This window comes from Tamandua tetradactyla, chromosome 6, assembly GCF_023851605.1.
Source record: "Tamandua tetradactyla isolate mTamTet1 chromosome 6, mTamTet1.pri, whole genome shotgun sequence".
Lineage (NCBI taxonomy): Eukaryota > Metazoa > Chordata > Mammalia > Pilosa > Myrmecophagidae > Tamandua > Tamandua tetradactyla.
In genome coordinates this window covers 178214047-178286135 of record NC_135332.1, presented here as the reverse complement: position 1 = coordinate 178286135, position 72089 = coordinate 178214047, and positions in this window count along the sequence as shown.

Below are 72089 nucleotides of genomic sequence, written 5' to 3'. Positions count from 1 at the left end.
TCCTCTCAACATGTTGAAGGTACCACTCACCTGAATTCTTGCTTCTGTTGCTGCTGTTGGGAAATCGGCTATCAACCTTGTTATCACGCCTTTGAAGGTAATATACTTTATTTGGTAGCTTTAAGATACTGTTTTTGTCCTGGGCTTTTGTATATTTTACTCTGGCATGCCTAGATATTTTAAGTGTACTTTTCTTTGTATTTACCCTGCTTAATTCTGAAGCTTGATATATTGTATAATTTTTGGAAAATTATCAGCTGTCATCTCTTCAAATAGTGTTCGGTTCCAGTTCTCTTTTTGCCTCTTCAGTCTGTCCAGTTATGTGTTTTAGACCTTTTACACAGTGCCTTATGTGTCTCATATATTTTCTTTATCTTTTCTTCCTTTTGTTTCCCAGCCTTCAATTTCAACTTCCTATTTTGGCTTGTCTTCCTGTTTTAGCTCTGTTTTATCTGCTGTCGGTCTCATTTATTGATTTCTTAATTTCTCATACATTTTTTAGCCCTAAAGTTACCTTTTGATTGTTTTTTAGAGTTTGTATTTCTATGCAGATATTTTAGATATCATCATTGTTTTTATTTGTCTTACATATTACACGTTCTTTTTTCTTACCTTTCAAGACTTTTGTTGGGCATATTCATTACACTTTTATACTGGATTCTCTTTATTAAATCCCTTTTCTAAAATTATAACATCACCCTGCATTCCTGTAACCAGTGATGAAAACCAAAGACATACAAATAAAGCAATTAATCTCTCTCATTACCTCCACTCCCTGACCCCACCCTCATCTAATAACCAGTGCTTTCCGTATGCACCATCTCCTTCCATTACCATATTCCTGCCCCCAAGAGTGTAAGAACATACAAAGTAAGAATTCTTTCTTTCCTCCTTCCCTTTCTCCCTCCCCTCCAATTCTTTGCTACCTTCCTTTTTTAAAATTCAACTTTACTGAATTATATTCGCACACCATAGAAACTGCTCCCCATTCTTTAGTTTCAGTCTATATCCTAGTAACCTATATTCAAAATTTTGTCCATGAGCTTAAATTTTATAATTAATTCATATCAGTGAGATCATACAATATTGTGTACTTTTGTGTCTGACTTATTTTACTTAAGATAGTGACCTCACAGTTCATCCATGTTGTCACGTGCTTTGGGACTTTGTTGCTTCTTACTGCTGAATGGTAGGACATCACATGTATGTATCGTATTTTGTTTATCCACTCGTCTGTTGATGGGCACTTGGGTTGTTTCCATCTTTTGGCATAATAGTGAATCATGCCACTGTGAACATCAGTTTGCAAATGTCTGCTTGCCTCCCTGCTTTCAGGTTTTTTGGGTATATCCTGAGTACTGTGATTTCTGGGTCATAAGGCAATTCTGTACTTAGTTTCCTGAGGATGCCAAACTGTCCTCCACAGCGGCTGTACCATTTTACATTCTTGCCAGCAGCAAATTTCTCTACATCTTCTCCAACATTTGTAGTCACCTGTTTGTTTAATAGTGCCCATTCTGGTAGGTGTGAGATGCTATCTCATATGTTTGTTTTTTAATTTTTTTGCATGGGCAGGCACCGAGAAACAAACCCAAGTCTCTGGCATGGCAGGCGAGAACTCTGCCACTGAGCCACTGCTGCCCACCCTCTCATATGGTTTTGATTTGCATTTTCCTAATAGCTAGTAAGACTGAGCATCTTTTCATGTGCTTTTTTGCATATTTATGTCTTTTATACGTTTTGGGAAATTTTCAACCATTATTTCTTCAGATATCCTTCCTGGCCCTTTCCCTTCTCTTTGCCTTCTAGGACACCCATGATGTGTATATTTGTGTGCTTTGTGTTGTCAATAATTTCCCTGAAATCCTGCTCGAATGTTTCCATTTTTTCCACTTGTTCTTTTGTCTGTTCATACGCGGTTGATCTGGCTTCTAGCTTGCTGATTCTTTCTTCTGCCTCTTTAAATCTGGTGCTGTGTGTCTCCAGTATATTTTTAATTTCATTTACAGTGTCTTTTATCTCCCTAATGTTTGTTACTTTTCTGTGTATTCTTTAAAATTCTTCTTGTGCTTTCTTAATATTTTCATCTCTTTAAACACTTTCCTTCATTTGTTTGAATTGATTCAAGAGATTTGTTTGCACATGTTTGTTTAGTTGTTCCAGATTCTCTATCTCTTCTGACATTTTGATCTATTCCTTTGACTGGGCCATTTCTTCTTGAGTTTTGATATGCCTTGTGATTTTTGCTGATATCTGGTCACTTGATTATCTTGATGGGCTATTCTGAAGGTCAGTTTCTCTCTCTCTTGTCTAGGATTTAGTTGTTGCCTGGGTTTGTATTAGGGCACCACCTTACTAGTTGAATCATCAGTATTTCTCAGCCAAAACAGGGCTGGGTTCCATGAAGGGGTATAGACCAGTTCCAGTGGGCCTGGGACAGGGTCTGGAGGGGCTCTGAAAAGCCCTGTGGTTCCCTTAACAGGGCTGGGTTCCATGAAGGGGTGTAGGCCAGCTCCAGTGGGCCTGGGACAGGGTCTGGAGGGTCTCTGAAAGGCCCTAAAGCTCCCCTGTGTTTTCCAGCCTCACATACCTGGGGCAGCACACAGATGGCACTTTTCAGTGATTTAATCGTCCTCAGAAGCTGTTCACCTGTCTGAGCACCACAGCACCTGAGAGTGTGGGGCTGTAGGTTCTAGTGCCCTCACTTCACTGGCCAAAATTTGGCTCAATGTGGGGCTATCTCCCCCACTTTTCTTGGGGCGGAGGACTCCCCAGCTGCCCCAATTTGCAGCTGTCCCTGGGCAAGAACTGAGTCTCCAGTTGCTGTTTCTCTCAAGGGATGGGGGAGGGGCCCCAGGACCCAGGGTGGAAAAGGCGCTGGCCTCTCACGGCCCTGGGTCTTGAGATTTCCTCCCCTGTGCCCTGGGGCCCCAAACAGTTGATTTGGGTAGTTTTTGCCTAGCTACTTGTTGCTTTAGGGAACATTTTGCAGTTCCCTCCCTCATCTTCCATTTTGCTGCCCTTTTGCATTGCCCCCTCCGCAGCTTAAGTCCAGCTGTGGGCCCCTGTGGGCTGGGTCTCTGTGTCTGACCACAGGTGAGATCTGCCTCACTGCGGGGAGAGGGTTTATGGTCTGTGTCCCTGGTTGGGAGGTGGGAATGGTCCCTGCTGCCACCCTGGGCACTGCTCTAGGTATGTGAGACTGAGTGAGCGGGAGGGAGGGGGCGGCTGGTCGAGATGAAAGTTTCCTACCTGATAGTTTTCTTTTTCTTTGATTTGGCATTTGTGGGATCCTTCTCCAGTCTCTACCTTCCTCAGAGTCTAAACAGGCGAGAAATGTCTATTTTTTTAAGAATCTCTGGGGAGAGGTTTCAAGTAGCCATTTTACGTTTGGACATGACATTTTACAAGTCCGCATCTGAATATTCCATATCAGGATATTTTGTGAGACTGTTTTATTTCAGTTTCTTTTGGTCACGTGGTCTTGTTTCTTGGTAGGCATAACCATTTAGATTGAATGGGCCAGGTTACATGTGGAAAATTGCAGGGATAATTGGACGCTCAGGCTGATGTTGTCTTCAGCTACAGAGATTTTTCATTTGCCTCTGTCTGAAAGTTAATATAGAGGAAGGTTATTGTAATCTGATCAGTTAATGCTCTGATTCAAAGATAGAATGCGGCATTTGTGAAAAATGGTCTTTTTTCAGTTGCCCTCTCCTCCAAGTGTTCGTTCCTTGAGGGGTACTATCTGAAAACCTTAGTGCTTAATAAGTTGAACCTTATCCTTGGTCCTGAACTCTGATTTTTGTTTCCCCAGCTTCATAATCCTCTTGGAAACTCTCCCAGGTGTATTAGCCTCTTAGCATCTGTGTTCACATAAGCAGATGAAGTGAAGGATAAAGTGGCATACCAGGATGGACTTATGCATCTGCACTTTCCTTCTCTATAGTATATCGACTCTGGTGCTCTCATTGGGTAGTTTTCCAATGGCTTTTAATGGTTATTTTGAAAATACCATGCTTTTGTGTTATTGTTGGCATGAGTGTCAAATCTGCAATGAATTAGCTTGAAGTGAAATGCATATGAATTAGCTTGCAGTGAATTGTAATGAATAGCTTAGGATTTGCTAATCATTGCCTACTTAAAAAATTTATATTCCTATGTAGCTACCATGACCTCCTTCCAATGGCTTCCTTCTGCCTCGTTTGGCTCCATCTCAGGCTCTCTTACTGGCTCCTATTCCTTGACGTTCTCCTCTTGGTCCTCTTATTTTTAGCCTCCAAATTCTTCCTGATCAAGTCACTTAGTCTTATAACTTTCCACCCATATGCTAAAGGCTGCCAAAATTTATACTTAGACCATGGTAGGTTAGGTCTGCTGTCACATGCTCCCTTGATATCTCACAATCTCCCATTTATAACATTCATTGCAAATTAATTACAAATAACCTGCAACATAGAATTTGGGGTTAGAATTGTGCAAAATAGGTCAGCATTTAAATAAGGACTCAGTCATGACTGATACTACTGAGATTCAAGAAACTCTTGACGGGGGCTGGAAGGACGTGGTGGAGCTGACCCTCTGAGAGCACCAGATTATTTATAAAATATTGGAGAAGCCACTGATTTGGCTCTGCAGTGAAGTGCAATGTCTTCAGTGATGAAATTTTATTACCTCTAATCCCACATGCACAAGCTGTGAAAGGCTATTTATACCTTTGATTCGGTGCCTGCCTTTGCACTGCTTATGGCCAGTTGATTGGCTTCCCTTCTGGGAATATTGTGAGGACAGCTTAGAAATATTGTTTTGGTAGAATGTGACTCAAGTGCTTTGTGAATGTTCAAGGTTGGGATCAGTTAATAATTGTCCGAGAGAAATTGTGGTGTCCTGGAAAGAGAAATGAATTAAGAGGCAGGAGATCTGGGTTAGAGTTTTGGCTCTGCCACTGAAAATCAGGATGAGATTATTCTTGCATTTCTGTATTTGTGTCATTATTTATCTCTCAACTCCCTTTCTACTTTGTATTGACTAAGTCAATATAAGGTAGAGATCAAAACTATGGGCTTTGCAAAGTCAGCATCTTATTTAATGGGGAAATGGTCTTCCCTCTTTATGGGAAAAGCTACAATGTCACATTGCAAGAGGAGAGGGCTTGGGAAGGAGGTGGTTAAAATTCTGGCTGAGATCAATCTACCACAGCATCACAAGGTGTTAAGTGCTTTAGAGAAGTCAAAAGAATAGAGAGCACAGGGGAGAGGCATATGTATGGCCAGGTAAGGCCTCATTGAAAAGGTTGCATTTGAGTGTATGAAGGGAGTGATGGAGGCGTTACACCTTCACACCTACCAAGGCAAGGCAGAAGCATGCAAAGCATGTTTGATAAGTGACAAGAAGTCCAGGAAGAAGGTTTAATAAATACCAAGAAGAAGGAGGTGGGAGAAGTGGTCACGGATCTGTGGCCTCTTAATAGAGGGCCTTGTAGGATACAGTGAAGACTTAGATTAAGATGAGAAATCACTGGAGAATTTTGATCACAGGAGTAAGATGATTTGACTTCCTTTTGATTCACTCCGGCCACTGTGTTAGTAATAGATTTTGGGACTACAAGAGTAGAAATAGAAAGAGCAGTTAGGGGGCAGATGTTAATCTTAATCCATCCCTGTGGGCTTTGGACCCTTGTAAATAGGACTTTTAGAAGAGGCAACTTCACTTAAGGTTTGACACAGATCAATTAGGATAGGACTTAATCCTATTATTGAAGGCCTTATAGGGAAGGGCAAAGAGAGAGAGAAAGCCAGATGGAGCAATGGAATCTGGTGGAAGGAAAGGGGGAAAATAAACAGGAGAGGACACCATGTACATTGCCATGAAGAGAAAAGCCAACAACCAAGGAGTGCTGGCAGCCAGGCTCAGAGTGCTACAGTGTTTTGGGGGAAAGCATTGCTTTGATGACGCCTTGATTTTGGACTTCTCTGAACTTCAAAACCATGAGCCAAAAACTCCTATTGTTTAAGTCAACCTATTCCGTGGTATTTGTTTTAGCAGCTGGGAAACTAAAACCAGAAGCTCCTGTGGTTTTCGAGGTTGGTAGCTATTGAGGTGGTGGTAGCTAATTAGAAGTGATGGGTTTCTGGGTCTATGTTGAAGAGATAGACGACAGCATTTCTTGACATAGTGGATATGGGTTGTAGAGAAAGAGAGGAATCAGGGATGGCTGAAAGCATTTTGTCTTAAACGACCGAGCATAGTAACCAAGAAGACTATTATAAGAGGAGGAGGCTGGGTCCTGGTTGGACATACTAAATCTGAGAGGTCAACAGATGACTGTGGTAGTTTGGAGCTGCTATGTACCCCAGAAAGGCCATGCTATTTTAATCCGTCCCTGTAGGTGCAGACCTACTGTAGGTGGGACCTTTTGAATAATTTGTTTCCGTGGGGATATGAACCAGCTCATTCAAGCTGGGTCTTAATCGCCTTGCTGGAGTCCTTTATGAGAGAGCTCAAAGAAGCCAAGAGATGAAATCCAGAGTTTTCCTGGAGAAGCTAAGAGAGGACCCACAGAAACTTAGAGAAAAATGTCAAGAGACATTTGGAGAGAGTAATTGAAACCAGACCCAGGAGAGAAGAACCAGCAGATGTCACTATGAGCCTTCCATGTGACAGAGGAACCCCAGATGCCAGCAGCCTTTCCTCTGAGAAGTTGTCTTCCTCTTGATGCCTTAATTTGAACATGTTCATGGACTTAGAACTGTGAATTTGTAAACTAGTAAATCCCCATTGAAAAAGCCAACTCATTTCTGGTATATTGCATTTCAGCAGCTTTAGTAAACTTTAACAACAGCCAACATCAACATAAATAGGGTCTTACTCTATATACTCTTTAACAAACAAGAGAAATGAATTTTTGTCTATCTGTGCTACCTGTAGACTGCATGATTTGGGGTATGTTTCATATCTTCCCAGTGTCTCCATTTCCTCATCAGAAAAATGGCAATAATATGACAGTAATAATTTGTTGTGTCATTGGATTTTAGATAATCAATAAAATAATATGTGTTGAAAAGAATATTACTATATCATTAAAGTTTTTGGATTTGCTACTTCAACCTTTGACCCTAAGGTATCATAGATAAAATAATTTCTGCATTTTTGGCAGCAAGAATTGAATCACAGGGACTGCTAGGTTGGAATGCAAAAGAGAAGCACTGAATTAATGAGTGAGTTTAGACCTTGGTTTTGTACTTGCACCTCAAATACCATTATTGCTAATTATTATTATACTATTTTTAAATTAGAAGATCTGAAACGGTCTCAGGAAGAATCCTCTTGAATATCCAAGATGTTTGTGGACATTTTCATTGGACCTGAGCAAATAGAAAACACTGGGTTCAGAAGTTTACAAGCCTTTCTTCTGAGCCCAGCTCTGGGCCAAGAGACTTTGAAGATGCAAAACAAATGCTGGTAGTTTCAAACGCACATTGCCAATAATACTTAAAGAACAGCCTCAAGTGTGCCTTGTGATCATAATAATACATGTCCAGTGGGATAATGCCAAATTTGAGATAGAAGCGTCTGTTTATTTTTTTTTTGTAATCTATACGGTGGGGTCACATTTCATTCTTTTCTGTGCGAGTATCCTGTTATCGCAACACCATGTGTTGAATTTTTTTTGTTTGTTCTTGTTTGTTTGTTTCGGGGAAGCGCATGGGCTATGAATCGAACCCAGGTCTCCTGCATGGCAGGCGAGAATTCTACCACTGAACTACCCTCACACCCCTATTTACTTGTTTTCTTAAATTAAAAAAAATTACAAAACATTCCAAAATAGAGAAAAATAGTTATATTATAAACACATATCTATTCATCATCTATAGTTTACATATGCTGGTATTTGACATAGTTTATTGTTTTATTTTATTGTTCTTTAACAGGTTTATTGAGGTATATTTTACATATATATTAAAAATGCACATTTCAAGTGTACAATGCAACAATTTTTAGTAAGTTTACTGAGTGACACAAATCACTCATGATGTAACTCATGTTTTAGAACACTCTCATCTTCTCAATCCGATTCTTTATGTCCGTTTACACTTAATCCCTATTCCCACCCCAGCCCCAGGCAATCACTAATCTGTTTTCTTTTCTCTGGATTTATCTGTTCAGGACCTTTCTTGTATGGACTCATACATTATGTGGCCTTTTGTGCCCAGCTTAGCATGATGTTTTCAAGGTTCATCCTTGTGGCAGCATATATAACTACTTTCTTCATTTCTCTGGCTGAATGATATTCCGTGGCATGGGTCTACCGTATTCTGTTTACCCATTCACTAAGGGGTGGACATTTAGCTCGGTTATGGTTCAGGCTATTAAGAATAATGTGTCTATGAACATTGCAATGTGCAAGTTTCTGTGTTGACAAAAGTTTTTATTTTTCTTGTGTAGACACCTAGGAGTAGCATTTCTGGGGCATATGTAGTTTTAAGCTTAACTTTTTGAGAAATTGCCAAAATGTTTCAAAGTGATTGTAATATCTGTAATAAAACAGCACTGCTTGAAAGTTAGCATGTCTCCATATCCTCATCAACATTTGTTGTTGTCTGTCATAGTTATGGCAGACAGGTGTGTGTGGAATGCTATCCCACTGTAGTTTTGGTTGATTTCCCTGTTGACTAGGGATTCCAAGCATCTTACATGTGGTTATGAGACGTGTTGTTGATTGATTTGTCTTATTATTGAGTTATAAGAGTTCTTTGAACATTCTGGCTGTAAGCCTTTTCTTGAACATGGATTTTGCAAATATTTTGTCCCAATCTGATTTCTCGTCTTTTCTTTTTCCTAATGATGTCTTTTGAAATGTAAAAGTTTTGAATTTTAATGACACCTAATTTATCATTTTTTCTTTTGTGAAATATGCTTTGATGTTGTATCTAAGACATCTTTGCAAATCCAAGTCTCTAGGATTTTCTCCTATGTTTTCTTCTGAACTCTTGCATTTTAGTGTACGATCCACTTTGAGTTATTTGTGTATGATGTGAGCTGCGTGTATATGTTCATCTTTTTGTACTGCGTAGCCAATTTTCCCAGCTTCATTTGTTGAACAGGCTATCCTTCCCTCAGTGAAATGCCTTGGCATCTTTGTCAAATTCAATTAACTATAAATATAAGGATTTATTTCTGGACTCTCAGTTTGTTCCATGGTCTATCCTTATGTCAGTACCACACTGTCTTGATAGCTAACTTTATAGTAACTTTTGAAAGTGGGAATTAAAAGTTCTCCAACTTTGTTCTTTTTACAAATAGTTTTGATTATTTTAAGTGTTTTGCAGTCCCATGTGAGTTTTGAGAACTGCTTGCCAATTTCTGCAAATTTCTGTTAGGGTGTGGTAGTTGGATTCAGTTGTCAACTTGGCCGGGTGAAGGCATCTAGTTCTGTTGCTGTGGCCATGAGCCAATGGTACATGAACCTCATCGGTTGCTGATTACATCTGCAGTCGGCTAGGAGGCGTGCCTGCTGCAATGAATGATGTTTGACTTAATTGGCTGGTGCTTAAATGAGAGACTCAACGTAGCAAAGCCCAAGCAGCTTGGCATACCTCATCTCAGCACTTCCAGCTTAGCCCAGGTCTTTGGAGATGCAGAAAGGAATCACCCCAGGGAAAGTTTGGAACCCAGAGACCTGGAGAGAAGGCCAGCAGAGATTACCCTGAGCCTTCCCACGTAAGAAAGAACCTCAGATGAGAGTTAGCTGCCTTTCCTCTGAAGAACTAACAAAATAAATCCCCTTTTATTAAAAACCAATCCATCTCTGGTATGTTGCATTCTGGCAGCTAGCAAACTAGAACACAGGGGTTGCACCAAATCTGTAGATAAACTTGAGGATAATTTCTATATTAAAAATATTGAGTCTTCCAATCCATGAACATATAATGGCTGTTTATTTAAATATTTTTTGATTTTCCTCAGCAAATTTGATCAGTTTTCCATGTACAAGTTTTGCCCCTCTTATGTTAAATTTATTTCTAGGTATTTTATTATTTTTTTGATGGTACTGTGAAAATAATTGCAATCAATTTAATTTTGGGGTTGTCTATTGCTCCTATATAGAAATATAACTGAATTTTGTATATGGATCTTATGTTCTGTGACTTTGCTGTACTTGTTTACTATTTGTGCTGGTTTGAAAGGGTATATGCCCCCTAAGAAAAGCCATGTTTTAATATAAATCTCATTTCTTAAAGGTAGAATAATCTCTATTCAATACTGTATATTTGAAACTGTAATGAGATCATCTCCCTGGTTGATATGATTTAGTTAAGAATGGTTGTTAAACTGGATTAGGGGATGACATGTCTCCACCCATTTGAGTGGGTCTTGATTAGTTTCTGAAGTCCTATAAAAGAGGAAACATTTTGGAGATTCAGAGAGATTCAGAGAGAGCAACACTACAAAGCAGAGGGTCCACCAGCCAGTGACCTTTGGAAATGAAGAAGGAAAACGCCTCCCGGGGAGCTTCATGAAATAGACGCCAGGAGAGAAAGCTAGCAGATGACGCCGTATTTGCCATGTGCCCTTCCAGCTGAGAGAGAAGCCCTGACTGTGTTTCCCATGTGCCATCTCACTTGAGAGAGAAACCCTGAACTTCATCGGCCTTCTTGAACCAAGGTATCTTTCCCTGGATGCCTTTGATTGGACATTACTATAGACTTGTTGTAATTGGGACATTTTCTTGGCCTTAGAACTGTAAACTAGCAACTCATTAAATTCCCCTTTTAAAAGCCATTCCGTTTCTGGTATATTGCATTCCAGCAGCTAGCAAACTAGAACACTATTCTAAAACTTTTTATGGATTTTTTAGTATTTTACATATATAGGATCCTATTGTCTGCAAGTAAAGACATTTTTACTTTTTCTCTGATGTGAATGCTTTCTATTTATTTTCCTTGCCTCATGGTACTGGCTAGAAATTTCAGTACTATGTTGAATAGAAAAGGCAAGGGTGGACATCTTTGCCTTGCTCCAAGTCATGGGGGAAAGAATTCACTTTTCACTATTCAGTGTGATAATTGCTATAGTTTCTGCCCTTTATCAGATAGAGAAAGTTCCCTTCTGTTCCAGGTTTTTAAAGAGATTTTATAATGAATGGGTATTGGAGTTTGTCACATGCCTTTTCCTTGGTCTTTCTTGGCCTAAACAGGAGTGTCCTGGCTCGTGGCTGTGAGATTAGAAGCTCAGCATGGAGGTGTCAGCAGGGCGGTGGATCTCCTGGAAAAACCGCGTTCCAGCACGGGCTGGCGGGGGTCCTTGGGGCTCTGTGGCTTCCATCTTGACTCCATCATGTGCTGATGTCCTCTCTTTTCTTGCTCCTATGACTTCTGGATTTCCTCTATTATTTTTTTCTTATTCTTTTTTTTTATTAGAGAAGTCATGTAGGTTGCAAAGAAGTCAAAAAATAGAGTTTCCATATGCCCTCCCTGTAGTAACGCTGCGTTAGTGTGGCACAGTTGTGACAGCTGATGAAAGACGATCGTGATGGCGATACCAGCGGCCGTGGCCCATGGTTTATATTAGGTTCTCTCTGTTGTACAGTCCTAAGGTTTTTAAAAAAATGGTTCAGGTAACATATATGCAGCATAATGTTTCTTGTTTTAACCACGTTCAAATATATAATCCAGTCCTGTTAATTTTGTTCACAATATCATCACCACCAACCATTACCAAAACTTTTCCATCATGCCAAATAGAAACTCTGCACAATTTAAGCTTTAACTCCCCGTTCTATTCCCTCAGCCCAGCTGGTTACCTGTGCTCCAGTCTCTCAGTCTGTGAATTTTCTTATTCTAATTAATTTACGTCAGAGATCATACAAAATTTGTCCTTCAGTTTTTGGCTCATTTCACTCAACATGTCTTCAAGGTTTGTCCATGTTGTTGCAAGGATCAGAACCTCATCTTTTTGTATGGCTGAATAGTATTCCATCGTGTGTATGCAGCATGTGGACATCTGGACACTGTTGCTTTTTTTTCCACATAGTGAAAGAAATGACAATGGCACATCCTATTGTGCAGAGGAAAGAATACATTTCCATTACTCAATATCAGAATCACAGCTTTTGTATGGTTCATAGATAACCAGAAACTATTCTACTGATTCTTCGACAAAGACATGCTTGTATATTCATCATGGCGAAAGTTGTTCAACACTTGGTCTGTTGTGTGAGGAGCTCCTGGTCTTCCCAGGGTGTAGCCAGCTTTCAGTGAAGGAGTGAGGAAGACGGTGGCAGATGCCAGCTTCAATATGAGAAAACCGAAAGCTTCCTTTAATGACCTTTTTTAAACAGCATCTCATTCTGCAACATGAAGCCTCACTGCTACAAATGAAGTACATGCAGTGTTTTTCAGTAATAATCATATTCAACATTATAATAAACCATACCACTGACTGAGTACCTACTATGTTCTAGGCATGAGTTTTCTCATCTAGCTATTAAATTTTTTGTTCATATTTTATTTATTTATTTTATTGTGGAAAAGAACATATATACAAAAAGCAATAAATTGCAAAGCACACCACAATAGTTAATTACAGACAGATTTTAGAGTTTGGTATGGGTCACAGTTCCACAATTTTAGGTTTTTCCTTCTAGCTACTTCAAGACGCTGGAGACTAAAAGAAATATCAGTATAATGATTCAGCAGTCATACTCATTTGTTAAGTCCTATAATCCCTGTTATAACTCCACCTTTCCTTTGATCTTTCCCCAAATTCTTAGGAGTATTTGGGCTATGTCCATTCTACCTTTTTCATGTTGGAAAGGGCTGTTGATAATATGGAATAGGGGATAGAAATGGTTGATGTTCTGGAGAGGTTGGCCCCTCTGGGTTTCAAGACTTATCTGGCCTAGGAACCCATGTGGACATTATAGGTTTCTGGAAAGTAATCACAGTGCCTGGCACACTTGTAGGATCTCAGATGGAGCCCTGGGTGCTCTTTAGGGTTGGCAGGAGTAGCTTTGATTGGAGTTTGGCAAACAGGGTAATTAGCAATATGTAGCTGAACCTTGCATCAGAGTAGCCTCCAGAATAGCCGCTCAACTCTATTTGAGCTCTCTTGGCCACTGATATCTTATTTTGTTGCAATCCTTTTCCTTTTCCCGTTTTGGTCAGGGAGGCATTGTCAGTCACACAGTGTCAGGGCCAGGCTCATCCCCCGGGAGTCATATGACAAGTTGCCAGGGAGACTCATCCCTGGATATTGTGTCCCATGTGGCGGGGAGGGTAATGATCTTCCTTGCAGAGTTGGACTGTGAGAGAGAGAGAGAGGTAATGTCTGAGCAACAAAAGAGATCCTCTGGAAATAATTCTTAGGCATCACTATAGGCAGGCTTAGCATTTCCGCTATGTAAATAAGCTTTACCACAGCAGCCTCAAAATCAGTGGCTCAGAATCTTGACTTGGGAGTCCCTAATGTTTGAGACAGTTTCAGGAGTTTCCCTGGTGGTAAAGGTTAATCGTGCCATATGTTTTTCCTCCCATTGCTCAAGGGACTTTGTCAATACTTTTTAATAATCTGCTCAACATATTCTGGGGTGTATCGGGGCATGACATAAAGCTATACAGAATTGCAAGCCCTCGTTCCCATTTTTGGCTCCATGTGTTTGGGTTGTTTAAATGATCTATCCAGACAGGTTGAGTTAGATTATGTGCTACAGAAAATTTGGGTTTTGGGAAAAGAAACCTCTCCTCCTTTGTCATAGAGTAGATGAAGTTCTAGAACACAGACAATGTCTGCCTTACCCTGTGTTCTGGTTTACCTTAGTCCAGACACTCTTAGCTTCATTCTTATCTCTAATGGAATCGTGACCGCTTTTTCAGTTTCTTTAGCAGTTGTTGTACGTGGCCATGCAGACTTTCAGATCTGCAGAACTCCTACTCTGAGTCTTAGGTGAAACACAGGTACCCAAAGTTCCAAGGAAATACCATTTAATACACACATAGCACAACCTCTCCATATCTAGAAATAACAGTTATAGCTCTGTACTAAATGTAACTGCTCTTAGAACTTACAATCTAGGCCCCAATTTTCTTGAAATGTTTTCTAAATTTGACCATACAATATTTGCTCTTCTGTTTATGGTGTATTTTACCTCACATGATGTCCCCCAGGTTCATTCACGTTGTTGCATGTCCTGACTTCATTCCTTTTAGTGCACAGTGTTCCATCATATGCATACTTCACAGTTCACCATTCTGCTTCTCAGTGTATTCTTCAGCCGCCTCCATCCAGTGGGCATCATGTGCAATGTTCTAAGTCAACAGTCTATGTCTCACGTTATCCTCCCTTAGTTGTATAATCATCAGCACTTTCAATTTTAGACAATTTTCATTGCTCCCAAGAGAAAAATAACCGATAAATACATCTTCACCAATTAGAAAATCTAAACCTCCCCTTAACTCCCCACGTCCATTATTTACCCCTGGTATTGCTCTGGTACTGTTGATGTCTTCCTGTTAAACACAGCCCATAGCATGCAACAGTAGTTTTCCCCCCTATACCCTGATATTATTTACTCTGCACAAAATTCATAACTTTGGAGTAGTTCCTGCAAGAACTTATTTATATTTGTAGTGTTAATCAGTGGGACACATGGCTCTGTACAACCCCTTCCAATCATGTTCACCTTCAATGTGGCAATATTACCTAGAGACCCACTAATGAAGCTGCCTTCTCTTCTCTCCATTCCTTTACATTTAAGTTCAACCTCATCAGTTAACCATTCACCCATCCCTAGCTTCCATGTATCTCTAGGTTCCTTATATTCTGTATTATAAGCCTCTGCATTTACCAAGGTCATAAAAATATCTGTTCTTTTGTGTCTGACTTATTTCATTGAGCATTATGTCCTCAAGGCTCATCCATGTTGTTATATGCTTCATATGCATATTCCATCATTGCATAATATTCCATCGTGTGTATATACCACATTTTGTTTATCCACTCATCTGTTGATGGGCACTTGGATTGTCTCCATCTTTTGGCGATTGTGACTAATGCTGCTCTGAACATAGGTGTGCATATGTCTGTTTGTGTCACTGCTTTCAGCTCTTCTGGGCATGTACTGAGTATTAGTATTGCCGATCATAGGGCAACTTGATATTTAGTTTTCTAAGGAATCGCTAAACTGCCTTCCATAGTGGCTGTGCCATTGTACATTCCCACCAGCAGTGCACAAGTGTCCCAATTTCTCCACATCCTCTCCAACAGTTGTATTTCCTGCTTGTTTAACGGCAGCTATTCATTCTTAAAGATGTGAGGTAGAATCTCATTGCAGTCTTGAGCTGCATTTCCCTTATAGCTAATGAAAATGAGCATCTCTTCATGTGCTTTTGAGACATCTGTATTTCTTCAGAAAAATGTCTATTCATGTCTTTAGCCCATTTTATAATTGGGTTGTTTATTCTTTTGTTGTTGAGTTGTATGATTTCTTTATGTATACAGAATATCAAACCTTTATCTGCTATGTGATTTTCAAATATTTTCTCCCATTAAATTGGCTGCCTCTTCACCTTTTTGACAAAGTCTTTTGAGGTGCAAAAGCATTTGATTTTTTATAAATGTTTTTATTGAGAAATCTTCACACACATGCAGTTCATACATGGTGTACAATCAATGGCTCACAATATCATCACTAGTTGTGCGTTCATTACCATGCTCATTTTAAAAACATTTGCATCACTCCAGAAAAAGAAAAAAAGAAAAAAACCTCATACATCCATAACCCTTATGCCTCCCTATTATAGACCACTAGTATTTCAATCTACCCAATTTATTTTAGACCTTATTCCCCCTATTATTTATTTATTTTTTTATCCATTTTTTTTTACTTATCTGTCAATACCCTGGATAAAGGGAGCATCAGACACAAGTCACATTATAAAAGCTCTGTCTTTATACAATCATCTTCAACAATCAAGTCTACTGGAACACAGCTCAACAGTTTCAGGTACTTCCTTCCAGCCACTCCAATACACCATAAACTAAAAAGGGATATCTATAAAGTACATTAGCTAAACCTCCAGGATAACCTCTCAACTTTTTTTTGAAATCTCTCAGCTACCGAAACTTTATTTTGTCTTACTTCTTTTTCCCCCATTTTGGCCAAGAAGGTTTTCTCATTCCCTTGATGTCAGGTTCTGGCTCATCCTGGGAGTTCTGTGTCACATGCCAGGAAGATTTACACCCTGAGAGTCATGTCCCATTTAGGGGGGGAGGGCAGTGAGTTCACCTGCTGAGTTGGCTTAGAGAGAGAGGCCACACCTGAGCAACAAAAGAGGTTCTCTGGGGCTAACTCTTAGACATAACAATAAGTAGGCTTAGCTTCTCCTTTGCAGGAATAAGTTTCATAGGGGCAAGTCCCAAGATTGAGGGCTCAGCTTATTGATTTGGTTGCAAGAATATCAGGAATTCCCCAAGTGAGAAAATTCAATATTTCCTCCTTTCTCCCCAGTCCCCCAAAGGGACTTCACAAATTCTTCTTTATTCACTGCCCAAAGTACTCTGGGATATACAGGGCATCAAACTAACCTGGACAAACCAAGATCTCACTCCCTATTCAAGATTCCATGTATTTATGGTGTTCAACTAAACTGATTATACAAGTTTAATTAGGTAAAAGTGCTACTCAAAATATACATTTTGCACCAAATAAACATCTCTTCCTTTGGTCACACACATAAGTTGAAGTTTTAAAATATGGATGGTATCATCCTTTACCCTGTATTCTGATTTACCTTAGTCCTATCCAGATCAGCTTCATTTATATCTCTGGTCAAAGTCAGGTCCCCTTTTCAGCTTTTTAAACAGTTCCTGTGTGGGGTACTGCTGACTTTCATAGCTTCAGAGCTCTAACTCTGAGCCTCAGGTATCACATAAATACCCAAAGTTTCTGGGAATGACCAGGTTATATACAAACAGCTCAGTATCTCAGGATTTAGAGATAACAGTTCCAACTCCTAAATATATGTGACTGCTGTAAGAGCTTACAATCTAGGAACCTTTACAATAGGCCCTAACCTGATAACCCATGCTCTCAACTACATTTCACTGAGTTTTTATATTATAGTTAGCCCACGTGTGTGAGACATGATAATATTTATCTTTTTGTTCTGACATTTCATTCAACATACAGTCTTTAAGGTTCATTTATCTAGTTGCATGCCTCACAACTTTGTTCCTTCTTATAGCTGCTCAGTAGTCTGTTGTTATGTGTACACCTCACTTCCCCTTTCCTTCCCTTAGTTGTTGTACCCTTAGGCCATCTCCATCCATAAGCATTTGATTTTGAGGAATTCCCATTTATCTATTTTTTCCTCTATTGGTTGCACTTTGGGTGTAAAGTTTAGGAAGCTACCTCCTATTACTAGGTCTTGAAGAAGTTTCCCCTATATTTTCTCCTAGGAGTTTTATGGTACTGGCTCTTATATTTAGTTCTTTGATCCACTTGGGGTTAATTTTTGTATAGGATGTAAGGGAAGGGTCCTCTTTCATTCTTTTGGCTATTGATATCCAGTTCTCCCATGTCCATTTATTGAAAAGGTTATTTTGTCCCAGTTCAGTGGATTTGGGGGCCTTGTTGAAGTTCAGTTGACTGTAGATTTGCTGGTCTATTTCTGTACCCTTGATTTGATCCCATTGGTTAAAACTTCTATCTTTGTGCCAGTATTATGCTGTTTTGGCCATTGTGGATTTATAATAGACTTTAAATTCAGGAAGTGTTAATCCTCCCACCTCATTTTTTTTTTTTTGTTAGGATATTTTTCGCTAAAAGTTTTCAAAGTAGGTTGTTAGAGTTTTGATTGGTATTGTGTTGAATCTGTAGATCGATTTGGGTAGATGTGATGGTTAAGTTCTGGTGTCAACTTGGCCAAATGATGATGCCCAGTTGTCTGGTCAGGTAAGCACTGGCATGACTGTTGCTGCAGGGATATTTCCTGGCTGGCAGTTGATTGCATCTGTGGCTGGTTAAATCTGTGATCAACTAAAGTATGCGTCTCACAACAAGATAATCCAATCAGTTGAAGGCTTTTAAGGAAGAGGAGAGATTCTCACTGCTTCTTCAGCCAGTGAGACTTTCTTGTGGAGTTCGTCCAGACTTTTCATCAGAGCCGTCAGCTTCACATGAATTGTCCTGTGAATTTTGGACTCTTCCATTCCCATAGGTGCATGAGACCCTTTATACCAATCTCATATTTACAAATCTCTCCTGTTGGTTCTGTTTTTCTAGAGAACCCTGACTAACACGGTAGAATTGACATCTTAACTACATTTAACCTTCCTATTTGTGAGGAGGGAATATCTTTCCACATATTTGGATCTTTTTTGATTTATTTTAGCAATGTTATATAGTTTCCTGTGTACAGGTCCTTTACATTCCTGGTTAAGTTTATTCCTAGCTACTTGATTCTTTTAGTTGCTATTTTGAATGGATTTTTTTCCTTAATTGTCTCCTCAGTAAGGTCATTGCTTATGTATAGAAACATTTGATTTTTGCATATTAATCTTATATCCTGCCACCTTGTTGAATTTGTTTAATAGCTCAAGAAGATTTGTCATAGATTTCTCAGGATTTCCCAAGTATAGTATCATGTCATATGCAAACAATGAGAGTTTTACTTCTTCCTTTCTGATTTGGATGCCTTTTATTTCTTTTTCCTGCCTGCTTTCTCTAGCTAGAACTTCTAATACAATTTGAGTAATAGTGGTAACAGAGGACTTCCTTGTCTTATTCCCAATCTTAGGGGGAAGGATTTCAGTCTCTCACCATTGTGAATAATGCTGGTTATAGACTTTTCATATATGCCTTTATCATATTGAGGAAATTTCCTTTGATTCCTACCTTTTAAATGTTTTTATCAGAAAGGATGTTGAATTTTGTCAATGCTTTTTAAGCATTGATCTAGGTGATTGTGATTTTTTCCTTTTGATTTGTTAATGTGCTATATTACATTGATTGATTTTCTTGTGTTGAATCACCCTTGCATTCCTGGTATAAACCCCACATGGTTGTGGTATAAAATTCTTTTAATATGCCATTGGATTTGATTTGCTAATGTTTTGTAACAAATGCCTTTTCTTCATCTATCTAGATTATTGTGTTTTTGCCCTTTATTTTATTAATATGATATATTACCATAATTACTTTTTGAATGTTTAGCCAACTTTGCATCTTGGGATAAATCCCAGTTTGGTTATGGTATACAATCTTTTATATATATTGTTGGATTTGATTTGCTAATATTTTGTTGAGGATTTTGTATCTATATTCATGAGGGATATTAGTCTATAATTTTCTTCTTTGTGGTGCCTTTTTCTGCCTTTTTTTTTAATCAAAGTTATAATAGTCTCAAAGACTGAATTGCAAAATGTTATCTCTTCCTCAATTTTCTGGAAGAAGTTGTGAAGTATTAGTATTATTTCTTCTTTAATTGTCTAATAAAATTCACCAGTGAAGGCATCTGGGCCTGAGCTTTTTTTGTGGGAAGTTTTAAAATTACTGATTCACTTTTTTTGCATGTGTGGCTTGATAACTCATTTATTCATTTATTTTTAACTTTTTTATTGTATAATATAACATATATACAAAGCAAAGAAAGGGAAAAGCAATAGTTTTCAAAGCTCTCTTCCACAAGTTCCCAGAGTTTGTCATGGGCCACCATACCATCATCTCAGATTTCTCCTTCTAGCTGCTCCAGAATATGGGAGGCTAGAAGGAATAAATATGTTTTATCATCACAATATACTTTTCTTTCTTTTTTGTAAAAAATAGCATATACAAAAAAGAAATAAATTTCAAAGCACAACACATAACAGTTAGTTGTAAGGTTTGGTATGGGTTACAATTCCACGATTTTAGGTTTTTACTTCTACCTTCTCTAAGACACTAGAGACTAAAAGAAATATCAATTTAGTGATTCAGCACTCATATCCAGTTGTTAAACCCTTCCTTCCCTGTATGACTCCACCACCACCATTGATCTTTCTGTCCCACTCTTTAGGAGTATTTGGGCTATGGCCATTCTAAATTTTTCATGTTGGAAGGGGCTGTCCAACATGGGGTAGGGAGATGGAACTAGGTGATGTTCTGGAGAGGCTGGCCTCTCAAGGTTTCAGGACGTATCTGGTCTAGGGACCCATCTGGATACAATCTGGAGGTTGTAGGTTTCTGGAAAGTTACCCTAGTCCATGGAAACTTTGTAGAATCCTATACATTGCCTAGGTATTCTTTAGGATTGACTGGAATGGTTTTGGTTGAGGTTTGGCAAGTTATGGTAGGTAGTAATATCTAACTGAAGCTTGCATAAGAGTGACCACTAGAGTAGCCTCTCAACTCTATTTGAACTCTCCCAGCCACTGATACTTTATTGGTTACACTTCTTTTCCCCCTTTTGGTCAGGATGTAATTGTTCCCTCGGTGCCAGGGCCAGATTCATCCCTGGGAGTCATCTCTTACTCCCCCAGGGAGACTTTCACCCCTGGATGTCATGTCTCAGAAAGGGGGAGGGCAATGATTTCACTTGCAGAGTTGAGCTTAGCGAGAGAGAGGCTACATCTGAGCAACAAAAGAGGTCCTCCAGAAGTAACTCTTAGGCATGCCTATAGGCAGGGTAAGCTTCTCCGCTACCTACATAAGCTTCATAAGAGTAAGAAAGATCAAGGGCTTGGTCTATTGATTTGGGTGTTCCCAATGTTTGACACAGTATTGGGGATTCCCTAATGGTAAAGTTTAATAGTTCCATATTTTTTTCTCCCATCCCTCAAGGTACTTTGCCGATACTTTTTGACTATCTGTTTAATATATTCTAGGATGTATCCATGCATTACATTATGCTATACAGGATTAAAAGCCCTCATTCTTATTCTGGGCTCTCTGTGTTTCAATTGTTCAAGTGAGATATCCAGACAGGTTGAGTTAGATTATGTGCTACAGAGAATTTAGGTTCCAGACAAAATAAACCTTTCTTCCTTTGGTCTTGAAGAGTAGGTGCAGTTCTAAAATATAGACAAATGTCTTCCTGACCCCTGTGTTCTGAATCACCTCAATCCCGACCTGATCGGCTTCATCCTGATCTCTGAATCCCAGGTTATACAGATATAAAACAGCCTCTCAGAATCCAGGAATAATAACTGTCACTCTGGACTAAATGTGTCTGCTATAGGAGCTTACAGTCTAGGCCCCTGTTTTCTCAGCAGCATTTTCTAAAGGAGACATCCAATAGCTGTTCTTTCACATCTGGCTTATTTTGCCTCACCAAGTGTCCACAGGTTCGTTCACATGCCTGACTTACTTTCTTTCCTTATGATAAATATATTCAGATATTTAAAAAGAATTTACTTGAGTCAGTTTTGGCAGTTTATGTATTTCTAAGAATTAATTCATTTCATCTTGGTTATCTAATTTGTTGGTGTATAATACTTCATAGTGTTTTCTTATAATCCTTTTATTTCTGTAATATTGGTAAAAATGTTCCTACTTTTGTTTCTGATTTTAATAATTTGAGTTTGTCTTTTTTTTTTTTCTTGGCCATTCTAGCTAAGGGTTGTCAATTTTGTTGACCAAATTTTTGGTTTTGTTGTTTCATTCTAATGATCTTTTATCCTCCATTTTCATTTATCTCTACTCTAATGTTTATTATTTCCTTCCTTTTGGTAGTTTTTGGATTTGCTTGCTCTTTTTCTAGTTCCTCAAGATGTGAAGTTAGTTATTGACTTGAGATATTTCTTCTTTTTTATTATAGGTATTTGCAGTTATAAGTTTTCCTTTGAACAATGCCTTTACATCTGATAAGTTTTGATGTGCTATATGTTTACTTAATTCATCTTAAGGTATTTTCTAAAATCCCCTATGATTTCTTCTCTGGCTCATTGGCTGTTTAATATTGTGTTGTTTACTTGTCACATATTTCTGAATTTTCAAGTTTTCCTTTTGTTATTGATTTATTGTTTCATCCTATAGTTGTCTTAAAAGATGTTTTGTATGGAATCAGATCATTAAAACTGATCGAGACTTATTTTGCAGCCTAATATATGGTCTGTCCTGGAAAATGTTCTGTGTGCACTAGGGAAAAATGTGAATTATGCTTTTGTTGGATGGACTGTCCAAAAGATATGTTAGTTGGTTTAGAGTATTGTCTCCTATTTCCCTGTTTATCTTTTGTCTAATTGTTCTACAAGGAAGGAATGGAGGGAGGGAGGGAGGGAAATGAATGAATCACTAAGCCAAATCAGAACCCAAACAGATTGAAAAGGCGTCTATGTTTAGAAGATTGAAATGCCAGTGTTAAGAACAAGGTGAGCTAGAATAAAAGAGTCAAAGAAAAAAGAATAGATTAAGCTGCAGCTTTCCAAGCAGACTTGTCTCTGAGAGAGTAGAGAGTTGCTAGGGATGCCTGGACAACTTGCTGAAGAAATGTCATGGGCACGTCTTCTCTCCGCGGAGATGCTAGTTGCCTTTTTGCTTAGACAGGCCTCTCTGCTTACACGAATCGCCGGCTGTGCTCGGGAATTATCCTGAACTGACAGCTTCTTTTCTGAATGGTGTGCGGGAAACCCTGCTGTCACAACCCGTCTCTCTGCCTGCTCCCTGACTTTGTGCCTTCCAGAGTCTAACTCCCAGTTGTGCTCTGCCCTGGCCCACACATGTGCAGCCTTCATCATGGAGGATGAGGGCGCCTGCTCGCCTCTGAAGGGAGAGTTTAACCAGTGGCACTTAGTAAATGCCTCAGTGACTGCCTCCTGTCTCTCTGTTGGTGGGCACATCCACGCCACGGTTTGGGAAGCACTCTGCAAGCCCACATCCACCTGTGTAAATGTCTCTCTGGGGTGGTTTACGGCGTGTCCTTACTTTGCCTAGGCATCTAATATGGAGATATCTTCCTAGGTGAGACCCTAGACTCAGCCTGTGGATCCTCAGTTGCTAGGGTGGAATTCAAAAATTTATATGTGCAGCATCTTACAAACCAAAATTATTTTAATCAGATTGTAGGGAGGTAATACATTGGAGAGGTTAAGAGCAGGAGCTCTGCAGTCAGACCCTCTGGTCTCGAAGTCTGGTTTCACCAGTGACTGAGGTAGTTTCCCTTGTAAAATGGTTTCTTATGATAGCTCAGCTAAGCCAAAGTCATGAGTGAAAACTGCCTCAGCGACAGGATCTCTGCCATGGAGAGGGACAGTGTTGAGAGAGGGCTTTAAGAGGGTATGCTGTCCACCTGCTTCTCCAGGTAGTGGACAGTCCTCCCTGGAGCACATTAGGCCTGCAGAGATTGGGGTTGGAGACCATGGGATACTGGCTCCCCCCAAAATAGGCTTTCTCAGCATTGTGCCTGGGACTGGGGGCTCAGTCTCTACAGACCAGCTGTGGTGGTCACCATTGGGCCTTCGGCAGGGGTGGTGGCTGCCACCCTCCACTCTCTCTGGTTTCTCAGGACCTGGGGGACATGCCTCTTTGTCTCATTACTGGATTTCTGGCTTTATCTGCTTTTATGTAGTGGATGTGCTCACTGAAGACCCGTGCTAGGTCTTGTGGATGCAGCATAAATAAAAACAGAAATAGTCTTTGGTCCCCATGAGGCTCCCACTCAATGGACGATACAGATACCAAATAGTTAATCACAGGCATGATAAAAGCTAACGAGCATCAAACTGATGGGCTTCCAGAGCTCAGATCTACATCTGTGGCAAGTGCGTTAGACTTTAAGTACAGCATATTTAGCTATATTTGTGGCTCCATTTTATATTCTCACCCTTGTTTGTCTTTTTTCCTTCATTTTCATTTTAAATTATGCCATCTTATAAGCTGACTTAAATCTTGTCTGCAACAAAGAAAGCTAGGCATTTAGAAATACATATATAGAACCTCAGCAAGAGCTGTTCAATGGGGTTGGCTCTAGTTTCGCTTGGCTCTTGTCCTATAGGACTGGATAGATGAGAATAGACTGGGAGATTCCTCTGCTGAAAGACAGATGGTGTGATTCTTATGCCTCGTCCAGCCCTGCTGGGCAGTGGCTATCCCGAATCTGGGAGAAAGAGACCATGTTTCTCTTGTTCATCACTGTTACCCAGCACCAAGCAAGCTTGACATGTAATAGTTGCTGTATAGATATTTCTTGAGTGTCTAATGGAACAAGTTTTGGTCATAACATTATAATTTCTGAAGGACTTGCTCATCCTTCTCACCTTTGATCTTTTTTTTTTTTTTTTGCATGGGCAGGCACCAGGAATCAAACCCTGGTCTCTGTCTGGCATGGCAGGCGAGAACTCTGCCACTGAGCTACCATGGCCTGCCCTCACCTTTGATCTTAATAGTCCCTCCCTGAGGTCTGTATTAGTATAATGCTGACTGCTGTAACAGACAGCCCCAAACATATATGGTGGCTCAACACAACAGAAGCTTGTTTGCTGTTCGTGTGGCAGGCCACCGTGGGTGTTCCTGGTTAGCGTTTGGCTTTACTTCATGTGATGACTCTGGTTCTAGGCTCTGGCATCCCCTGGGTCTGGCTATTATTTGCATTGAGCTTGTTGAAGGGGAAAAGCAGTGTTGCCCCAGCCGCTTCTTCAAAGCTTTGGCCTGAGAGTGGACCCGTCACTTTTGCTTTGTTCTTTGGTGAATCCCGTGGCCTTGTTAGTGAAGCTGAAACACTGGGGCCACCTTCCAGGCCTCTCCACGGTCCGGCCTCCAAACCTCTTTCAGGCCTTCACTCTCATTATGTCTGTTCATGGAACTAAGCTAATCCTGCACCTTCGGCTGTTATGCCATGTGGGTCCCCTCCACTCCAATTGTATTTTCCTCTCCTCTGCCTTTTGAAATGCTGCCCATTCATCACTCTCCACTTAAAATCTACCTTCTCTAAGAAGCCCACTCTGATTTTCCAAGTAAAATAAATCCTCTTGCTTTCTTATAAGTCACTAACAATTGACTTAGTGGTCTACTCTTCTGTTACCTCTGGTAGGTTATAAATTTCATGGGACAAGGGACTGCGGTATTTAAAATGCTTTGGGAAGGCTCTTCAGATACACCATCTGCTTCCCATTTAGGCTGATTGCGTTGGCCATCACTCCATGTGAGCTGGTCAGCTTGGCTGTTTCCTCATTGGGGCATAAATTGATCAGGTGTGAATGAATGGATCAGCTGCTTGGCTAAATGGACTCTTCCTATCTATTCATTACAGGATTTGATAGGATTGGAACAAACTGTTTACTGGCTCAGTGCTTCTCCACCTTTATTGAGCTTAAAGTCACGTGGGGAAACTTGTTAAGATGCAGACTGATTTAGTAGACTCCGGAGTGGAACCTGAGATTCTTTGTTCCTAAGAACTCCCAGGTGATGCCACAGCTGCTGGCCTACAGACCGCACATCCACTAGCAAGGACCTTCTTTTTAGTGAGGAATTGGCCTCAAAATAATTCAAAAGTTACTCTTTGATGTGACCCACTCTTTCACTTTCCTGATGGGTTTTAATCTTAGCTACTTTTGCTAGAGATATACATATCGGGTTAACAAGAGGAAAAGTCAAGCCATCCAGCTTTGATTTTATTCTTCTTCAGCTCCCACAACAGAGCTGAATGGACAGTAATAAACCACCGACGGTGCTTATACTAATGGACACAATTTATCGATTACTCTTTATTATGCAGCTGACACGTTGCATACATTAGGTCATGCAATCCTCACACAGCATCTTTGGCTACTATTTCCATTTTACCCATAAGGAAGCCAAAATTTAGAAAGCTTAGGAAACTTTCTGAGGGGCCCATAGTTAGTGTCAGAGCTGGAGTTGGAATGGACCTGTGTCTGGTCTGAGAACTGAGCTCTAATGGTTACTCTTTTCTGTTTCGCTTATCCCACCTCTTCTTCAAATGCTTGGTCTATTCCATTCCATAGGCTCCATCTCTTACACACACACACATGCACACATACACATACACATACACACATACACATACACACAGCATCTCTGCAACAAGCACGGCCTCAGACAGATGCTTGGCTGCTCCCTCCAGATGCTTGGTGTTGAGGTAGAATAAATAACTGGATAAATAATTCTTCCCTGCCAGATGCCATGTGCCTCAACCTCCCTGTCTGGATGTTTTGATTTCAAACCTGATCCTCTTTGGATGGCTCCCCGCAGACTTTATGGACTTCCCTCAGCTTGGCTCGTCAGGGTTCAGAAACCTATCAGTCACGTTACTCTGAGTTAATTGCCTTGTGGGGTGATTTTCTCCTGCCTGAACATCCTCAAGCACTAAATCACTCTTGGAGTTCCTGTTTCTCTGGGGATGTTTTCTGCCTGGCTTGGTGTCATTCAGTATTAGATGATCTCTCCTTGGGAGTAAAGGTCCGTTTTCTCACACATTTAATTCATCATCCCAAGTGGAGAAGAAAAAAAATGCCATGAGGGTTTTCATTACTTGCCTTGCTCATTCTTCAGCCTGTTGTGATTTTAAATTAAAGTGATGATGCCAATAAAAATAAGAACAAATGAATACTAGTATAGCATCAGCAAACATGTCCTATTTTGTTATGTATGCACAACAAGGTGCTTTCACATGCTGCTGCTGTTGTTGTTTCCATCTTGCAATAACCCAGAGGAGCTTCCAGGGCTGGTGTTAATCAGACAGACACACAGATGCATGTCCTGGAGGCCTTGGACATCAGACAGCCTGCTGGTCACCATGCCAGCCCCGATGAAGCAAGGCTCCCTGGTGGGGAGAGGCAGCCGGACGGACCTGTGTCTGCATCCCAGCCCTCCACTCACTGGTTGAGAGACCGTGAGTGCAGTGGCATATCTCCCCATGCTGAACTTCTCTTAACCCCACTCACGAGGGAGGAGGGAGTTCTGCCCTGGGATTTTGGGATGTCTGAACATGCAACCCCTGACACTGGACAGATGAGATGGTGGGAGGTTATTAGTCACAGAGAACACTGCCCGGGGAGGAGGAGAGCACACGCTGGGCTGGACCACGTGAGGGTGCACGTGGGTACAGAGTGAGCCATCAGGGAGGTGGGAGCAGGCTTGGGGATGACAAGAGGGCAGGGGGCCTCCTGTTTAACATGGGGGCTACGATCAGCTTGATTCAATAGTTCCTCAACCTGCCAGCTCAGTGGGGTGAGCCCATTGGACTGAGGACCAGGTAGGATGCAGAGACAGCTGATGGGGAATTAGCTGGGTGGGGAGGCATTCCTGCTGGGTGGAGCACATACCTGGTGAGAGGTGGGAACTCGATCAGGCAGGTCTTTGGGGCCCTTATGAGGCTCAGAGATGTCCAGCAAGTGCATGAAATTTTAGAACCTACAATATAACTTCCTATCTCTAAAATGGAGAACTCTCATAAGATCCATGGAGTTACTGAAATGAATAAGAAATATATATAAATACAATGTATGGAGCATAGTCGTAATAAAAAGTGGCAGGCAGTGTGACTGGCAGTGGCTGTATGTCAGACACTCCCTCCTTGTCAGTGGGTGGGTTGGGGAATCACTCCTGCTCCGTTAAACCTGGACCCCCACATGCAAACGGAGGTGCAGCTTCTCTGTGGCACCCCCTGTGCAGCCTCAGTCCTTAAGACGCTTCAGTTTGGGCATCTGAATAAATTTTTCCCCTAAAGGTATGAAATGCTTCCACCATTTTTATTGGGGTTTTTGAGTCCCACAAAATCCTTGCAAGCTATCCTCCCAGGGTGGGGGTGGGGTGGGGGTAGCAATAATGGATGCATGTGCCTGGGGGCACCTTTGTTTGGCACAGAAGCCCCTCCATGGATGGGCCTCTTGTCCACTTCTTGAGCCTTATTCTGCTGCTGCAACTCCTTTAACCCTCTCCACTCCCATCAGATTTCTACCTGATGTTCCTTAGCATGCCTGGCTATTTACTGTGCATTCAAACCAATAGTTAATAAACACAATGGGTTGATAATCAGCTGGGGATCAGAAAGTCAAAGTAATGGAGTTTTTGCGAGTTTGAATTGGTTGCTTAGTGTGTGACCAGAGAAGAGCTTTGTACTTCCTTTTCCAAAGTTTTAACTGAATACCATGTGGTGGGTCTGCAAAGCCAATGGACTACCTGGCCCTGCATGGAGGGCTGAAGCCTCATGAAACCACCTGCTGGCTGGACAGAGGACTTGAGGGGACGAGCCCAGGGGCTGGCCCTGAATCACTTATTCCTGGGAACAGGTACCAAGGGAAATAACTAATCCCTTCTGTGGGTGCCCGAGGTAGGCAGTGCCAGAGAGAGCAGAACAGGGGCTTCAAACACTAACTGAAGAATAGAATGGCCTCCGGAGCTTTAATTAATGATGCCTGGTCCGATTCCCAAAGATGCTGGGAATTGATCTGGAGGCAGTGGGGGAGATGGAACTGGTCTCAGTGTTTGACATAAAACCAGAAATGAAAACTAAGAAAGCAAAGAAAATTTTTCACAGGTTTGAGACCCAGCAACTGTATGCTCTAGAATGTGGGGTGTGGCCTGGTGGAGGTTATGCTTTCACAGTTCAGAATAGCTTCTTTTCCTCCCTTGTGGCCACTTGAGTAAGAATAGATGAGAATAGTGAAATGTGTGTCTTGTACTCATTGTGGTCAGAAGGATCAGGGATCTCATTGCTTGTTATCTGAGGGATGAATTGGAATGAAGAGAAAGACTTTCTCCTACTTGCGAGATTTGTGAACATGACAGTAGATCTAATTTAGACATCTGAATTTTGGACTGAGGGGCGAATATAGTCCCTTTCTTGGTCAAAACTAGCTTGGGAAATGGTTGGGGAATAGAAAGTGCTCTTTGGCTTGTAACTCCTACCTCCATCTTCAAAGCCTGTTTCCTTCACTGTGTTGCCTTCTCCTCTTCTATAGTCAATTTTCTCTGCATTCATCTTATAAGGGCTCTTGCAATTACATTTAAGGCCCACCTAGATAATCCAGCATAATCTCCCCATCCCAAGGTCTTTAACTTGACTATCTCCACAAAACCCCTTTTGCCAAATATAGTAATATTCACAGGTTCCAGGGATTAAGATGTGGACATTTGTAGGGACATTTTTCAGCCCACCACAATGATTGCAGCCATAGCTTCTGAAATTGTTCCACATTTCCATGCGGATGTTGATTTACTTCTTGTCAACAGAGTCTTATGTGCCATAGTCCAGAATGCAGCAGCCCAGAAGAGCAGAGGGAGTTAAGAGCCCTTGGGTGCCCTTCGCCAATGGGTAGTGGAAGCTGGTAGATGAATGTTTCTTCCCATTTCTGAGAGTCATTCTATATGGTCATTTATCCCTGTGAGATTGAGCCAGCGGGATTCATAGCAGCACTCAACTGGCTAATGCATCCTCGTATTAAATTTTCTCCCTTCACTGTTTTACTCTCCTTCGTCTCTCCTACTTGTTTCATGGTAACACCTCTCAGATAATCCACCTACACACAAGTTTTGGTTTCAGACTCTTCTTTTGAGGACACTGGAAATCACCTGAGAAAGCTGATCCTCTGGATGTGATTGCAGAATGGGAACACTTGCCAAATAAGGTGACAGAAAGGACCCTATTAGTGATATTCTGTGGATTGTTGATGAGACCTGGCATTCCGTCACATCAAAATTGTTAAAACTTTCATCTGATATGAATGGCTGAATGTAAAGCATTACATTATGATTATGCACCAGCACTACTACATGAATGGTGTGGAACAATGGTGATTATAAGGATTGAAAAGTTGGCTGGATTTTCTTGATTGCCTTGGAAGCTTTTAAAAACTAATATCACAAGCTCAAATTAGATAAACTCATGGCATGGTCTAAAGTCAAAATTCCACTGTTGCAAAATGCAAAGAGACCCTCAACTCCTGCACCAGCAGGGAAGACTTCAGAAAAATCAAGCCTAGGACTTGATTATAAGGGTGGCAGAGCTGCAGATGAGATTGAATGCACAGCCTCAACTGGCCTCTGATGTTAATGTCAGGACCCTGATGAAATGAATGAAATTCTGAGACCTTGGATGAGGCATTGAGTAGAGTACCACAGAATCTTCAACCCCAGGTTTCTCTGAACCATTCAGTTTGGCAGAATCACCCCCTTCCCCTTGGTAGAGGAAAGATGACTGCTCCTGCCTAAAGACCCAGCAGACTGTTTATTTGAGCCAGATGACTTGGGAGCTGGTGATTGTTCTCAAGATCTGCCCCCATTTCCCCTATTTAGCACCAGACCAGTAAATGGAGTCAGGTATCAACATGGCTAAAACAGGGAGTTCAGTGCCTTCTCATGGAGAAAATAGCTTAGCTATAAAAGAATCGCAGGAACTGCCTAATATACATGTACTGGAACCAGAGCAACACATATGAGGGACTCTTGAGGGTGTTCGACTAGAGAATATAAAGTACACAGCTGGGTAAGGGGAAATTTACTGACATGGAAGTACTCTGCTATGATTCAAGATTTAACGTCCTGGTAAGGACACCTTGCAGCCAATCTTAATTGTCTGTGGCAATGACTCCCTGAGACTTTGAAACATTGATGGCTTGATGAGATGGAGATGCCAGAACTCCCTTAAACGAGAAAGGAAGGAGGTGATAGAATGAATTTATGTGCAAAATCAGACAGCACGTGTTTCCTGGGAGGGTGCAAAGGACACTTTTCACTGAGGCAATAAGGATGCTGCTGAGGGACATGGAATCTTTGAAGAGTCCAGTGACATTTATAGGCCAGTCTTGACATTAGGAGAGGATGGAACTGCATGTGAGAGGTTCCATACCAGCAGGACTCAGGTGCCAGTGCTTCACCATCAGGGTCAGGAGGGATGGAAGGTCCAGAGAGGAAACCTAGGAGCCCTAGAGGACCCATGGTGATGGCTAATAGACCACAATGCTCAAAGGGCAATAGAGATGTACAGGTACTGGGGTGTGATTGGGGTAGCTTGACTTGTATCACTGGAAAAAATATCTGGTGAACAGAAGGCTGAAGCCAGACATCCCAATAAAAACTTGTGATCTATCACTCAGCTTCTAGATCTGAGACAGTTCTCAGACTTGGAGCCCGTTGTTTGAAGGGGAAATTGGACACTCTTACAGAAGGAACCTGCAAAGCCACAGCAAACAAGTACAGTAACAATTCCCCCAGTTCTTCCCCGAGGGTCTCAGGGCCGTTCACCAGCAGAACCCTCTGCTGCATGCTGTAGAAGGCAGAACTCGGAATTCCCTACCCCAGATGACAGAGGATGAAACTTGGGCCTGGTTAGTAGGTAGGTCAGTAAGGAAGAGGAGGGTATCAGCCTCATCTCTGGACTCACTGCCACACTGCAGCCCTACCCATGATGGGACTTAAAAGAGAATGGAAGGCCACACTCAGAGCAGGCAGAGCTAATGCTCATCTCATATAGCATGCATTTTCATTGTTTATTTAGCATTTTTATTATCAAATATAATATATAATCAAAAAAGCAATAAATGTCAAAGTACATTTTAACAAGTAGTTATGGAACAGATTTCAAAGTTTTATGTGGGTGGGCAGGCCATGGTGGTTCAGCAGGCAGAGTTCTCGCCTACCATGCCAGAGACCCAGGTTCGATTCCCAGTGCCTGCCCATGCCAAAAAAAGAAAAAAAAAAAAAGTTTTATATGCGTTACAGTTCTGCGTTTTCAGGTTCTTCCTTCTAGCTGCTCCAAGACACTGGAGACTAAAAGAAATATCAATCTATTGATTCAGTAGTCATATTCATTTGTTAAGTCCTAACTTCTGTGTTATAACTCTTCCTTCTCCTTTAGTCCTTCTCCAAATCGTTAGGGCTATGTTCATTCTAACTTTTTCACTTTGAAAAGGGGTATCTACAGTATGGGATAGGGGAATGGAAGTAGTTGATTTTCTTGGAGGGACTGACACCTCTGGTTTCAGGACTCATCTGGCCTAGGAACCATGTGAAAGTTTTAGGTTTCTAAAACTTTCTTTTGTAAGATCTCAGATGGAGTCTGAATATTCTTTAGGGTTAGCAGGAATAGTTTTGGTTGGGGTTTGGCAAACTGGAGGAATTAGCAGTTTCTAGTTGTAGCTTGCAAAAGAGTAGCCTCTAGAATAGCCTCTTGACTCTATTTGAACTCTCTTAGCCACTTGTGCTTGTTTGAAAATATTATGTACCCCAGAAAAGTCATGTTTTAAGACTAATCCAATCTTGTGGGGACAGCCATTTCTCTTAATCCTGATCCAATCTTGTGGAGGCATGTTTCTTTTAATCCTGATTCAACACTGCAAGCTGGAAACTTTTGATTAGATTGTCTCCATAGAGATGTGACATGCCCAATTGTGGGTGTGGTCACTTGACTGGATGGAGATTGACTCCACCCATTCCAGGTAGATCTTGATCAGTTTACTGGAATCCTTTAAAAGAGGTAACGTTTTGGAGAGAGAAACAGCAGAAAAGACAAAAACCACAGAAATGACAGAGCTGACAGAGCAGAGACATGGATATTTAGAGATGCTTGGAGCACAGCAGGTATTGCCATGTGCCTTTCCATGAGATGTTAAGCAAGCCAGAACCTGGAGAGAGCCAAGGGAAGCCAAGAGATGATGTCCAGCCTCAGAGAAGCAAAGTGAGGATCCACCACAGGAACAGAGGCTGAAAGCAACTGAGCCCAGGAGCAAGGGACCAGCAGATGCCAGCCACGTGCCTTCCCAGCTGACAGAGGGGTTCCAGACCCATCGGCCTTTCTTGAGTGAAGGTTACCTCTTCTTGGTGCCTTAATTTGGACACTTTCACTTCCTTAGAACTATAAACTTGTAACTTATTAAATTCCCCTTTTTAAGAGCTCTTCCAGGGGGTGCAAGGGTAGTTCAGTGGTAGAATTCTAGCGTGCCATGCAGGAGACCTGAGTTCAATTCCTGGCCCATGTACCTCCCAACAAACAAACAACAAACAAAAAATTGAAAAAATGGTGCTGCTATAATAGGATATCTCATGGAATAATAATGAAATGTGACCCTGCCATACAGCATACCAAAAAAAAAAAAAATCTGTTCCAGTTCTGGCATATCACATTCCAGCAACTTGCAAACTAACACACCACTGATACTTTATTTTGCTACATTTCTTTTCCCCATTGTGGTCAGCAGGGCATTTCCAATCCCATGGTACCAGGGCCAGGCTCATCCCTGGGAGTCATGTCCCACATTACCAGGGAGACATACCCCTGGATGTCATGTCCCAAATAGGGGGGAGGGTAATGATTTTCTTTGCATAGTTGGGTTGAGAGAGAGAGGCAACATCTGAGCAACAAAAGAGGTTCTTTGGAAGTAACTCTTAGGCATAATTTTAAGTAGGCTTAGCTTCACTGCTACAGAAATACGTTTCATAAAAGGAAGCCTCAAGATCAAGGGATTGGCCCTTGGGAGTCCCTAGTGTTTGAGAGAGTATCAGGAGTTTCCCAGGTGGGAAAGTTGAATAATTCCATATATTTTCCGCAGTCCCTCACAGCACTTTGCCAATACTCTAATTATCTGCCCCCAATACTCTGGGGTGTATCCAGTTATTACATTAAGCTATATAGAATTACAAGCCCTTGATCCCATTCTGGGTTCCATGTGTTTGGGTTGTTTAAATGAACTATCCAGACAGGTTGAGTTAGACTGTGTGCTACAGAAAATTTAGGTTTTGGAAAAAAAAAACCTCTCTTTCTTTAGTCTCATACAATAATTGAAGTTCAAAAATACATACACTGATTTACCTTAATCCCAACCAGATCACCTTCATTCTCATCTCTAATTGAAGTCTGATCTCTTTTTCAATATCTTTAGCAGTTGCTGTATGTGGCAATGCTGACTTTCAGAGCTGCAGAACCCCAGCTCTGAGTCCTGGGTGTCACACAGGCACCCACAGTTCAGGAAAATACCGTTTTATACACATATAGTGCAGCCTCTCCTAAAAATAACAGTTACAGCTCTGTACTAAATGTGACTGCTATAAGACCTTACAATCTAGGCTGAATTTTCTTATAAGTATTTTCTAAAAGAGACCATGCAATATTTGTCTTTTTGTTTCCAGCTTATTTTGTACAACATAATGTCCTTGGGGTTCGTTCACATCGTTGCATGTCTCATTCCTTCATTCCTTTCTATAGTCACACAATATTCTACTATGTTTATACATACACCAAAATTGATCTTTCTGCTTCTCACCCCTTGTACTGTTTGGCCACCTCCATTCATTGGGCATCATGGATAATGTCCAAAATAAACAATGCACATTTCATAGTATCCTCACTTAGTTGTATAATCATCAGCACTCTCAATTTTAGACAGTTTTCATTGCTCCAAAGAGAAAAATAACCGATAAACACATCTTCACCAAAGAGAAAATCCCATACTCTCTTTAACACTTGTCTCTCCCCCCAATTATTTATCTCTGGTATTGTTGTGTTGTTGATGTTTCCACGCTAAACACAGCCCATAGCATGTAATAGACGTTTTCCCCCTATCCATGATATTATAAACTCTTTGTACAAGATTCATTTCTTTGAAGTAGTTCATGAAAGAACTTACCTGTATTTGTAGTATTAATTGGTGAGATACGTGCCTCTATACAACCCCTTTCAATCATATTCACCTTCAAAATGGTAATATTACTTATAGACCCACTAATAAATTGCCTTCATTTCTATCCATTCTCATGTATTTTAAGTTCAGCCTCATTAGGTAACTGTTAACCTGCCTATAGCTTCCATGTATCTCTAGATCCCTTGTAGTCTGTATTATAAGCCTCTGAGTTGACCTTTACTAGGGTCATATTAGCAAAAAAATTTACCCTTTTTGTCTTGCTTATTTCACACAACATTATGTCCTCAAGTTTCATCCACGTTGTCACATGCTTCAAGATTTCATTTCATCGTCCTGTGGCATAATATTCCATTGTATGTATATCCCGCATTTTGTTAATCCACTCATCTGTTGATGGGCACTTAGATTGTTTCCATCTTTTGTTGATTGTGAACAATGCTGCTATGAATATTGGTGTAAAAATCCCTGCTTGTGTCACTGTTTTCAGCTCTTCAGTGTATATACAAGTAGTGGTATTGCCATGTTGTAGGGCAACGCAATGGTTTTCTGAGGAACTGCCAGGCTGCCTTCTATACCAGCTGTACCATTATACATTCCCACCAGCAATGCATAAATGTCCCGATTTCTACACATCCTTTCCAACACTTGTAGCTTCTTGTTTCTTTAATGACAGCCCTTCTTATAGATGTGAGATGATATTTCACTGTTGTTTTGATTTGTATTTCCTTTATAATTAATGAAGATGAACATCTCTTCAATGTGTTTTTTAGCCATTTGTATTTGCTCTTTGGAAAAATGTCTATTCATATCTTTTGTCCATTTTATAATTGTTTATTTTTTGTTGCTGAATTGTATGATTTCTTTATATATACTGGATATCAAACCCTTATCCAATATGTGGCTTGCAAATATTTTCTCTCATTGAGTTGGCTGCCTCTCCACTTTTTGACAAAGTCCTTTGAGGCTCAGAAATATTTGATTTTGAGGAATTCCAATTTATCCATTTTTTCTTTCATTGCTTGTGCTTTATGTATAAAGTTTAAGAATCTACTAATTATTTTCTTGAAGATGTTTCCTTATATTTTCTTCTAGGACTTTTATGGTGCTAGTTCTTATTTTTTAGGTGTTTGATCCACTTTGAGTTAATTTTTGTGTAAGGTGTAAGTTAGATGTCCTCTTTCATTCTTTTGATTATTGATATCCAGTTCTCCCATGCCAATTTTTTGAAAAGACTATTCTGTCCCACTTGAGTGGATTTTTTGACCTTGTCAAAGACCAATTGACTGTAGATTTGGTAGTCTATTTCCACACTTTCTATTCAATTCCATTGAATAATATGTCTATCTTTGTGCCAGTACCATGATGTTTTCACTACTGTGACATAGTTTTAAATTCAGAAAGTGTTAGTCCTCCCACTTCATTCTTGTTTAGGATATTTTTGGCTATTCAAGGTCTGTCTCCCTTCCAAATAAATTTGATAACTAACTTTTCCAAGTCTTCAAAGTAGGTTGTTGGGATTTTGATTGGTATTGTGCTGAATCTGTAAATGAATTTGGGTAGAATTGACATCTTGACAATATTCGACCTTCCTATCCATGAGTGTGTAATGTCTTTCCACCTATTTAGATTTTCTTTGATTTCTTTTAGCAGTATTTTTAGTTTTCTGTGTACAAGTCCTTCACATTCCTGGTTAAGTTTATTCCTAGCTACTTGATTCTTTTAGTTGCTATTTTGAATGGAATTTTTTTCCTTAATTGTCTCCTCAGTTAGGTCATTGCTAATGTATAGGAACATTACCGATTTTTGCACATTAATCTTGTATTTGACCACTGTGCTAAATTTGTTTATTAGTTCAAGTAGCTTTCTCATAGATTTCCCAAGTATGGGATCATATCTTCTGTAAATAATGAGTTTTACTACTTCCTTTCCGATTTTGATGCTTTGTATTTCTTTTCCTTGCCTGATTCCTCTAGCTGGAACTTCTAGCACAATGTTAAATAATAGTGGTAACATGGACATCCTTGTCTTGATCCACTTATTGTTTAAGAGTGTGTTATTTAATCCCCATATCTTTGTGAAAGTTCTGGTTCTTTGGTAGTTATTTTTTTTTTTTTTTTTTTTTTTTTTTTTTTTTTTTTAAAGGAAAGACAGAGAGAAGGAAGGAAGGATAGAAGGAAGGAAGGAAGGAAGAAAGGGAAACATCTTTTAAACATTTTCTTGTTTTATTGTATTCTGTTTCTCCGCTTTTGTTACATGGGCTGGGGCCGGGAATCGAACCGATGCCCTCCGGCATAGCAGGCAAGCACCCTGCCCGCTGAGCCACCGCGGCCCACCCTTCTTTGGTAGTTATTTATTTCCAACTTTATTTTGTTGTGGTCAGAGAAAGTGTTGTGAATAATTTCAATCTTTTAAAATTTATATGATGAATATACAACTATGTGATGATATTGTGAGTTATTGATTATATAACAAGAATGGAATGATCATATGGTAAAAAGAAATTATGAAGACTTGTTTTATGCCCTAGCATATGATCTGTCTTGGAGAATTTTCCATGAGCACTGGAAAGGAACATATATCCTGGTCTTTGGGGTGTAATGATCTATATATGTCTGTTAGATCTAATTCACTTATCACCTTGTCTAAGTTCTCTGTTTCCTTATTGACCCTGTTTCCTTTTTGATCCTCTGTTTCCTTATTGATCCTCTGTCTGGTTGTTCAGTCTATAGGGGAGAGTGGTATACTGAAGTCTCCTGCAATTATTGTTGAAACATCTATTGCTCCCTTCAGTTTTGCCAATGTTTGCTTCATGTAGTTTCGAGCTCCTTGATTGGGAGCATAAACATTTATGGTTGTTATTTCTTCTTGGATAATTTTCTCTTTTATTAAGATGAAGTATCTTGTCTCTTATGACATCTTTACATTTAAAGTCTATTTAATCTGATATTAATATAGCTACTCCTGTTTTCTTTTGGTTTCAGCTTGTATGGAAGTATTCACAATCTATTGTGTCTAAGCTGAGTCTCTTATAAGCAGCACATAGATGGGTCATACTTTTTAATCAATTCTGCCAATCTGTGTCATTTAACAGGTGAGTTTAGTGTATTACCAGTCAAAGTTATTACTGTGAAGACATTTTAAAAATCTACCATCTTTACTTTGGTTTTTATTTGTCAAATCTATATATTCTTTTCCCTCTTTCTCTTTTTATCCTTTAAGTTACCCTTACTAATACTCTTTAATTCAATGCCCTCCTCCAGACCTCCCTCTCCTGTCTTTTTTTTTTTTTTTTTTTTTCAGCTGACAGAATTCCCTTTAGTATTTCTTATAGGGCAGGGCTCTGAATTGCTTTTTTCTTGTCGCTTTCAAGTCTTTCTGTTTTTTTCAGCATTTGACAGCTGTTAGTATGTGTCTTGGAGTATGTCTATTTGGACTTATTCTATTTGGGATTTGTTGGGTGTCTTTGATTTGCATATTTTTGTCTTTTATAAGATTTGGGAAGTTTCCCCCCATTATATCCTCAACTAATCTTCCTAGTCTTTTTCTGTCCTCTTCTCTTTTGGAACACTGATGATTCTTATATTTGTGTGCTTCATATTGTTCTTCATTTCCCTGAGATATAATTTCTAGTTTTCCATCTTTTTACCATGTGCTGTTTTCTGCGTTCAAATTCAGTTGTTCTGTCCTCTAGTTCACTTATTCTTTCTTCTGCCTCTTTAGATCTGCTATTGGTGCCTCTAGAATATTTTTTATTGGGTCTACAGTACATTTTAACTCTGTGAGATTTGCTATCTTTCTATTTAGTCTTTTAAATTCTTCTTTATGCTCTTCTAGTGTCTTCTCGATATCCTTTATGTTATTAGCCAATCCATTGAATTTGTTTAGGAGACTTGCACAAATGTCTTTTTTCTGTTGTTCCAAATTCTGTGTCTCCTCTGGTATTTTTATATGGTCATTTGGCTATGCCATATCTGCCTGCATCTTCATGTGCTTTGTGATTTTACGTTGACTTTGAGGCATTTGATTTTCTTGATCTGGTTGTTTTGAAAGTTGATTTCCTTTGCTCATCTAAAGTTTTGTATTTGCTTGGGTTTGCACTGAAGGTCTCCTTCTACTGTTGGTTTGCCAGAAATTCCCCACCAACCCAAGACCTGAAACTTATCAGGAAATGCAACTCTACTTGAAGATATGTTGAAAGCTAAGCAAATAGGCAGTTTGCCAGGTGGCACTTTCTGTGTCTTGCCTTCAGGCTCGTCTCTCCCTGACTGTGGCAGCTAACTGAGCAGGATGGAGACCCAGTACAATTTCAGCTGAGGCCACTGGTCTCAGTGTGTGCTGAACGCTGTCATACTGGTGCTGGCAGTGGGCAGTATGCACCTTGGCAGAGAATCTGCTTGTGGGTCCAATGGGACTAGTGATAGCCAGGCACCTGCTTAGTGCCATGGGCCTGAGTATTTCAACTGGCCCTGCCCTCAGCATGCTTCTCCGTTTTTAAATTCAGGACTTAGCACTGCTCATGAGTTAGAATTTTTTCTTAGATATCAAACTTTCTTTCTATATTTTGATTGCTTAATGTTTTCCCTACTCTGAGGTTACATATGTAACTTGTTCTCTTACACTGTTTAATTTCTTGCAGTGTTATTTATGTTTTATTGCTTTGCAATGCTGATCTTAATTGTTATTCTATTTTTAGTCCCATTGCATTTTCCTATTGGAGTCAATTGTCATTTCATCTTTTCTAGTGCTTTTATATGACTTCTTGTTTTTTTGTGTGTGCTATCTTTGTGCATATTATTGATGAAGCCAAGCATATGTGTAGCAACTTTTCTGTGTTAAAAAATAAACACCACAAATCTTAGTGGCTTATGGCATCACTTTATTATTTCTCACAATTCCGTGAGTGGTTGGTTGGTTCTTCTGACATGCGCTGGCTCGGTGGTGTGGGTCTAATTGCCTTGCGCACCTGTCTGGCAGTTGGCAGACATGATGGACAACTCAGAGGATTGTGGCCTTTTATCCTGTAGTTAGGCCCGCACAGGCTTCTGCACATGGCAGAAGCACGAGAGGACAAGGCAGTGCCCATGCTGCCTTCAAACCACTTCTTGCTTCACATTTGCTGAGGTCTCATGGCCAAAGCAAGTCCAAGGCTAGCCCAGGATTTATTATGGAAGAGCACTGCCAAAGGGCAAGGATAAAAGGAACATAACAACATGCAGTCTTTTTATAAACTCCATGTGTTTAATATTTTCCTGTATTTCTTATAATAAATCACTTTTAGAGACACACTCTGCTCTAGTTTACTAGCTGCCGGAATGCAATATACCAGAAATGGAATGGCTTTTAACAAGGGGAATTTAATGAGTTGCTAGTTTACAGTTCTAAGGCCAAGAAAATGTCCCAGTTAAAACAAGTCTATAGAAATGTCCAATCTAAGGCATCCAGGGAAAGATACCTTGGTTCAAGAAGGCCGATGAAGTTCAAGGTCTCTCTCTCAAGTGAGAAGGCATATCGTGAACACAGTCAGAGCTTCTCTCTCTCTGCTGGAAAGGTACATGGTGAACACTGTGTCATCTGCTAACTTTCTCTCCTGGTTTCCTGTTTCATGAAGCTCCCCGAGAGCCATTTTCCTCCTTCATCTCCAAAGGTCACTGGCTGGTGGACTCTCTGCTTTTTAGTGCTATCAGCATTCTCTGCTCTCTCTGAATCTCTAGCTTTCTCCAAAATGTTTCCTCTTTTATAGGATTCCCGTAAACTAACAAGACCCACCCCATGTCTCCACCTAATCCAGCTTAACAACCACTCTTGATTGAGTCACATCTCCAGGGAGATGATCTAATTATAGCCTCAAACATACAGTACTGAATAGGGATTAGGAGAAATGGCTACCTTTACAAAATGGTATTAGAATTAAAACATGGCTTTTCTAGGGTACATCATTTCAAACCAGCATTCACTCTTTTCCTAACCATTGGGATAATGCTTCCATCATCTTTTTCTTAGAACGATTTTCTCAGGGTGGTAATTTCTCCATTATAATTAACCCTGCCCTACTCATTACCATCAGAATGTGGTGTATAACAGGCAGGGGTCCATTACTGCTCACACAGAGAGCCAACCTTTTGAGCACCCCTTTTCTGATCCCTGCGTGCCTTCTAGTGCTCTGTTTAATAGAGAAACACTTGCTAGTGCCAACTGTGTTTACTGTGCAAGCTTTACTTGAAGTTGGTGAAAATTCCATAAGTCCTTTGCAAATAGGTGACTGGTTTCTTTGGTTTTCAAAGATGTTTTAGGAATTTGCCTTTTACTGTTCCTCATTTAATGAAGAAACTTTTGTGTTTTTCTAGTTAAAGCCCTCCTAACATAGTTAATCAATGCATTAAATGATGCAATCATTAGTCATTTAATAAATATTTGTCGAATGCCTGCTATCAGCCAGATACCCATATACCCTCTTTTTTGCTTGCAGTGTATTGGTGGAAATGATGCAATTACAAACAATCATTCTCAATGTTATTGTGTGTAAGAGTCAGCAGAATTGCTTGGTAAAAGGGCAGATTTTCAAGCTCTTACTCCAGATGCTGTTTCAGTAAGTCTGGGGTGAGGCCAAGGGTCTGTTTGTGACACATACCCTGGTTGACTCTGATGTAGCAGGGCCGCATCAGACCACAGTGTGGGGACATCTGGGGAGAGGAAGCACAGACCAGGCGGAATCGGAAGACCAAGGCACAAAGCGGGTTCTGCCATGTACTCATCCTACAGCCTTCCGTGCAATCAGTGTCTGACAACTAATATGTGCTCCAGGAATATTGTTGAATGAGTGAACCTTCCTTGGTTTCCTTAGCTCTAATATGCAAGGTGAAAAAGAAAACTGCTGTGACTGTTGTGCATGTTAAATGAGGTAGGAGATAAAATGCACCTAAACACGTGTCACTGAAAAAGTGCAGCTCCTTCTCTGCTTACCACAAGTTGACTTCACAGGTGTGTTTTGTTCAAAGCAGGAAATAATAGAGGATTTCTGGCATAAACTAATGTCAAAGAAACTGTTTAGACCTTTGCATTTTGAGATGGTCAGAGATGACCTTTGTGAAAGACACACCAATAATTTAAATTGTAGCCTCAATTCAAGGTGACACATCAAAATTAATCAATGGAAACAACCATACCGACAATAACACAAGTGTGTTATTCTTGTTAGAGTTGCATGTAGGTTTTACAACATTGCCCTCACTGTGGCTTGTGCTTATTATTTTAGGTTATGGTTTCATTTCTCTGTAAAAATGTCTCATATTCAACAAATTAAGTTTTGTAGAGTAACTGATTAGGCAATAAAGCTACCTTCATTACCAATGTTAGTACACATTCTATAAATACGAGCAAAATCCTGTTGGCTATAGTTTAAAAATAAGATAAAATTTTTACAACTGACAATTGGAAAATATACAAAAGTATAAGTAAAGTATATTGCCTTGAGCTTCTCAGAGGGAGGATTCTAGAAATGTGAAGCATAAATATTTTAAAATGTTGTTATGATACAAAAAGCCTCTGGTGGAGAGTTGGGTGTCATGGAAATCAGGTTAATATGTACAAAGACTGCTCTGTCCATGAATTTCCATTCCATTCCTCCTATTCATAGAGCTGCACATTTCCTTTAGAGGTAATCATCTGCCATGAGATTTGGAGGGGAATTTATGGGTCGTCCAACGTAGCAATGACCAGTATGAAGCATGCATGCCTCCTTGCCCCACTCTATGCTCCTGGCAAACATTGCTAATCAACTCATGTCTCCAGTTCAATCTGTCTGATCATGGGGTGCTTCAATACAGTTCTCCTGGAAGCCATTTAAGAGTGACTTGGCATGTACATAAAAATGCTTGGCCATTCCTTATTTAGCTTATGAAAGGTCACACAGGCATTAGTGGTGCTTTCAGGTCTCGGTCTTCATCCCCTTACTGTGTGAAACTGTCCTATGTGCTGGACGCTGGGGGAGCATGGGCCGGTGGATGGAACTGAGGGAGACGCCGCCCTTCTACCACTCTCTACCCGTGGCTCTTGTCCCTTCTGCAGCATTCCTTCAAACAAGTCACTTCACACTTGGGGGCCTGTGAAGTTTCACGCCCACGAAGTCTGGAATAGTTATCTACCTCTGAGGGTTTTGATGAGTATCAGAGAGGTAATGCAAGAGAATGTGCTCTCACATTTTGAATATAGGTGAAATTATGCTGTTACCGTAACAATGCAGCTTCCTAGAATCTTGAGGCAGCCCCTTTTCTTTCTTTAGGTTATGAAGAATTATCTTTCAAGCACCAAGTATTTTTTTTAAAAAACATTTTAGGTGGAAGTCTTCCTATAATGGGTTACACACTTAACTAGTCTTTTAAGCAGAATACAATAAACATAATTTGATTTCTGGATGACTCATGGGCATTCAGATAATTAACTTTTATACCATGAGAATTCCCAGGCATTTCCTGAGGCCTGAATTCTGCTCTCCCACCTGAATAGCTCTGACAGGCTGTGGCTTCTGTGAGTACTTGTGTCTGCTCTTAATCAGTTAGTTCAGCCTTCTCTTTTTATTGTTAACTGGCATTTCTTTTCTTTCCAATTAGATCTCTTCCAGAAATGTCTTTCTCTCTTGAATTGCTCTTTCCTCCTTGCTGCTGATCGAGAGAATTGAGTTTTTGTAAAAAATTAACTCATGGGCATAACATCAGTGGACGTGTTGGGAACCTATAAGTGCTTTTGGGGGGTTTCCTCCCTCTTTCAAACTACCCTAAGAAGCAGGTCAAACCTTGAAGTTGTCTTTGACTGTGCTCTTTCTTTAGCACCACACAACCAATCCTGTTGGCTCTACTTTCTAAACATGTTCAGAATCTGACCACCTCTTCCCAGTTCCACCGCTACCACCGTGTGCAAGCTGCCGTCACCTCTCACTGGCTGCCCACCTGGCCGCCCGGCTTCTGGGCTTGTCCCCTTCCATCTGTCCTCAACACAGCGGCCAGAGAGATCACTGAAGACATCAGTCAGTTTGTGTGCCCCACCCTGTCACTCTGAGCACGAGCTGACACCCTCCACAGGCCTCCAAGCCCTGCGTGGTGGACGCGTCCCCTCTCCCCTCTCTCCTCCAGCTCATCCAGCATTGGACAGATTTGCCTCTGTCTTGTTCTTCAAGCTTGCCGATCTCATTCCGGCCTCAGGGCTTTTGCACTTGCTGTGCCCTCTGCTTGGAGTGCTGGCCCCTGGGTGTCCACATGGCTCACTCATCTCCTTCCTTCAGGTCTCTGCTCAAACGCCCCCCTTGACTGTCCCAGTAAAACATGTTTTTTCCCCCAGCACCTCTCACACACCTTCCTGCAGTGTTTTTCAATAATGTCTACCATCTAACATACAATATCTTACTGATTTGTTTTGTTCATTGTCTCTCTTCCCCTCCTAGATCTTTGTGTTGTTCACTGGCATATCCCCTGAGGGTCTAGGACAATGCTTGGCTCATGCTAGGTCTCAGAAAGTCCCTGCTGAAATCTCAAATGAATGAATGAATGAATGTATGCACTACTGTTAGGAATATAGAGAAGAGAAAACTGAGGCTCTGGAAGTTTAGGGAAACTAAAGAGGCAGAGCTGGGATTTGAGGCTGTCAGCTACAAGTTTGCAGATAGATTAGAATTTTATCCAAAGAAACAACAAATGGGCTGTGGATGAGGTTCTCTCCCAGAAGTGAAATGAGTGGGTGGTGACAGGATATTTTGTCAGTTCTTTATTTCCTGTACGAAGTCAGATTTTGTTTCCCTTCTGTTCTTTAACCATTGAAATAAGAGGAATTATCACATACAATCACTCATTCATCCACCAGCTTACCCAGTCAAGTCATTTCCCAGCACGTGTTCCGTGGGTGCATCCCATGTACCAAGCGACGTGGCTGGGAGAACACACCTGCCCGCCCGCTGTCTGCGGTCCAGCCTGAAGGCTGGCAGGTCAGCACAGTCCCATGCGTGGTTACAAAGGGCCCTGGGCAAGCCTGAACTCCTGGGGGGTGGGCTGCTGCGGACCGCCTGCCCTGCCTGGGAAGTCTGGGGAAGGCTATCAGGGTGGAACGCCTGGGTTACTTCCTCAGGAACTGCAGCAGAGACTGGCTCTGAGAAGGGCTCTGGGCACAAAGCAGCAGGTTCAAGGCTCCGTGTTTCTGGCCCAGGGAAACGATAGGAGGTGCAGGGCCAGAGCTGCTGTGAGTGATGTGGCTGGAGAGAAAGGCCTGGGTGTGTCAGAAAGTGCCTCGATTACTATTTTTATTTGTGTGGTGCATAACAACTAGATGTCTTTTTTTTTTTTTTTTAAATATAAAGACAATTCTTTGGTTTGCAAAGCACTGTTTTACAACTCCAAAATCACTGTCTCCAAGAGACCCTGCCATTGGCTAAGGGATGTTCACCTCCTTTGGGGTCCCATGAAGCTTTCTGCTCAGAACCACCCTAAGGGTTGGTGGAGGGTCTTAGCCCTTTGTTTAGCCCCAACACAGCGTCGGGCAGGGCAGGCACTTCTCAGACATTTATTGAAAGCGATGTTCTGAGTGTTTTAGAAATGGTCCAAGCGCACTTCATGCACATTGTGATTTGACAGCCTTGCTGCTGTCACCTTGGCAGGAACTAAGCAGGGTAAAGAACCCTGTGTGGCCAAGCAGTCCAAGGGTATGAGCATGATATTTATTTCAGATTAGCTTACTAAAAGATGCATTGTGGCTTCTCAGGAGACCAGTGCTGCCTAAACAGGAAGCTGGTGCACAGAGGGCTTTTCCAGAGCCCCGACCTGTGCCTCTGTGATACTCAGCATCTTCTCAGAAGGTCAGGCCTCCCTCTCTGCAAATGCTACTGCTTGGCATCCCAAGCAAGGAGATTCCTTTCACCACCGATTAGAGGAGTCAACATAGTTTTTCCCTCCCTCGCTCACCTCTGCCTGGGAAGACAGAGCCTTCAGAGGTGGCATGTAAAATCAGAGGAGGGGGCCAAGTCAGGAGAGGCCCTTTGGGCGCCGGCTTCTCATGTGCCCTTTAGGAAGAGTCTCGATGCTGCTGCCACAGAAAGTGTGAGTGGGTGTGACGTTCCCGAGGGAAGGCACTTGCCCCACTGCCACTCATGAGATGGCAAACCACGCAGGACACTCATTCATTTGTTCGCTCATGGAAGGATTGAGCCATTCATTCATGATAATACAGCAGTCAAGTGGATGGGGTCTGGAGCCACACTGCCTAGATTTGAATCTCAGCTCCATCACATGTTAGCTGGGCGACCTGGGCACCCAAGAAATGGGTATAAGAATAGTCCACAATCTAAGGTTCTAATGATTCATGCCTGCCTCATAGTTGTTTCCTTCGAACTTCTTGACGAAATCTGCGGTCTGCTCATTCTGTACTGGAGGCAGGAGAAGTGGGAGCAACACGGATTTGGGTTCCTCTGGCTGAACCTTCTTGTCGCATTTGATGACCACATTTGGAAGTGTGTGGTCCCTCATGCATTAAGGCCCTAAGCACGGAGGCCCTCGGGACCATGGAGCAGCTTCTCCACAAAATGCCCATCACTGCGTCCTCCGGGGGCAGGGCAGTGCCCAGCATTGGTGGCTACCCACTGAGTGAGCACAAATGCCCTTGAGCTGAGGTCCAAGGCTGGATGGGATTACCTAACGCTGAGAATGAAGGAAGGGAAAAGAACCGAGGGAAAAGAAGGAGCAAGTGCCAAGGCCCTGGGACCTTCTAGGAACATGAAAAAAACAGGCAGAGTGACTCCAATGCAGAGAAGAGTGAAGGTGGGGAGCCAGGTGAGGTCACAAATGAGGCAGAGCCTTGTAAGTCGTAAGCGAGATGTGGTGCTTACTCTATGAGCAACGGGAAACCTCTGGCGACTTTTCAGCGGGAAAGTGACAGGATCAGGTTTTGATTGTTGAGCCATCAGCCTGGCTGCAGTGGGGAGAGAAGGGAGGCCCACACTGATGAAAAGGACCTGTCCAGAGGCCCAGCGGTCAGCTTTCGCTAGGTGAGGCTGCAGAAACCATCACTGCCAAGGCTCGGTGGCTTAAACCAACAAAGCTTTCTTTTCTTGCTCACACTGCATAGACGTATTGCTCTTTCCCACACGATCTCTTCATTCTGGAATCAGTGTGACATTGCAAATCCTATGTGGCATGTGACATTCTTATGGTAGAGACAAATAAATGAGCTATGGCTGACCACAGGAAGGGTCTTGAAGTTTCTGCTTGGCAGTGACATGTTGTCACATCTGATCACATTGTATCAGTCAGCCCAAGTTGTATGACTCCGTCTAGGGTCAAGGGAATGGGGACTTTCACTCCCCTCATCGGATAGAGCAAGTCACATGCCTAAGCCCGTTATAGGGAAGGAAGGGGAGAAAGGTTATGCGCAAGACATTTAGGAAAAGTGGCAGAACTTGGTGTGTCCTGGATGGGACCTCCCCTTGGTGCTGGGGGAGGAGGTCAGGTCAGGTTGTCTCTCTGATGTCCTGGGTCAGGCTGCCCCACCTGACCCTTGGGCCTGACCACCTCAGTGTGCCCCAGCCCCTGTGCCACATGCCCACTGCAGGGGGCGGGCTGCAGTCCTGCGGAGTCTATTCATCTGGGAGCAGCTCCCAACCAGGGAATTTGGGGGGCTGGTGTATGAAACACCCCAGGTCCCTTGGCTTTCAGGAGGGATAACTCTGAGACATGTACGTCTCCCTGTTGTCCACGGGTTAAAGGCCAGCCGCCCACTGTCAGCTGATTCACAATGCACCTCCCTGTAGCTGCCTGGCCTTCTTGTTACTTCTACCCCCTGCATCACCCGAGGTAAACTGCTTGCACTCGCACCCCTGACCTGGAATCTCTAACCAAGGCAGACGTGGTGCCCTGGGCTCATGGGAAGGTGGTGGGTTCCGTCAGGCATGCGGGGACGGCTTTGAGTAGCTCTGCCACAGCCTGGCGGTGATGCCTGGAGGCTGATAGATGCGCACGGCTGGGATGGCCAGGTGGTGTCGGGGCTGCAGACGGAATACAGGCCCCCCTGGCTGGCAGCTGGAACGCAGTCAGCTCGTTGACTTGTGAAGGAGAAAGGCAGCTACTGACTGGAGCATTGGAGTCACACAGGGAAAATGCCCCTTATAGGTCCGCACTGAGCAGTGGGAGCGGAGAGGAGACCTGTTTGCCTTGGGGAGGCAGGACAGGATCAGAGAGGCTCCAGCCAGCGCTGGTCAGGGGAGGGGGGCGGGGAGGATGCTATAGACCATGGGGTGGGAGGTGAGAGCATGTGTGAAGAGAACGGATTTGCATATTTTCGTCTGTTGAGGATCTTAAAGGAGCTGGAGGAGAAATGCAAAAGATATCAAAATAAATGTTGAAATTTTCAAATGACAAAAGCAGAGGGCCACATCCACTGCTATAAATACACCCGAGCTTGTCCCGGGGGCCTGGTGATGTCCCACACTCTCTAATGTGCAAGGTTCTGCATGCAGATCACACGGCCGGTTCTCCGGTGCTGAGGTTTCAGAGCGAAGGGCAGTGGCAGCATCATGGGCGAATATATTAAACCTAATCCACGTGTGCCAGGCGCTCTCAGCACTGTGTGCTTCTCTGATTCTCAGAACGATTGGAGGGGTCCCCATTGTTACCGTTCCTTGTTACAGCTGAGAAGTAGAGGTGCCAGGGGCATGTGGCCGAGGTCCCATGGGAAGAATTGGCCAAGGTCCGTGGCTCGCTGGCGGCAAAGTGCCGAACCCGCAGCCTGGCCCCAGACTCTGCCACAGTCACCGATGTGGTGGGGAGAACCGAGGCCCTGGTGCACCCCACCTGGGCTTGGCTCAGGACTGAACCCCATAGCACTCGCCGAGCGGCTGAGCCCTGCGGACCCCACTTGTCTGTCCTCCGGGGCGTTAGTTTCCAGGCGCACGGGGCAACATGCCAAGGGCAGCCAGTCCAGGAAGGTGCTGAATACACGGAGGCTGAAATGAAATGAGAGCTCATGGCATAGTGTTTTTCTTCCCACCTCACTTAAAATAATGAGAACCATGGATGTTTCTACTGTTTTAATAAGACCATTAATGGCCCATGAAGTGGTATTTTCTTGTGGCAGCCACCACGCAGAAGTGGCAAGCAGTGGAAGCTTCGTGGGTGATTAGGGAAAGGCCCCAGTTATCAGGAGCACTGATGAAGAAAGGCCCAAGGTTGGGGGGGTGCTGAGTGAATGTCCGTCCACCTGTGTGGTGGACATAAATGCTCTAAGTGGGTTGTAGTGATGGCACCATTCTCCCTGAGGAGAATAATAGCAGCCGAGATGCAGTTTATTTATCCTTTTTAAAAAAACATTATGAATGTATTCGTGTTGTCAGAGGTAAAACAATCTCAAAAGCAAGGAAAACAAATAATAAGGTCAGCCTAGGAGAACTGTGCTCTCTGGAAACACCACCAGCAGAACGTGGAGGTTCCTCACTTTTCCTGATCAGCACCTGGGCAGCCTGAGAAGCCACGTGTGGAGGCTCACGGCTGTCAGCGGGTCTGACTGTCCTGGTTTCCCTCGTGAGTTTTCACGTCCAGGCTGCTGTGCAGGGGAGGATGCTGTCATCACAGCAGGCTGGGGACAGGACCCTGCAGCACCCTGACCCCAGTCCTTCTACTTGGAAGGACCATGGTGGCCTCAGGCTGCACGGGGACTGGTGTAAGACCTGAGACAGCTGGGCCCGATGGAGAAAACCAGCCAGCCAGGGGGTGGGCAGGGTCAGTGGGCCATGGCAAAGGCCAGCAGGTCAGAAAGCACGGCCTGCGGGGAGCACTGAGCTCCAAAATGAAGGCATGGCCACGCTGCTTGGAACCTACCCTTCCTGCCCTCCTTGTGAGGTGGGGTGGGACTGAAATGCGGATTTAAGGGAGATGTGCTCCATGAATGGCCCCAAATGGTCTGATTTTACTTTATCATTTCGTTTTTTTCAGCCCTGTAGCAAATGGCATGCTGCTTTAATTTATATTTCTGTGAGCGAAAGTAGCTTTGGCAGAGCCAAACTGGCAGGCTGACCACAGTAATGCAGCGCAGCAGAAATGCATTTCGTGTAGTAAGCAAAACCTGAGCTAATGCCAGCTCTCAGCTCACCAGACTTAGGTTTTGTAAAAATGGCGAATAATGATTTCTTACAGGCATTATAAACCAATAAAGAAAGTTTGGGCTTGGTATGTATGTCTATCTGGACTCACACGGAGACTTACTTTTGTGTTTTCCCTAGTTTGAACTTCTCGTAGTTTCCAAAATATGCCAAAATCTTTGTTCTAGCCTTTTGGATTGGCACACGTTTGTGTCTGTGTGTCTTTGTACCCATGTATGTGTATTTGCGCATGTGTTTTTGTGAGTGTGCATGCATGTGCTATTGTGCACGTGTGTGTATTTGTGTATGTGTTTGTGGGAGTGTGCATGCATGTGTATTTGTGCATGTGTGTGTGTTTAGTGTGGGTGGCAGCAGGGGGAAGTGTTGATACACTTCTCTTTTGCCTGTGGACTCTTTCTCTCCTGAATTATCTAGGCTTTCATTATTAATTACCCAGGTGTATTATTAGCAAGGGATTCTTTTTGTCTCGGTTTTGGCTGAGACTCAAGCAATCAGTGCCAGGAACACCCAATAGTGAGGTGCTGGGCCACGTCGGCCCCTCCTGCTCAGAGGTGCAACTGCTGGGTCTCGGGGAACTGTCCTCTCCAGCCTCTCGCAGGCTGGGGCCTGTGGGCTGAGGGAGGATTTCTCTGGAGGGGTGTTGGGGTGCTCAGCGCCCCCTGCCCCCCAACGGCGCAGGCTCCTGCCACCGCCTGAGTCAGAAGGCTGCATGGACCCGATCTGGAGAGTTGGCTGGTGTCCTGGGGAGGCCGGGAATCCTAAGGCCTGGGGTGGGGACCCGTGGGGGAGAGTGGAGGAGTGAGGACGGGCCGTGGCCTCCAGGGAAGCAGGAGGAGCCGCAGCCCGGCTGGGGCGAGGAGGGGGACGGTTCCTGTGGCCCAGCCAGGAGCACTGCCGGAGGAGCAGATACGGAGGAGCAGATACGGAGAGGCGGGGTGGGCTGGGCCCCGGGTGAGGCACTGACTACAAACAGGAGCGTAGGTGGAGGTCATCACTGTGGGGGCCCGGAAGCCCCCACGGAAGCGCCCTGTGAGAGAAAACAGCCTGCGGTTTCTCCAGGAAGAACAGATTCCGGCAGAACTGACCACCCTCTCCTGTGCCCTTTGCCCCTCATCACACTTGTCCTGGGGTTTCCGCTGAGTCGGGGCGCACTCCTAAGGAAGCGGGGAGAGGGGGAGCAAGGAAAATGCGAGAGAGGCGTCTCTCGCCGCCGCTGCAGGCCTGAGGTCTGCGTGGGGACGTCGTGACCAGAACTAGGCTAGAGTCTCAGCCATGACACCGGGTGGGTTTCAATGGTTAAAGTCAATTCTGTTCTGGTGACAAAGGACAGAGGTTTTCAAAATCAACCTAATTCTTTTTTTTTTAACTCATTCATGGTCATCCATGGTTTAGTTGCTCCCTAGGATTTTTTTTTTTTAAGACAAATCTCTTAACAGTGGATGTTCAGAGAGCTTCCAGATTTTTGCTCCCACAAACAGTTTGCCAGCCTGTTCCCTTTGCCCCTGCTGAGCTCATATTTGAAATGCTACTCATTGAGCTGAGACGCGCACAGCTTCTGAGTCCCGAGCACGTGCCACAAGCTTCAGAGGCCCAGGGTTTCATATGGACATGACGAGGTCCGTGCACTGCCAAACCTTAACCTAACGAGGGGAGAGAAACAGCCAGCAAAAGAGATTCATGAGCAAAATCATGTCACATCAGGAACAAAGTCTGGTGGGTGATAAGGGTGGGCCCGTGAGGGCCAGTCTAAGGGGGCATTTGAATCAAGATCTCGTGGAAGCATCCCTCCCGGGCAATGTGGTGGGAGGAGCACCGCGTCGCGTCCTGTGCAGCTGTAACAAATCAGCACCAGCTTCGTGGCTGAAAATAACAGATTTGTCCCCTTACAGTTCTGGGGCCCAGAAGTCCAAAGTCCGTTCTCCTGGGAGAACCGCTCCATTTGCCTTTGCCAGCTTCTAGCCTGTGTTTCTTCCATTTCTTGGCCCTTGATGCCTTCAGCCATCTTCAGTGCTAGGTTGGCATCTTCGAATCCCCCTCTGCGCCTGCCGCGTTGCCTTTACGTCTGTGTGTGCCAAATCTCCTGTCTCCCTATTGGAAGGGTACTGGTAACGGCATTTAGGGCCCACCTGCATAATCCACGTGTGACTCCCCCCACCAGCCCCTGACTCAAAACCTTTAACCTGCCCAGTCCCTCCTGCCACGTGAGAAAACATTCACAGACTTGGGGGTTAGGGGCCAGACATTTTTGGGGGCCACCTTTCAGCTTACCACACGGACCTTCCAGAAAGGGGCAGCAGCCCACCCAAAGGCTCTGACAGTGACGCCCGCCTGCTGTGTTTGTGGTGAGGATGACCTGAGACGGTTTTGTAAGGATCCTAGGACGTTTCTGCTAATATAGTAAGTGCCCCCAGAGGCTAGGTCTCCTCATTACGACTGGGAGGGGAACTCAGCAGGCAGAGGGTCTGCACAGATACTGAAGGAGGGTGGGAAGCCCAAAGGTCGGGGCCCAGGAAGAAAGGAGAGGGTGGAGCACCCAGCGGGGGTGGGTTTCCCTTAAAGAGCCCTGGCAGGTATCAAGTACTTTGCATTTATTCCATGAGCTTGATCAAATGGCCAACACTGCGAGACAATACCCTGCCCCCCGCTTGGAGGGCATAGGAGGCTTGGGGAGATGCATCTCCCCAAGAAAGACCCAAGGGACCAGGGGCCAGCAGCTGCCCCCTGTTGATGCGTCTCCCTCGGCTGCAGAGGCCTGAATAGAGGTTCTCTCTGCTCTGCTCGGGTGGGGGCTGCCTGGTAACAGGTGTGGGGTGGGGGCAGTAAGGGTTTCTGGCTGTGGCCCTGGTCTGGGAGGTACAAGAACATTCATGGAGTTTCTAAATTCTGTAGTCCAGCTCACAGTACAGGTGAGCAGACGGGAAAGGGCTCAAGCAGAGCAGGTGTATTTTTTTTTTTTTTTTATTAATTAAAAAAAATTAACACAACATTTAGAAATCATTCCATTCTACATATGAAATCAGTAATTCTTAATATCATCACGTAGATGTATGATCATCATTTCTTAGTACATATGCATCAATTTAGAAAAAGAAATAGCAAGACAACAGAAAAAGAAATAAAATGATAATATAGAGAAAAAATAAAAATAAAAATAAAAAATACAAAAATATATAAGAAAAAAACAACTATAGCTCAGATGCAGCTTCATTCAGTGTATTAACATAATTACATTACAATTAGGTAGTATTGTGCTGTCCATTTTTTTTTTTTTTTAGAAATCATACCATTCTACATATGCAATCAGTAATTCTTAACATCATCACATAGATGCATGATCATCGTTTCTTAGTACATTTGCATCGGTTTAGAAGAACTAGCAATATAACCGAAAAAGATATAGAATGTTAATATAGAGAAAAAAAATAAAAGTAATAATAGTAAGAACAAAACAAAACAAAACAAAACAAAAGAAAAACCTATAGCTCGGATGCAGCTTCATTTAGTGTTTTAACATGATTACTTTACAATTAGGTATTATTGTGCTGTCCATTTTTGAGTTTTTGTATCTAGTCCTATTGCATAGTCTGTATCCCATCAGCTCCAATTACCCATTATCTTACCCTGTTTCTAACTCCTGCTGAACTCTGTTACCAATGACATATTCCAAGTTTATTCTCGAGTGTCGATTCACATCATTGGGACCATACAGTATTTGTCTTTTAGTTTTTGGCTAGACTCACTCAGCATAATGTTCTCTAGGTGCATCCATGTTATTACATGCTTCATAAGTTTATCCTGCCTTAAAGCTGCATAATATTCCATCGTATGTATATACCACAGTTTGTTTAGCCACTCGTCTGTTGATAGAGATTTTGGCTGTTTCCATCTCTTTGCAATTGTAAATAACGCTGCTATAAACATTGGTGTGCAAATGTCCGTTTGAGTTTTTGCCCTTAATTCCTTTGAGTAGATTCCCAGCAATGGTATTGCTGGGTCGTATGGCAATTCTATATTCAGCTTTTTGAGGAACCGCCAAACTGCCTTCCACAGTGGTTGCACCCTTTGACATTCCCACCAACAGTGGATAAGTGTGCCTCTTTCTCCGCATCCTCTCCAGCACTTGTTATTTTCTGTTTTGTTGATAATGGCCATTCTGGTGGGTGTGAGATGATATGTCATTGTGGTTTTGATTTGCATTACTCTAATGGCCAGGGACATTGAGCATCTCTTCATGTGCCTTTTGGCCATTTGTATTTCCTCCTCTGAGAGGTGTCTGTTCAAGTCTTTTTCCCATTTTGTAATTGGGTTGGCTGTCTTTTTGTTGTTGAGTTGAACAATCTCATTATAAATTCTGGATACTAGACCTTTATCTGATATGTCGTTTCCAAATATTGATTCCCATTGTGTAGGCTGTCTTTCTACTTTCTTGATGAAGTTCTTTGATGCACAAAAGTGTTTAATTTTGAGGAGTTCCCATTTATTTATTTCCTTCTTCAGTGTTCTTGCTTTAGGTTTAAGGTCCATAAAACTGCCTCCAATTGTAAGATTCATAAGATATCTCCCTACATTTTCCTCTAACCGTTTTATGGTCTTAGACCTAATGTTTAGATCTTTGATCCATTTTGAGTTAACTTTTGTGTAGGGTGTGAGATATGGGTCTTCTTTCATTCTTTTGCATATGGATATCCAGTTCTCTAGGCACCATTTGTTGAAGAGACTGTTCTGTCCCAGGTGAGTTGGCTTGACTGCCTTATCAAAGATCAAATGTCCATAGATGAGAGGGTCTATATCTGAGCACTCTATTCGATTCCATTGGTCGATATATCTATCTTTATGCCAGTACCATGCTGTTTTGACCACTGTGGCTTCATACTATGCCTTAAAGTCAGGCAGTGCAAGACCTCCAGCTTCATTTTTTTTCCTCAAGATGTTTTTAGCAATTTGGGGCACCCTGCCCTTCCAGATAAATTTGCTTATTGGTTTTTCTATTTCTGAAAAATACGTTGTTGGGATTTTGATTGGTATTGCATTGAATCTGTAAATCAATTTAGGTAGGATTGACATCTTGACTATGTTTAGTCTTCCAATCCATGAACACGGTATGTCCTTCCATCTATTTAGGTCTTCTGTGATTTCTTTTAGCAGTTTTTTGTAGTTTACTTTATATAGGTTTTTTGTCTCTTTAGTTAAATTTATTCCTAGGTATTTTATTCTTTTAGTTGCGATTGTAAATGGGATTCATTTCTTGATTTCCCCCTCCGCTTGTTCATTACTAGTGTATAGAAATGCTATAGATTTTTGAATGTTGATCTTGTAACCTGCTACTTTGCTGTACTCATTTATTAGCTCTAGTAGTTTTGTTGTGGATTTTTCCGGGTTTTCGACGTATAGTATCATATCGTCTGCAAACAGTGATAGTTTTACTTCTTCCTTTCCTATTTTGATGCCTTGTATTTCTTTTTCTTGTCTAATTGCTCTGACTAGAACTTCCAACACAATGTTGAATAATAGTGGTGATAGTGGACATCCTTGTCTTGTTCCTGATCTTAGGGGAAAGTTTTCAATTTTTCCCCATTGAGGATGATATTAGCTGTGGGTTTTTCATATATTCCCTCTATCATTTTAAGGAAGTTCCCTTGTATTCCTATCTTTTGGAGTGTTTTCAACAGGAAAGGATGTTGAATCTTGTCAAATGCATTCTCTGCATCAATTGAGATGATCATGTGATTTTTCTGCTTTGATTTGTTGATATGGTGTATTACATTAATTGATTTTCTTATGTTGAACCATCCTTGCATACCTGGGATGAATCCTACTTGGTCATGATGTATAATTCTTTTAATGTGTTGCTGGATATGATTTGCTAGAATTTTATTGAGGATTTTTGCATCTATATTCATTAGAGAGATTGGCCTGTAGTTTTCTTTTTTTGTAATATCTTTGCCTGGTTTTGGTATGAGGGTGATGTTGACTTCATAGAATGAATTAGGTAGTTTTCCCTCCGCTTCGATTTTTTTGAAGAGTTTGAGGAGAGTTGTTACTAATTCTTTCTGGAATGTTTGATAGAATTCAGATGTGAAGCCGTCTGGTCCTGGACTTTTCTTTTTAGGAAGCTTTTGAATGACTGATTCAATTTCTTTACTTGTGATTGGTTTGTTGACGTCATCTATGTCTTCTTGAGTCAAAGTTGGTTGTTCATATCTTTCCAGGAACCCGTCCATTTCCTCTAAATTGTTGTATTTATTAGCGTAAAGTTGTTCATAGTATCCTGTTATTACCTCCTTTATTTCTGTGAGGTCAGTAGTTATGTCTCCTCTTCCATTTCTGATCTTATTTATTTGCATCCTCTCTCTTCCCTTTGTCAACCTTGCTAAGGGCCCATCAATCTTATTGATTTTCTCATAGAACCAACTTCTGGCCTTATTGATTTTCTCTGTTGTTTTCAATTTCATTTATTTCTGCTCTAATCTTTGTTATTTCTTTCCTTTTGCTTGCTTTGGGATTAGTTTGCTGTTCTTTCTTCAGTTCTTCCAAATGGATAGTTAATTCCTGCATTTTTACCTTTTCTTCTTTTCTGATATAGGCATTTAGGGCAATAAATTTCCCTCTTAGCACTGCCTTTGCTGCGTCCCGTAAGTTTTGGTATGTTGTGTTTTCATTTTCATTCGCCTCGAGGTATTTGCTAATTTCTCTAGCAATTTCTTCTTTGACCCACTCGTTGTTTAGGAGTGTGTTGTTGAGCCTCCACATATTTGTGAATTTTCTGGCACTCCGCCTATTATTGATTTCCAACTTCATTCCTTTATGATCCGAGAAAGTGTTGTGTATGATTTCAATGTTTTTAAATTTGTTAAGACTTGCTTTGTGATCCAGCATATGGTCTATCTTTGAGAATGATCCATGAGCACTTGAGAAAAAGGTGTATCCTGCTGTTGTGGGATGTAATGTCCTATAAATGTCTGTTAAGTCTAGCTCATTTATAGTAATATTCAGATTCTCTATTTCTTTATTGATCCTCTGTCTAGATGTTCTGTCCATTGATGAGAGTGGTGAATTGAAGTCTCCAACTATTATGGTATATGAGTCTATTTCCCTTTTCAGTGTTTGCAGTGTATTCCTCACGTATTTTGGGGCATTCTGGTTCGGTGCATAAATATTTATGATTGTTATGTCTTCTTGTTTAATTGTTCCTTTTATTAGTATATAGTGTCCTTCTTTGTCTCTTTAACTGCTTTACATTTGAAGTCTAATTTGTTGGATATTAGTGTAGCCACTCCTGCTCTTTTCTGGTTGTTATTTGCATGAAATATCTGTTCCCAACCTTTCACTTTCAACCTATGTTTATCTTTGGGTCTAAGATGTGTTTCCTGTAGACAGCATATAGAAGGATCCTGTTTTTTAATCCATTCTGCCAATCTATGTCTTTTGATTGGGGAATTCAGTCCATTACCTTTTAGTATTATTACTGTTTGGATAATATTTTCCTCTGCCATTTTGCCTTTTGTATTATATATATCATATCTGACTTTCCTTCTTTCTACACTCTTCTCCATACCTCTCTCTTCTGTCTTTTTGTATCTGACTCTAGTGCTCCCTTTAGTATTTCTTGCAGAGCTGGTCTCTTGGTCACAAATTCTCTCAGTGACTTTTTGTCTGAGAATGTTTTAATTTCTCCCTCATTTTTGAAGGATAATTTTGCTGGATAGAGGAGTCTTGGTTGGCAGTTTTTCTCTTTTAGTAATTTAAATATATCATCCCACTGTCTTCTAGCTTCCATGGTTTCTGCTGATTAATCTACACATAGTCTTATTGGGTTTCCCTTGTATGTGACAGATTGTTTTTCTCTTGCTGCTTTCAAGATCCTCTCTTTCTCTTTGACCTCTGACATTCTAACTAGTAAGTGTCTTGGAGAACGCCTATTTGGGTCTAATCTCTTTGGGGTGTGCTGCACTTCTTGGATCTGTAATTTTAGGTCTTTCATAAGAGTTGGGAAATTTTCAGTGGTAATTTCTTCCATTAGTTTTTCTCCTCCTTTTCCCTTCTCTTCTCCTTCTGGGACACCCAGAACACGCATATTTGTGCGGTTCATATTGTCCTTGAGTTCCCTGATACCCTGTTCAAATTTTTCCATTCTTTTCCCTATAGTTTCTGTTTCTTTTTGGAATTCAGATGTTCCATCCTCCAAATCACTAATTCTATCTTCTGTCTATTTAAATCTATCATTGTAGGTATCCATTGTTTTTTCCATCTTTTCTACTTTATCCTTCACTCCCATAAGTTCTGTGATTTGTTTTTTCAGTTTTTCTATTTCTTCTTTATGTTCAGCCCATGTCTTCTTCATGTCCTCCCTCAATTTATCGATTTCGTTTTTGAAGAGGTTTTCCATTTCTGTTCGTATATTCAGCATTAGTTGTCTCAGCTCTTGTATCTCATTTGAACTATTGGTTTGTTCCTTTGACTGGGCCATATTCTCAATCTTCTGAGCATGGACAGTTATCTTCTGCTGCTGGCGTCTGGGCATTTAGTCAGATTTCCCTGGGTGTGGGACCCTACAAGGTTGTAAGATTTTTCTGTGAAATCTCTGGGTTCTGTTTTTCTTATCCTGCCCAGTAGGTGGTGCTCGTGGCACACGTTTGTCTGCGGGTCCCACCAGTAAAAGGTGCTGTGGGTCCTTTAACTTTGGAAAACTCTCGCTGTCCGGGAGGTTCGCTAGCTGAAGTGGCTTGGAAGAGTGCCAGCCGGCCCGGGGTCCGAACGTGGGGAGGGTCGCTGGCCGCTGCAGCCCGGGAAAGCGCCGGTCCGAATTTCCTAGTCGGCCCAGGGCGCCAAGCGTGGCGGGAGGGCGCCAGCCGCAGCGGCCCGCCCGGGAGAGTGCACGTTCCTGGGGAGTCACGGGTTTGGAAGGGCCCCCCCCGTCACCGTTCTCCGCGGCCTGGGGATTTCCGATCCAATTCTCTCAGTTGGTCCGGGGGGCCGCGCGTGGTGTGGACGCCAGCCACCGCGGTTTGAGGGGACCGCCTGTCCAATTCTCCCAGCCGGCCCGGGGAGGGGGAAGGGAGTGACTGCGACCACTTGCCGCCCCACCCGGTGAAGTCCGCGCCCCTCGGCGATCTCACCAGAGTGGGTTCTCTCAGCCAGCCAGCCGTTCCAGGATGGGGTACGCTGTCTTTTTTATCTCTGTCGTGGCTTTGGGAGCTGTTCTGTATCGTTTCTACTCCCCTAGTAGCTGTCCTGGAGGAGAAACTAAGATCCGGGTGTCTTACTAAGCCGCCATCTTCTCCGGAAGTCCCTTTTTAAGTATTTTTATTGAGATATATTCGCACATATGCAGTCCATCTAAAGTATACAATCAGTGACTACTCATATCATCACATATTTTTATATTCTTTTTTTTAATTTTTTTATTAATCAAAAAAAAGAAAAGAAATTAACACAACATTTAGAAATCATTCCATTCTACACATGCACTCAGTAATTCTTAGTATCATCACATAGATGTATGATCATCATTTCTTAGTAAATTTGCATCAATTTAGGAAAAGAACTAGCAAAACAGCAGAAAAAGATATAGACTGTTAATATAGAGAAGAGAATTAAAATAATAATACTAATAAAAAATATATATATATAAAAAAGGAAAAAGAAAAAAACAAAAACAAAAGATACAAACACACAAACAAAAAACTATATTTCAAGTGCAGCTTCATTCAGTGTTCCAACATAGTTACATTACACTTAGGTATTATTGTGCTGTCCATTTTTGAGTTTTTGTATCTAGTCCTGTTTCACAGTCTGTATCCCTTCAGCTCCAATTACCCATTATTTTACCCTGTTTCTAACTCCTGCTGGTCTCTGTTACCAGTGATATATTCCAAGATGATTCTCGAATGTCGGTTCACATCAGTGGGACCATACAGTATTTGTCCTTTAGTTTTTGGCTAGACTCACTCAGCATAATGTTCTCTAGGTCCATCCATGTTATTACATGCTTCATAAGTTTAGTCTGTCTTAAAGCTGCATAATATTCCATCGTAGGTATACGCCACAGTTTGTTTAGCCACTCGTCTGTTGATGGACAATTTGGCTGTTTCCATCTCTTTGCAATTGTAGATAATGCTGCTATAAACACTGGTGTGCAAATGTCCATCTGTGTCTTTGCCCTTAAGTCCTTTGAGTAGATACCTAGCAGTGGTATTGCTGGGTCGTAATCCATTCTGCCATTCTATGTCTTTTGATTGGGAAATTCAGTCCATTACCTTTTAGTATTATTACTGTTTGGATAATATTTTCCTCTAACATTTTGCCTTTTGTATTATATATATCATATCTGATTTTCCTTCTTTCTACACTTTACTCCATACCTCTCTCTTCTGTCTTTTCGTATCTGACTCTAGTGCTCCCTTTAGTATTTCTTGCAGAGCTGGTCTCTTGGTCACAAATTCTCTCAGTGACTTTTTGTCTATAAATGTTTTAATTTCTCCTTCATTTTTGAAGGACAATTTTGCTGGATATAGGAGTCTTGGTTGGCAGTTTTTCTCTTTTAGTAATTTAAAGATATCATCCCACTGTCTTCTAGCTTCCATGGTTTCTGCTGAGAAATCTACACATAGTCTTATTGGGTTTCCCTTGTATGTGACAGATTGTTTTTCTCTTGCTGCTTTCAAGATCCTCTCTTTCTCTTTGACCTCTGACATTCTAACTAGTAAGTGTCTTGGAGAACGCCTATTTGGGTCTGTTCTCTTTGGGGTGTGCTGCACTTCTTGGATCTGTAAATTTAGGTCTTTCATAAGAGTTGGGAAATTTTCAGTGATAATTTCTTCCATTAGTTTTTCTCCTCCTTTTCTCTTCTCTTCTCCTTCTGGGACACCCACAACACGTATATTTGTGCGCTTCATATTGTCATTCAGTTCCCTGATCCCCTGCTCAAGTTTTTTCATTCTTTTCCCTATAGTTTCTGTTTGTTTTTGGAATTCAGATGTTCCATCCTCCAGCTCACTAATTGTAGCTTCTGTCTCTTTAGATCTACCATTGTAGGTATCCATTGTTTTTCCCATTTTTTCTTCTTTGTCCTTCACTCCCATAAGTTCTGTGATTTGTTTTTTCAGATTTTCTATTTCTTCTTTTTGTTCAGCCCATGTCTTCTTCATGTCCTCCCTCAATTTATTGATTTGGTTTTTGAAGAGTTTTTCCATTTCTTTTCGTATATTCAGCATTAGTTGTCTCAGCTCTTGTATCTCATTTGAACTATTGGTTTGTTCGTTTGACTGGGCCATATTTTCAATTTTCCGAGCGTCATCCATTATTTTCTGCTGGTGTCTGGGCATTTGATCAGATTTCCCTGGGTGTGGGACCCAGCTGGTTGAAAGGTTTTTCTGTGAAATCTTTGGGCTTTGTTTTTCTTTTCCTGCCCAGTAGGTGGCGCTCATGGTGCTCGTCTGTCTGCGGGTCCCACCAGTAAAAGATGCTGTGGCTCCTTTAACTTGCCAATCTGAATCTCGCAGTCGGCCCGGGAAACTGCACGTGAAGGGGGGGGTCGCCGGCTGCCGCGGCTTGGGGGAGTGCTGGTCCAAATTGCCCAGCTGGCCCGAAACACCATGCGTGACAGGAGGGCCCCGCTATCCAACGTTCCCAGTCAGACCGGGGAGCCACGTGCGTGGAGGGGACCCCAGTCGCCAGCCGCCCTGGCCGGGAAAACACGCGCCCCTCAGGTATCTCACCACAGCAGATTCTCCCTGCCCGTTCAGCCGTTCCAGAATGGGGTTCGCTGTCTTTTTGGTCTCTGTCGTGGCTCCGGGAGCTGTTTCGTATTGTTTCTGTTTCTTTAGTTGCTGTTCTGGAGGAGGAACTAAGACCTGCGCGTCTTACTAAACCACCATCTTCTCCGGAAGTCTGTATATTCTTCACCGTGATCCTTTCCAGAACATTTGCATCACCCGTCTCTCCTTGCCAATGCTGCAGCGGCGGTGGCGCGGCGGGCCGGTCTGGAACCGCTGCGGCGCGGCGCGGGAGCAAGGGGCAGGGGCCGCGCGCGCTTAGTGGAATAAGTTGGATGGCGCCGGCAGCCCGCCTGGGGAAAGTGTTCAGTCCCTTCCCGAGGCCGCTGCCTCCCGCTTCACTTGTTGGTTGTTGAGTGTGTGGGCTTTTGTTTTTTAATCCCCTCCTCTTTTCCCCCTTCTCTTTCTCTTCTCGCCAGCCCCCTACCACACACACACACACACACACACACACACACACACACACACACACACACACACACACACACACACTCGCTCACTCCCTCTGCCTCCGAGCGGGTGTATTTTATGAGCCCTTTCCTGGGTTGCGTGCCGGGCAGCCGTGCATCCTTGTGGGAGCTGACGAGGTGCGGGGGGAGCCCTTTTCATGGCCGCCGATGTTTTTCAGATGGGAAACAGAGAGGGCAAAGCAGCGACTCCGACCAGGCCTGTGGGCTCTGAGCCCAGGTCCTTCCATCTCGCCTGGAGCTCTTCCCTTGAGCAAGCTCTGGTAGAGGAAGAGACTGCAAACAGTGACCCACGAGGTGGCCCTCAGCTCTTCCGCCCCGCCCCAGGGGCCTGGGAACATGCACTCGAAGAAGGCAGCGAGCTGGGAATTCAAATGGCCAATGAAGCATGAGGGTGATGGCTGAAGAGTTAAACGCTAATAAATAAAGCTTCAAAACATCAGTTGGAACCCAATAAGGGCTTCTGTGAAAATTGCACCCTACACTTTGAGGGATAAACAGAAGTAGCAAGGCTGTACTGAAATTCTGATTTTTATAAGGGCTGAGGGGGAGGAGAGGGGAAACTGGAGGACGAAAGTACCTACTGAGAGGCAGTGATTGACTAGTGGCATTTGACTTGGAATTAGACACACTTGAATTTGAATCCTGCTCTGTTTGCCAGGCAACTGTGGGGCGGTCAGTAACTTCACTAAGCCTCCGTTTTATTAAGTTTAGGATGGGGATAATAATACTTCATGGATGGCGGTGAGGATTAAGTGCAGTAATGTATACACTTACCTGGCAAGTGAAAATGCTCAATAAGAGGCAGCTATTGCCCTTTAATGATGACTTTTCCCATCGCAGCCAGATAGAAAGCACGAACTGCCATAGAGGAAAATGCTATAACCCTCAACAAAATTGCGGGGAAAACACAGCCCATTTGTTTCCTTACCGCCAATTGCACAGTTCAGGCTGAATTCATCCAAAAAGGTCATCCACTGAATCATTCATAATACCGAGAAATTCTCAAGTGTCGAGGACATTCCGGGAGCTCTAAGAGGAGCAGCTCAGGCCAGGCTTCCCTGCAATGCTTAGCTGCACCCCACCATTTCTGGGAAGTGACGCCGGTTCCAAGCCCTGTTCCCCATTTGGAATCAGCTGGACCTATCAGTTCCCTCAATTCACTAGACATTCTTTGGGTGACTGCCAATGCAACAACAGATGTGGGCACCTCCCAGGGCGAGGTTCTCGGCCTTGGCACAATCGACATTTTGGACTTGATGGGTTTTTGCCGCTGGGGCTGTTCTGTGCAATGTAGAAGGTCCAGCAGCAGCGCCTTCCCTGGCCTCTACCCACCAGAAGCCACTAGCACCCCTATTGAGATACCCCAAATGTTTTCAGACATTACCAAATATTGCCTGGGGGAGAAGCAAAATTTCTCCTAGCAAAGAACCACTGGGTTTGAGGACGTGAACAAGTAAATAGGTAATGGCGTGTCAGGGTTGTTGAGATGGGGGAATTAGCAGGATGCTGTGGATACTGTTCTGCTACTCCCCAAATTTAGCATTATATTTTTGGGGGCAGTCACATTCATACCCGTGGACCAGGTTCTGTAATGTTTGCCATGAAGAACTCGAATGCATGGCGAGTACTCTAATCTTTCTCTTCATTCTTTATTTACCCAACATAGGTTCATTGAGTGCCATCTGTGTGCCAAGTACCACACTTCTTTTCTGGAGACACCTGCAGGTACCATATTTCCAGGTGCTGGAGATAAGGATATTCAGAGTGGCACAGGACAAGGTCCTGGGTCTGTGAAACTGCATAGTAGAAGAAATCAACATGCTCCCACCCCCTGCCCAGAAAACCTGTGGTGTGGTATATTGCGCATAGCTGAAGGTGTGCATGCAAGATAAGAAATGTTATAGAGGAGGTGTTGCAGACTCTGACCGGTAAAGCAGGGGGAGCAGGACATTTTTTATGGGATACAACAGTAAGGGTGGTTTCAAGAAGGAATAAGCCAGTGTGAGGGCGAGAGAAAATCTTAGCTAAGGGAACAGTCATTGGGAAGACCCGGAGCCCAAAACCTCGTGGGGCGGCAGTCATTGGGAAGACCCGGAGCCCAAAACCTCGTGGGGCGGTTGGGCAGCAGAACCAAGAGCAAATCAATATATAATGATCAGAAACTGCAAATTGACAGGCCTCATCAGTCTGCAGATGTGTTCTTTTGGCCTGATGGGTATCAAAGATAAACTGAGGCATTTAACAATTTTTGTTGAAGTTATTTGTTTGGCAACAGACGATTTGCTAATTGGGCAGCAACAAACAGAGAGTGGTTAAGGGCTCCAGCCAGGGAGTGGAAAGGGGACGCTCATGTAGGGCAGATACGGAAGCACGAAGGAGATGTTCTGACTGACTGATGTTAAGTTTCCCTTTTACACGGGGGTCTTACAGAGTGGGGAGCAGATGCACACCGATTAGTACAATGTGCTCCTCCCTTCTAATAGGCTATCTCGACTGGACTGAAACTGGTTCATCACCAGCTGATGCTTGTCGGCAGTTCTGTATGGCAGGTTCCTTGCCCCATGTTTTCAGGTAGCCCCTGTACATCAATTGTACTGGTGTTCTGGAATATTCCTTCTCGGAAAGCAGTTCCTCCTGGCAATGCCCAGTGCAGGTGGCCATTTTGTTTTACTTCACATCATTATCATAATTAACCCATATACAAATGAGGTCAACAGCACCTGAACACAGACCTGTCTAGATAGCTCCACTTTGGCGAGCATCTGGGCAGGGGTTTCAGTAGGCTTTGTGCCTTAGATAAGGAATGAGGTCAAGAGGGAAATAATTTGAATTGTGAGTAAGAAAGTTGAGCCTACCCACTCAAGATAAAAGCTTTGAATTGTCTATATACTTGTTGTTTCTCCCAGTGACTTATTTGTTATAGCTGTAGATTATAAATGATTTAGTTGCATACCCAACTTGTTTCTATTCTATTCACCAGCAGCACATCTGGGAAGCAGATCATTCTGGTAAAGGCCATAAGTTCATTCGCCTGGTGGCCTCTGAAAATTAGTTGGATATTGGAGTCACCACAGTCGTCTGCTCCCAGCGTGAGCTCTGTGCCCCTGCCATCAGCTGGGGCCTGCAATGATGAGCTGAATAGAGAGCCCATGGCTTGCTCAGGTGAACAGGTATATCAGGTGGTCACCAAAGGGACCCCGTAATAGAGCTCAGCTGACCACCTGAGCTGCATGTGACTGAGTGGGACCAAGCCAGCAGAGGCTGTTTATACAAGATTGAGTTTCTCAAAGGGATGCTACTTTCAGGCCAGAATTATTCAATTTATTATAAGGTCAAGTCTGCACATGGGTTTGATCTTTCCATGTCTTTAGAGAATCAAGGCAGTGAGTTTCGACTGGTGTTACGTAGGTGTTATCTCAGGGGTTGGGAGAAGTGTTGACCTCTATTACGTTCCCTTAAATGCAGACACAGAGGAAAGAATTTGATTGCTAGTAGTTATTTGGGATGTGATCCCAGGTAGCAACTGTAGGGAACAGGAGGAGGGAGACCTGGAAGGGAAGGAAGCCAATGTGGCAGGCCTGACTAGGGTTTGTTCCCACTCGGACATCTAGAAGACAGAGTATGGGGCATGTTGTCCTATTCAAGAAGCGGGGAAGCTGGGGTTTTAATACTCCACTTGCATCCACCATAACTGGAGTTTCTAAGGGTATCAAGATTGAACAGCACTGGGCATCAGCTGAGGGCACCCTGTGGTCACAGAAAGCCTACAAACCAAAAGTCACAGGTGCTTGGAGGGATCAGTGGTGGATGGATGAGGGAGATGCTGCTGGTCAGAGCCTCTGGAAGGTCATTTCTCCTCCAGCTCTTTGCTTTCCTAATGGGGCAGCCTCACTCATTTTGGGGCTGGCCTTATCCTTGCATGCATTTGGGTTTGTGACCCAGGATTTTGTGTGTGTGTTTGTGTGTATGCACACATGCATGCATGCGTGCCTGCTTGTATATAAGTCATTTTATGCCTTTCAGATATTATAAATTAGTTAAACTTTATGGATTAACTCATTCTGAGAACTGACCCATCGAACTGAGATTTGACTCAGCCTTCTACATCTTGGTCACAGAGCATGAAATATTGAAAGTATTTCATATGAAAGCAATATTAGTGCTTTACCAGCTTTTTCGTGATGTGCCTACGAGAGAAGCTGTGGTAACAGGAATGGCAAATAGGATTGATCCTGGAATGTCAGTTTCAAAAGGAACAGCTTGGTGCTGTGCTGAGCTGCACTCCAGAGGAAATTTCCAACTGGGGGGTTCGCTGAAGCTCTCCAAGTTAAAAGAGGTCTCTTTAGAGACTATTGCTGCCTCATAGCTTCCCCTGAGGGCTTCTTCTCCTTTGCTCCAACTAGCAGGTACCAGGCAGCAGCATCCAGGAAGCCGGACGGGGTGAGGGAATCAGCTTAGCTTGCACTTCCATTGGGAGGCGGAAATCTTCAGTAACACAGCTTATTCGTGTGCATGATAGCAAACAACTGGGCACATGACTCCTTTCTCTCTTTTTAGATCTCCACTGAGTTAGTCCTTCAGCTGACGTGTAGCTGCCAATGGCAAGGGTGCTAAATGGAGGGGACCTTTAGTCCCCGTGTCAGGGGTTGATGTTTGGGGAGTAAATCAGTGTAGTGAAAAGATCCTGGGCTTGGGGTCAAGACAGAGCTGTGTTTGAATCTGACTCCGCGTATACCCTCTGAGCTGGGTTAACTAGTGCCCATCCCCCCCACCAAAGCTGTGTCCACTCAGACTTGAGAATGGCACCTTCTCAAGACCTCTAGAAACAAGGTCTTTTCCAGATGTACTTGGTGGAGATGACGTCATCTTGCATTAGGGTGGGCCCCAAATCAAGAGAATTTTGCCCTAATAAGAAAAAGACGGATACGGACAGACACACAGAGGGAAGAAGGAGGCAGAAATTGGAGTGAGGAGGCTACAGACCAAGGACCACCAACAATAGCCAAAACCAGCAGGAGGAACCAATGCTGCTGACATCTTGGTTTCAGACTTCCAGCCTCTGGGGCTGTGAGAGGAGACATTTCTGCTGGTTGGTGGTAATTTGGTACGGCAGCCCTGGGGAACAAATATGCTTTCTCAGCCTCGACTTCCTCATTCTCATAATCCAAGTGTTAAACTTACAAAATGTTTTGCTGAAAGGAGCGTTTAATGGGTGATAGGTAGCAGATGGCAAATAAATATGAGTTCTTTATCAGGATGCTAGCTCTGAACTCAGGTCACCAGCACACAGGACTCCAGGCTGAATTCTTCGTATTCCTCTCTCTCTCTTTTTTTAAAATCAGCAAATGTTGCTTTAAGACTCACCACATGGCAGGTACCCTTCAGGTATTGAGAATTCCAAAATGAGCTGACACGATTGTTCCTGGAGCTTCCGTGTGGTGTAAACCATGATGAAACACGTGCCATTAATGGTAAGAGCAAAATGTTCAGAGAGCCCCAGTCGGGCAGCAACTGCTCTGAGAGAGCTGGAGGAGGCTGGAGGGCCTCTGGAGAGTGCAGCTTGAACGGAGCCTCAAGAAGGCCAAAGCAGAGAGGCCCTCCCGGCAGGATGGGCAGCTGGGCTGCCTGGGAGCAGGGAAAGGGCACTCCGCAGAGCTGCCACTGGACGATACCCGCAGTGGACCTCACTTTCCGTTCAGTGGTTTCCTGTTCCACCTGGGTGGGGAGGGACCATCTGGGCAGGCAAGACAGGCTGCCTCTTATTCCTACAGCATTGCTTCTCTGCATTTCCAATTTGCATTGGGCCCAGCACCCTGGTCATTTGTTCACATTCAGTAGGAAGAATTTTCTGTAGCTGGTTCAGGGGATTGTCCACCCCCATAAATGGAGCCTCATTTTAGGGTATAAACTCTCTGAATTGAGTTGCAAAAAGTTCTTACATAGCTCAAGATTGGCGTGGTGATGGACTTTGATTAAAGTACAAAGCAAAACAAGGCACACAAAAAACAATTTGCTCCTTTGGGACTTTTTATTTTCTCGATAAGCCCCCAAGATGTTGGCATAAATTCCCTGACTGGGCATAAAACAGCCATTTGACAAGGACAAGCTTTGGGAGGATGTCACTTCATTTGGAAGGGAAATGTGATCATGATGAAAGCTGGAGACACTGGAATGAGCTCTGCTGAGGCTTTAGGAAGCTGGAGCCTGAGCCCTGGCTTCCCGAGAGCTAGCTGTGTGGTCCTGCGCAGACCCTGGGCATGGTTTCCTCATGCGCCTGACCGCATCTCCTCCCTGGCTGGAGGGGGTTAATACGATGGCGTCACAAAGGGTGACATGAAAGCAAGGTTAGGGTTGTTTCAGGTGTCAGCCTCCGCCCCTATGAGCTTCACACCAGAATCGTTAGCTTGTTTCTGACAGGGGCTAGGGGCACCCTCCCCAGGCCCCTGGGACCCCCACCCCCTGGGAGCATGAGAGAGAGCCAGCTGGGAGGAGGGGTTGCTGAGAAGCGGGAGCAGCTGCACCTGTGTGGGCCGAGCTCCCGTCTGAGGATGGGGAATGGGAAGGGATCAGGACAGGGCAGAGAAAATAAGGGCTGTGGGGGGCGGTGGGCAGGACCAAGGGCACCTGGCAGGGCCCTGGGCAATAGGACTGCCCACCTGCCTGCCCTGTAGGGAGTGGAGGAATTTGTCACCCAGTGTGGCTACCAGGGGGTCTGCCCCCACTTAGCTCACCATTCCCATTTGTCACCCTTCTCCCTCCCAGGCTCTATGGGGCCAATCAGACAAAGCTGTGGGCTGTGCCTGTCTCCCTTCTCCTCATCTGTGCCTCTCCCTCTCACCTGGCCAGCTCATATTCTTCAGGCTGGGGTTGCTTTCCTCAGGAAGGGCTTCCTGGTCACACATCTAATGGGGCTGCTCTTGCACCTCGCAGTGGGGCCCTTCATTTTCCTCCCCTCCTGCCCATGTCCTGCATTGCAGGTCTCCTTGATGCAGCTGTGATCTCCTTGAGGCAGGGGATGCCCATTCATGCTGGATCTCCAGTGCCGAGGGCAGTGCCCACAGCTGGAGCTCAACATCCACATTTTGAATGAATGAATGAATGAATGCATTCGGGGCATCGGTCTCCCGACAGGAGCTCTCCTGGACCTTTCTCATCCCAGGCAAGTGCTCTGATAGAGCTGCCCTTCGCTGGCTTCCTGTTGCCTCTGGACGACCTGGTCTCTGCAAACAATTCAAACTCTTCTCCATGTAACTCAGATGGGGCAGGGCTGGGGACAGAGGCTGGCACATGTTGAGTCTTAAGGTCACAAAGTCTCTTTGGAAACATTGAGAAGCCATTGGTATTCATTTCCAACAAGAAAAGAATAATGATCTGAGAACTGTTATATAAATGGTCTCAGAACTGTGGGCAGGAAAGGCAAACACAGGAGGTGACCGCGCCTTGGGCGGCCACCCTTCCCTCTACTCCTACCCCCTTCCTTTGTAACTCTGGGCTGGCAGACCCTGCCCCGAGGTGCAACAGGATGGTGTGGCTTTCCATTTACTTTCTCCCATAGAAGCTAATCTAATATTTGGAGAGAACAATAGCCAAGGCCAGCCCTGATATTGTTATTTATAAGACCATAAAAGAGGACAGATCTAGCTGCTGATATTGCTAAATTGGCTTTGGGAAAAGAGCTAAGAGGCAGTGAAATGTGCCTTTGCTCTGGGGAGGATGGAGATGAAATTGTCTAAAAGTCACCCCAAATTGCAGGGCCTGGGGCAGGGGTGTGGGATGGGGTGGGGCGCTGCTGTCCGCTCCTGTGCTGCCATCAGCCTCTGCACCCAGGACATGGCTTCTCCGCTGGTGGCCACTTTGCTGTGCCCCCCTGAGGCCGTCTCTCTGCAGACAGTTTCGGCTAGGAATAGATTCCTTTTATTGCTATGCTCAGGCTGTATAATAATCCCGGTGATCAAGGACAATAATTGTGTTATTGCTGACGTGTTGTCTCTCTTTGCCTGAGACAGGGAACTTCAAGTCTGCTCCTCTTAATTGTTAGCTGCAGGCTGCACGTTCCTGCCCGTGCCGGCATCTCTGTGTTCTGGCTGCTGGAAGATTGGAGCTTATGAATTCTTACAGGCTGTTGCCCTTTGGGTGATGGGAAGTCTGGGGCAATGAGAGAAACAGGCCCAAGGGAGAAGATATGCTGCAGAAGCTCAGCTGCTGTCTAGCGCCAAAGCTCAACTTCATCCCAGGTAACAAGATGATTGAAAGCACACTTGGGAACTGAGTTCTGTACCCACTTGTGGTCCCAGGAGCTCACACCCACCCCTCCTTCCTCCAGGTCTCTGAGAACCCATCCCGGGCCTGGTTTTATGTCTTGGGCCAGGCTTGGATAGCCAAGAGCCAACCAGATGCCCGGCTTTGGGAACCCGATGCTTTTCTTTTTACATGAGCCTGCGTCCTTGTCTGTCCCCTGCTGGGACGAATTGATACAGCTCCTTTGATGAGGCCCTGGGCCTGGGGTTGGCCAGATTCTCTCAGGGCCTGGAGTGCTGGACCAGCATGTGCAGCCTGCAGCCCACTGCAGGCGGTCGTGTGCACCCGTCTGTTGTACCTGATGGGAGAGAAGATGGGACCTCTACCAGCAGGAGGTTCCCAGTCCAGAGGAGAGGCAGCAGGAAAACAGAAAGTGACAACAGAGTAGGCAAAAACCACCCCTGAGGCAAGCCCGGCATGCTCGGCAGGCTGCTGCATCCTCTTTCTGCAATTCTCCTCCTGGACCTCTGCCAGACACCTTCCCTGTGTAAACCAAATCTGTATTTTCTCCTCTAAGCAGGCTCCTCCTCCTCCTCTATTGTGCCTACAAGGACCTACATGAACCCTTGCCCTGTACCTGCTTGGTTACCGTATCCTGTACCCTGGAGACCTGACACTCGATGTAGATTCACTCCCACCGCCTCCAGTGCCTCCTGAGTTATGACATGAAGTATGCTCGGCTTGCGGCAGGGCAGCCAAAGGAATCCCCTGAAAGCACAAATGTGTCCAGGCCATCCAAAGGGGAAAGGTCTCCATAATCAACAGCACTTTATTTGGAATATTCTAAAGTCTAAAATATCAATGAGCAGCAAGATCATTAACATTTTATGTCTGCAATCAAATAGCTGGCCCCCTTAATGGATCCAAAATGTTTTATGTGACACTGTTGTGACCTCTTTCAAATGTTGTCTGCTTTTTTTTTTTCACTGTAGATGTCCCTATAGGTATCTTTAGTTTCTGTATATTCTTTTTATAATATGGTTAAGTTAAAAAGCACATTAATCATTCTTTCAAAATCAAATGTGGGTGCACTGATGTTGTGCTCTATGGAAATGTACTTATGCTTTACACTTTATTATAACTTACAATTTTGTAAAGTTGTTAAACTCTTTCTAAGGTCTAATTATATCTAACCTCAATAGAATGTCATATTTTTAGGGGCTGCATGTGTCCTTTCATTGACTTCTTACAAACCAAAGAAGCTTAGAGATGAGTCAATTTAGGATCAGAGAGATTAGGTAACTAGTGCGTAATTACAGACCTGATTGAAATTGGAATCCAATGTATACCTGCACGCTTCTCAGAAGTAGTGTCAGGATCCCTTGGGAATGGCAGCTGGAATTTGAGCACTGCAGTGCTGCAGAGACAGAAGCCCTAGGTCAACGGCAAAGAGCTTCAAGTTTCAGTCAAAGTTTTATGCACTGTGTGAGCCCTGTGTCAGCCAGGGAAGCAGACCCAGTCGCAAAGATGCACACACAGATACATATATATATAAAATATATGTACACGTGGATGTAGAGAGAGAGGGCAGGAAGGAGATGGTAGAATGAAAGAGAATACAAGGAATTGGCTTGTGTGATTTGGGTGGCTGGCTAAGGAAGTACGAGAGCTGCAGTGCAAGCAGTCGGAAAGGAGGCTCATGGGTAGGCTCGAGCCCTCAAGCACGGGATGAATCTGTTGGAATGACCCTACTTTTAAAGCCTTCCAACTGATAAAGTTAGGCCCACCCAGATTAGCCAGCATGATCTCCCTTATTTGAAGTCAACTGATTAACGGCTTTAATTACATCCTTGAAATGCCTTCAAAGGAACACTTACATTGCTATTTGATTAAATAACTGGGAACGTAGCCAAGCTG